Raw genomic sequence first — 72,089 nt, 5'->3', positions numbered from 1 at the left:
GTGATTCATCACTTACATACAACACCCAGTGCTCATCTTGACACGTGCCCTCCTTAATGCCCATGACCCATTTAGCCCATCCCCCCCACCAACCTCCGCTCCAGGAACCCTCAGTCTATACTCTGTATTTAAGAGGTTTGCCTCCCTCCCTGTTTTTATCTTATTTTTCCTTCCCTTCCCCTATGTTCATGTGTTTTGTTTCTTAAATTCCACATGTGAGTAAAATCATATATTTGTCTTTCTCTGACCGACCTATTTCGCTTAGCATAATACACTCTAGTTCCATCCACATTGTTCCAAGTGGCACAATTTCATTCTTGTTGATCATCGAGTAGTATTCCATTATATATATATATATATATATACATATATATATATACATATATATATATACATATATACATATATATACACATATATATATATATATATGTGTATATATATATGTATATATATATATACACACCACATCTTCTTAATGACTCATCAGTCGATGGACATTTGGGCTCTTTCCATAATTTGCTATTGTTGATAGCACTGCTATAAACATTGGGGTGCCCCTTCAAAACAGCATACCTGTATCCCTTGGATAAATAACTAGTAGTACAATTGCTGGGTCTTAGGGTAGTTATATTTTTTTAATTTTTTGAGGAACCTCCATACTCTTTTCCAGAGTGGCTGCACCAGTTTGCATTTCCACCAACATTGCAAAAGGGTTCCCCTTTCTCTGCATCCTGGCCAACATCTATTGTTTCCTGAGTTGTTCATCTTAGCTATTCTGACAGGTATGAGGTGGTATCTCATTGTGGTTTTGATTTGTATTTCCCTGATAACGAGTGATGTTGAGCATCTTTTCACGTGTCTGTTAGCCATCTGGATGTCTTCTTTGGAAATGTGTCTATTCATTTCTTTTGCCCATATTTTCACTGGATTATTTGCTTTTTTGGTGTTGAGTTTGATAAGTTCTTTATAGATTTTGCATATGAACCCTTTATCCAACAAGTTGTTTGCAAGTATCTTCTCTCATCCTGTCAGCTGCCTTTTAGTTTTATTGATTGTTTCCTTTGCAGTGCAGAAGCTTGTATCTTGATGAGGTCCCAATAGTTCATTTTTGCTTTTGTTTCCCTTGCCTCTGGAGACATGTCTAGTAAGAAGTGCTGGGCTGAGGTCAAAGAGGTTGCTGCCTGTTTTCTTCTCTAGGATTTTGATGGTTTTCTGTCTTACATTTAGGTCTTTCATCCATTTTGAACTTATTTTTGTGTCTGGGGTAAGACAGTGGTACAGTTTCATTCTTCTGCATGTCGCTGTTGAGTTTTCCCAACACCATTTGCTGGAGGGACTGTCTTTTTTTTCCATTGGATATTTCCTGCTTTGTTAAAGATTAGTTGGCTATATGTTCGTGAGTCCATTTCTGGGTTCTCTATTCTGGTCCACGGATCTATGCATCTGTTTTTGTGCCAGTAACATACTGTCTTGATGATTACAGCTTTGTAATATCGCTTGAAGTCTGGAATTGTTATGCCTCCAGCTTTGGTTTTCTTTTTCAACATTGCTTTTGGCTATTTGGGGTTTTTTCTGGTTCCATAAAAATTTTGGAATAATTTTTTCTAGTCCTGTGAAGAATCCTGGTGTTATTTTGATAGGGATTGCATTGAATGTGTAGATTGCTTTGGGTAGTATCAATATTTTAACAGTATTTTTTCTTCCAATCCACGAGTATGGAATGTTTTTCCATTTCTTCGTGTCCTCTTCCATTTCTTTGATAAGTGTTCTATAGTTTTCAGCATACAGATCTTTTACCTCTTGGGTTAGGTTTATTTCTAGGTATCTTATGGTTTGGGTGTAATTGTAAATGGGATCAATTCCTTGATTCTTGATTTCTCCTTCTGCTGCTTCATTATGGGTGTATAGAGATGCAACCGATTTCTGTTTGTTGATTTTATATCCTGTGATTTTGCTGAATTCATGGATCAGTTCTAGCAGTTTTTTTTTGGTGGAGTAATCAGACAACAAAAAGAAATAAAGGCATACAAATTGGAAAAGAAGGAGTCAAACTTTCACTCTTCACAGGCAACATGATACTCTACGTGGAAAACCCAAAAGACTCTAGCCAAACAGTTCTTACAGACCAAATCCCACCTTTATTAAACTCCCCTATACTGCAGAAAACACTGATCTCTCCCCTCTGCAACTGTAGACATACTTTTTATATACATGAGATGACTAGTATTATATACTATCTTATTTTCCAATGGTTTCATGTAAATGAGTCTCACACTTTACTTGTGAACTTGGTTGTATTTCTTGTGTTCTCATCTTTTTTTAAATGTTTATTTATTTTTGAGAGAGAGAGAGAAACACAGAGTGCAAGTGGGGGAGGGGCAGAGAGAGAGGGAGACACAGGGTCTGAAACAGGCTCTAGGCTCTGAGCTGTCAGTACAGATCCCGGCGCAGGGCTCGAACCCATGAACTGTGAGATCATGACCTGAGCTGAAGTCGGAAGCTTAACCAACTGAGCCACCTAGGCGCTGCTGTTCTCGTTTTTCTGTTTTCATCTCAAAAGTCCTGGCAAAGGGTACCAGAGTGATTTGTTAATTGATTGATGGAGAGATTTAAACATTAGGAGAAGGAAATTTAAAAATTATGAGAGAAAAAAGAGCAAATTGGGTATTATCTTGTTTGATTTGATTTAGCAATCAATGGTTTGTGTTTAGGTAGCCCTGTAAGAGGCCCGGACCAGGGGAGGAGATTCAGAAAAACAGGTGACAACAGCTGTATTCTAGGGAAAGAGAAGGAGTAGATCTCGATATTACCGAGGTCTTACTTTGAAGAAATGATTTGAGATACATTTTCAGGGAGTAGTAGTGCAAGAGACACAGTTAAGTGTGAAGATTCAGTGGGCTGGAAATAGTGAAGGGACGGTCCAAGACATTCATTTTTTAAAAATAACATAAAAACCAGAAAGTATATTTCAACAGAAAACCCAGAGGTTACATTAAAGAAGTAAGGTTGTGACTGACCTCAAGAGGAAGAGGAAAAGCCTTGACTGAGCTCAGGGACCCAGCTAATTGGGTCTTGGAAAGCCAGAAGCTTTGCTTAACTAGCTACTAACAAAGGAAATTAGATAACCATATTACTGTGAAAGACACCAGATCACATTTATTGAGTGATCTGAAAGAAGTGAAGGAGCTAGATACGAATGCTTTGTGTTGGTTTCTGAGACTGAGTCGCACCAAAGCCATTTGACTGTATTCACTCAGTTGCCCAAATAGGCAGACATCTTGATAAGCTCATGAAGCTTGACGTGTGAGACTGGCCACCATGGATGAGAAGCAAGGATAAGTTGAAAGGAGAGGATGTGTTCACAGCTTTAAACCCCCTTCTAATTCTGCTGAGAAGATGTAACTTACATTACTTAAAGTGGAGGCAGAGTAAGTAGTAGGAGTGTCATAAGTCGGTTGTGACGTGCCATCTTTGTGCCATGTAGCAAGGCTGTTTACTCCAAAGACTCCTTTACTTCTGCAACATAAAGGAGAAGAGGAATGTTTCAGCTAGGTCTGTGTCAAACAGTCCCAGAAGTCCCGCGACTCACCTCGTATCCAGTCAGGTAATACGCATGCGGCCTTACTCATAATCATTCAGGGACATGGCTTCTTTCATGTAGTTCCACTGTCTTCAACACAGGATTTCAAGCTCATCCTGGTGTCCTCCAGTCAGCAGATGGGGGAAGAAGGACAGAACCTCCTTAGTCCCTCAGGGCCAGTTCACTTTCACTACATTCCATTGATGAGTGCTGGTTGTCGAGCCTCATGCCCATGCAATGATGATTGGGAAATTAATTTCACTATGTTCTTAAGAGGATGAGATAAGCTTGGTGAGTCAATCTCTTTAGACAAAAACATAGTATTGTGCTGGGTAAAAAAAAAAAAGTCAGGTAATGATTCATATTTCTCTACCAATCAGCATAACTATACACATGGAATGATTTAACCTTCCATTTCAAACAGATGTTTTGGGTTGTGTAAACCCAAAAAGCATATGGGTCTTATGTGCTTTCTGGTAAAAACATTTGTGTAAATGCATATTGCAAGAGTTTGTTTGTTGAATGAATGTGTTATTAAATCAATGAATTCTTTACAGTGATAAGGTGGAAGCTAACTTTGTCCCACCAATAATCAAGGAAATTTTAAAACTCTAAGAAGCAGAAATGGGAAAGGAACTATGAAAAATTAGTCAGCCAACAATTAGAGCATACATCAAGAGACTAAAAGTATAGAACATTGAAATAGTTGAAATCCAGTGACTATTTTTTTAATGTTTATTTTTTTAAGAGAGGGAGCATGAGCTGAGAGGGGCAGAGAGCAAGGGGGACAGAGGATCTAAAGTAGACTCTGTGCTGACAGCTGTGACCTTGATGTGGGGCTTGAACTCAAGAGCTGTGAGATCATGACCTGAGGTGAAGTCAGATGTTCAACCAACGGAACCACCCAGGTACCCTGCAATCCAGTGACGTCAATGTTCCACAATATCAGGGTGACATTTCGTTTCAAAGGTTAATTGCTCGTTTTAGGTCTCCAAAACACTTTCGGGTTGAAGGAAGTTGTTATGGTTTTCACACAAGTAACTCAATGTACAGAGTGGAGGGTATTTTACGGAAGGTGGCAAAGGTAGATTTGAAGGTAAAAACACCTGACCAGTATGATATAGCTGATATGGATAGAAAAGGTCATTCTGAGGCCATAGCAGGAGGGATAGGAGTCAAAAATAGACTAGAGCTCTTTGTCTATGATGGAGAAAATTTTCAGACTCTCCTCCTGGATGACAGATCTACTTAAAGAGTTAGCCCAGGAACCATGCTTTCTTCCCCAGAGTCCTCAGATAACAGAAAAGATGCCTCAGCTCTAAATTCAGAGTTTTCTAGCAGGAAGATGTCATCGAATTTAATGCCCATTTTAACTAGGAGGAAATAAAGCCTCAGAGCAGGAAAATGATTTGCCCAATGTCACAGATGGAGTGGACCATCCAATTCTACTCCATAAAGGCATAGTAGCAATACCATCGTTGTGTTGAAATTGAGGCTTTTTGGGTGTAGTATATCATAGGTCCTTTGAAAAAAATGGGTGGTGGGGAGTAAAGAAAGGAGGTGGGCCCTAGTTTCTGAAGCAGTGGGTGAAGGAAGAGTCCACAATCAGGTGGGCAAGGCCTGGAGCTAGGGGTGCGAGCAGCCTTCAGGTGCTCAGGAGCCAAGAGGACCAAGCACTGCTCCCTGAAATCTGTCTGTTTATGGCAGGAAATGACAATATGGGTCAGTTCATGCCCCAGAGATAAGGCCAGGATGGATGCCAAGGCCACCAACAACTGAACTGGAATTCAGAATAAAGCTGGCCTCCCCTAACCTAGACACTAGGCAGGGCAATGGACCCGACTCCAGCTGGAGTGCCCAGCTAGAGAGGAGTGCAGCAAGAGAGAGAGAGCTGGGACTATTGGAAGCACTTCTGGAAGCTGCCGGGTCTGACGCACAGCGAGGTCCCTCAGGAGTCACCTGAGCCCAGATATTATTATAACCAGGCCATGGAACTGGGGCTGGGCTGTTGGCTTATTCTCAAGCCCACTAGGCATGAGAGGAAGGTGGAACCCCTCATGTTTTTGTATCTGTGGCATTCAGGGCTGGCTCTGGGGCTGGGACTATGAGAGGGAGTAGCTGGAAGTGGATTAGGAAGCAGGGCCCCAGACGCAGGCTAGATTAAGTAGAAATGAAGAACAGACTCAGCACCTCTGTGCCCACCCAAGGTCCAAGATAGGTCTTCTAAAGACCTAGAATCTCAACTCAGCATTGTCACTTACTGGTTGCTTGAACCTGGGTAAATTTTTTTGTACGCTCTAGGTTGCAGCTGCTTCTTTTCAAAGGTGAAAATAATATAGTTGAAAAGTAGGGACACGAGTCTCAGCGAGTTGGTGATTGACCGAAGTTCTGTGCAGGCGGTGGGTTGTTGGAGTGTTAAAGGGGCGGAGGCACCGAGAAGTTCTCTCTGAGCTGGAAGGTGCTGGGTGGACGCAGATGCTACCCTTCGCGGTCACCTTTTCTCTGGGGCAAAAACCCATTGGGGTGCCTGGGTGGCTCAATCAGTTAAGCATCCGACTCTTGCTTTGGTTTAGTGAGTTTGAGCCCTGCATTAGGCTCTGTGCTGACAGCTCAGAACCTGGAGCCTGCTTCAGATTCTGTCTCCCTCTGTCTCTGCCCCTTCCCCACTCATGCTCCCTTGCTCTCTCTCTCTCTCTGCAAAAATAAATAAACATTAAAATAAAATAAATAAATAAATAATAGCTTTTCTAGGGGGCGCCTGGTGGCTCAGTCAGTTAAGCTTCCGACTCTTGGTTTTGGCTCAGGTTGATCTCACGGCTCTTGGGATCCAGTCCCGCATCGGGCTCTGCATTGGCAGTGCAGAGCTTGCTTGGGATTCTCTCTCTCCCTTTCTCTCTGCCATTCCCCCACTCATGCTATCTCTGTCTCTTTCAGAATATATAAATAAACTTAAAAAAAAAAACAAAACAGAACCATTTTCCGAAATATTCCCTCACAGGTCAATTATCCATTTTCTCCTCACGTGTCCAGGGTTGGACAAAGGCCATGAAGAAAGAACTGCCTACCTAAATAATGTTGCAGCCTAGACCCATTGGGGTGTAGCTTCACTAACAGTGGACATGTATTAAATCCTTCAATCGCCAGGTTCTACCTGAGATACTTTACATTTATTACCACCCCTGACAACCCTGTCACGTAGTTTCTATTATGAGCCCCTATTTGCAGATGAAGTCACCAAGGTACACACAGAAGTTACCAAAAGTGGTGGAATCAGAATCCGAACTCAGGCAGCCTGAGTTCACTCACCCAACCACACAGTCTTTCTTTCCTAGATTAAGCTACTAGATCATGAACAGGTAGCGATAGAGAGTAAAGGAGGAATTTTCCATGGGAGCAACTGATAGCTGGAGATTTGGGGGAAAAGGGAGATGAAAAGAATTGAATGGAGAAGAAAAATGTCAAGTTTTTGTGGGGGAAACAGAGTAAAATTTTTCTTGGGAATAAGATCAAAACAAAGCCATCGAGGCTGGTTATATTCATGTGTCATATACTGATAAATTGAACCTTCATCGGATAGCTGGAATTAAACATTGTATCAGCCTTCAGGGGACTCACAGTCTAAAACCAGATGTTCGCACACCTCTAAAGTCTAGTTTGATGATGAGAGGTTTCTGACAGAGTATGGAAATCACTGCCTAAAATAGATCGTTAGGCCAGAGGTCACAGAAGAATTACAGGAGGACTTCAGCAAAGACATGGGTGGGGGTCCCCTCTGAGGGTCTCCCATCTCTCACAGAGGGAAGCACATGATTCCTCCTATGTCTCCTCAGAGCAGAGGTGGGGGTGGTGGTGTCTCTGCATCGTGATCAGTATACTCAAAATCTACTCATCCAGGTCAGGCCCTTCCCTAATTCTGGCTAAGATCAGACAAGGATGAAAAAAACTTGGGGTCAGTTATTTGAGGGTGGACAGGGCATGTGGAAATGAGGCCACTGGGGACTTTCTACATTGCAAAACCCTGAAATCATTCTTGGTTTTGCGCTGTTGTAAGACGAGCCAAAAATTAGCAACCATTTCTTGGTGGAGAGGTGAGGAGCCAGTAAATCTATTAACCTCTGCCCGATATTTTCATACCAGCTTCATGAGTCCCTACAAGACGTATAATGGTCTATCAGAAGTAGACAGAGCAGTGAAAATAATTATTTAAAAGTTATTGCAGGTAAAATTTTATTTATTTATTTTTGAGAGAGAGATCGTGAGCAGGGGAGGGGCAGAGAAAGAGGGAGAGAGAGAACCCCAAGCAGGCTCCATACTGTCAGCGTAGAACCCCACGCAGGGCTCAAACCCACGAACTGTGAGATCATGACCTGTGCCAAAATCAAGAGTCGGACACTTAATCGACCGAGCTGTCCAAGTGCCCCAGGACTGTTTTTAAGGGAATAAAAATCTTGGTACCAGAAGAGAGCTCTTAATCTTTTGAACACTGACCTAAACTATTTTTGTGGTGGAATAGAGTGAGTAGGATTAACAGAGCAAGTGGATTCCAGGTGCTTCTGGAAGCCAGGAAGCCCAACACATAACGAGGAGAAGAGCAGGATGGTTGAGTGAGCAGGAGCTACAGGTCTCATTCCTTATATTTTGCACCCCACTCCACCTCCTCACCCACCATCACCAGACCCTTTCCTCTCTACGATGAGAGCATATGAGTTGACACCAAGGGAGAAAGCCCATCTCAAGCCAGTATTGCTTTTCATAATTACTTCCCTTCTTCCACTTACACTTTTTCCCCAAGTATAAAAATAGCACACTCATTGACAAGGATTCAGGACATACAGAAAGGGTCAAAGAAGAAAATTTCTTAGAGTCTCAGTATCTGTTATCCTTTGCACTAAGAGTAGAGGTCATTTGTCTTGTTTACCAAGCTCTATCCCCTGCATCCTGGAGGACTAAGTGGCACATAGTAGGTGTTCAATACAACACCTTTTTTGTAGGCATCAACCATATTTTTCAAATGAATCAATCAGCATACAGAGATGACATCTTTGTATCTAATTACACATTATCTAATATTTCAAAGCATACATTTTTGGGTAAACTTGGGCATATAATTTTTTTCTGTGCATTTTTATTGTGGTAAAATACACATAACATAAAATTTATCATTGTAACCATTTTTAAGGACACAATTCAGTGGCATTAAGTACTTTTACAATTTGTACAACCATCACCACTATCCATTTCCAGAACGTTTTCATTTTCCCAAACTGAAACTCTAGCCCCGTTAAATACTAACTCCCCTTTCCTTCTTCACTCCAGTCCCTGATAGCTTCTTTCTGCTTTATGTCTCTCTGCATTTACACATTCTAGGTACCTCATATAAATGGAATCATATAATAATTGTCCTTTTGCATCTGGTTTATTTATTATTTTTTTAAATGTTTATTTTCGAGAGAGAGAGACAGAGTGCGAGTGGGGGAGGGGCAGAGAGAGAGAGGGAGACACAGAATCTGAAGCAGGCTCCAGGCTCTGAGCTGTCAGCCCAGAGCCCGACGTGGGACTCAAACCCACGAGTCGTGAGATCATGACCTGAGCCAAACTCAGATGCTTAATCGACTGAGCCACCTGGGCTCCCCATAGCATAATATTTTCTTTTTTTTTTCTTTCAATATATGAAGTTTATTGTCAAATTGGTTTCCATACAACACCCAGTGCTCATCCAAACAGGTGCCCTCCTCAATACCCATCACCCACCCTCCCCTCCCTCCCACCCCCCATCAACCCTCAGTTTGTTCTCAGTTTTTAAGAGTCTCTTATGCTTTGGCTCTCTTCCACTCTAACCTCTTTTTTTTTTTTTTTTCTTTCCCCTCCCCCATAGGTTTCTTTTAAGTTTCTCAGGATCCACATAAGAGTGAAACCGTATGGTATCTGTCTTTCTCTGTATGGCTTATTTCACTTAGCATCACACTCTCCAGTTCCATCCATGTCGCTACAAAGGGCCATATTTCATTCTTTCTCATTGCCATGTAGTACTCCATTGTGTATATAAAGCACAATTTTTTTATCCGTTCATCAGTTGATGGACATTTAGGCTCTTTCCATAATTTGACTATTGTTGAGAGTGCTGCTATAAACATTGGGGTACAAGTGCCCCTAGCATAATATTTTCAATGTTTACCCACTCTGGAGTATATTAAGGCTGAATACTCTTCCATTGCATGTATATTATAACTGCATAATAAATATAGTTATGATAATCATTATATATTCATCCATTTTATTATTTTATTTGGGGGACACATTCTATCCAATTGAGTGACAATTTCCCTATGAGTTCATAAGAGATGACCTAATCATTCTCCTATGCTTGAACATTTAGGTTATCTCAGACTTAAGCCATGGTACGTAAGCCTGGAACCCCCTTGGACATAAACCTCGGTCCAGGTGTGTGACTGATATTACCGTTTCCCAGTAATAGCTTCCTGGAAGGTGAATTACTGTGACAGTTATGTTATCTAAACTTCTCTTGAGGGTTTCTTTCCAATTTGCTTGTCAAATGGTTTTCCAGAAAGGTGCATGGTTCTTCCAGTGGTGCGTGAGAAAGTCTACCGTACCCTTTCAACACTGAGTGTATTTATATGAAATGTCTTGCTAATTTGGTTGATGAAAATGGTATCTTGTTGACCGGAGTTGCATTTGATGGGTTATTTTAAAAAAATTTTTTTAATGTTTCTTTATTTTGAGAGAGAGAAAGACAGAGACAGAGCGTGAGCAGGGGAAGGGCAGAGAGAGAGGGAGACACAGAATCCGAAGCAGGCTCCAGGCTCTGAGCTGTCAGCACAGAGCCCGACGTGGGGCTCGAACTCATGAACTGTGAGATCATGACCCGAGCGGGAGTCGGACACTTAACCAACTGAGCCACCCAGGCGCCCTTTTGGTGGGTTATTTGACCTCACTTGGACAGTCTCTAATATGTCTATGTCCTTCCCAGCAGCTCTCAATGCACCAAGAGTGGAGGAGTCTGTAGCTGTGGGGGTGAGGGCAGGGAGGGTGAAAGGTGAGGAACAGGGGAGTGCGGACCAGCTGGCTCTATGTATGATTATGTGGGGCTCCGATAAGTTAGCCTCTACCTGCATTTATAATGTCCTGAGTACTTAGCTAAGCTCAGCCCTCTGCTACAATTTCAGTCATTACAACCTGAATTCTCTCAGTTTCTCAGGCTTGCAGGCTGACTTCTGTTCATCCGCAGTCCTAAATAATTCCTACACAATTCCTTTGGCTTACCACCAACAGGTGTTATTATTTGCTTTTTGCAGATGAGAAAAATCAAGCGTCAAATAGCTTGAGCAACTTTTCAAGGAAACACAAGTGATAAGTAGCCAATCTGAGATTAGAGTTACCTGACTAGAAACCTATGCTTTTCCCACTACATCCACTTTTAAAAAGCTTCACAAACTTGAAAAGTGCTCTTCATTTATACGAGGTACATAGAAAAGAATATTTATTCCTTGCATTTTACTTAGGTGTACCTTTTTAATAGCATTTTTATATAGATTGACGATATTCCCAGGTGAATTGGTGTTAGGATTTTCTATGTTTAATCTTTTGATTTTAAAAGCCCAGGGGAATGCAACAAACACACCAGAACCTAATCCTGGCTCTGCTGCTTGCTGTCTGCTAGCTGTTTGACTTCGACAGATCACTTGATCGTGCCAAGCCTCAGCTAGAATGACATCCAACTCACAGAGTCATTGGGAAGATTAAATGTGACAATATATGCCACCGAATCTAGCAGTGTATATGGCATGCATCAGGTGGCCTATACAAAATTTTAAAGGTGATGGTGAGAGGGCAATTGGCAAAAGGAAACAAATTGGGGACAGTTCAGGAGAAAAGGAACCGATGCATTTACTGCTAGTCTCTATCTGTAAGGGAAAGGAAGATACATTTTCTTTAACTTTTTGTGGACGTGTAACACAAATACAGAAAAGTGAGCAAATCGTCATAAAGCCCAATGAATTACCCCCAAGTAATCACTCTCGTGGAACCACCTCCCAGGACAAGAAATGGAACATCAGTAACAGAGCCCTCTTGGCTTCCTCTCTTGATCCTTTTCCCCTCGGTTCTCCCCAAAGGTAACCACGTGCTTGACCTTTAAACCAATGGACAGAGTTTTCCCCATTTTACCTAAATGAAACTTGGCCCCTATCTCATACCACATATAAAACATAAAGCATCTAAAAAAATATGGATGACTCTCAAAAGCATAATTTTCAACAGGGGGAAAAAAAAGAGCCATTCAGGGAAGAATAGCATTTACATAAAGTTGAGTCTTTTGAGCAACAAATTCTTAATGTAGCCATATTTGTCCATCTTTTCCCTTACAGCAATATTTTTGTCTTGCTTAAGACTTCCTGTCCATTACTCTATGATAAAGAAGAAAAGAATATATAATAGGAAAAGGAGTCTCTTCAATAAATGTTGTTGGGAAAACTGGACAGCTACATGCAAAAGAATGAAATTGGACCCATATCTTACACTATCTACAAAAACAAATTCAAAATGGATTAAAGACTTGAATGTAAGACCCCAAACCATAATACTCCTTAAAGAAAACATAGGCAGTAAGCTCTTTCAAATCTTTATGTTGTACACTTGAAACTAGCATGTTAATTATATCTCAATAAAACAATCAAAAATAGATAAATAATTTAAAATATTATTTTTTGCTTGTTGTTGGGATAGAAGGATAGATTTGATTTTTGTCTTTTGGTATCCAACAACCTTGCTAACTAAAGTCACTAATTAAATTTAAATAATTTATTGGAAGGGGAACACCTGGGTGGCTCAGTCGGTTGAGCATCTGACTTCACCTCAGGTCATGATCTCATGGTTTGTGAGTTTGAGCCCCCGCGTCGGGCTCTGTGCTGACAGCTCGGAGCCTGGAGCCTGCTTTGCATTCTGTGTCTCCCTTGCTCTCTGCCCCTCCCCCACTTGTGCTCTGTCACTCTCTATCAAAAATGAATGAATGAATGAATAAATAAATAAATAAATAAATAATTGGTAGATTCTTTTGGGTAGTCCACGTACATCACCAAATTGTGAGTAGGAGCAGTTTTTATTCTTGTGTTCATATTCTTATACTTGATTGCTTTTATCTTGCTTATCAGATTGGTAGGACATTCTTATCTCATTCTCATATCCAGAGGTAAAGCTTTTAACATTCAATCGTGTTTGTGTAAGATTATTTATAGGTACATTTTATTAGATTCAAGCAATTTTATTTATTTTTGGCAAAAGTTCTGTTCATGAATATATATTGGCTTTGGGCAAGTTCTTTTTCAGAAATTATCTGGAAGGTAACATGTTGTTTTCCCCTTTATTCCGTTAAAGTGACAAATTTCATTTTTTTTCAAACGTTAAATGATTCTGTTGTTGTTGTTGTTGTCGTTCCAAAAGTGATGGATTTATTTCATTTTACTCTGCTGCAAAACAAAAGTTCCAGTACAGCGCAGAGACCATTATCTTTTAAAAGGTCTTGAAACATGTGGGACATGCAACACATGATGTATAAACCGGAAGCTTGGATCACACTTCCTTTACAACCCAACACTACATTGTCACTGAGGCATGCATGTGAAAATAACACTGTGGCACTGAACTGAAATGCGGCACAGACGTGACAATTCTCGGCCTGCCTTCAAGCACCAACCTTAGGATGGACTTAGGATCTCTAGACTTCAGTGTGGGGACGATTATTACCATTCTTGGGAAGAATAAAAAGTTCACGCTTCTGAAATTTCACAGAAGAGTTTTAAGGCCCGAACACAGTGTGTCCATTTCTCTTCATGTCCAGAGACAAAACGGATGCTTCACTCAAAACCACGTGAAGCTTCATAGCTCGGACCCCACCCCAAACTTGCGACCTCCTGCATTCATGTTCTTTCCATCAGTGAAAGCTGATAGGGTAGGTTTGACTACTGGCTGAAAGGTTTGAGTATAACCCAGTCCAATCAGACTGGGATTACTCACTTTGGCCGATAGAGAAGTTCTACAAGCCAGTGTGTATTTAGCAGCAACATCAAAACAGGTGCTAGTGACAGCTACGCAAGCCAGGTTCACTGGCAATTCAGTCTTCTCGTTTTAAGCCCCTGGTAGATAGAACCTCCAAATTCAGTGCCATCGTTTACATGCGTGTGCAGCTGGAGGTGTGCCTCCCCGTAGCCCAGGGCAAAATGATCCTGTGACAGTTTGGATTTGGCTGTGTCAAAACTCATCTGAGAGCCAGCGAGCAACCTCCAGTGGCTAACACAGCCCAGTCATAGATGGTTGGTCCAGAAAAATCTGTATCCGCATCACCGTCAAGACAGAAAAAATCTTATTTATAGGGGATTTCAATTTTCTGCTCTTCCTCAGTATAAATATGGTACTGAGAGTCAGTTTCTTTTTTTTTTTTTTTTTTTTTTTTAATTTTTTTTTTTTCAACGTTTTTTATTTATTTTTGGGACAGAGAGAGACAGAGCATGAACGGGGGAGGGGCAGAGAGAGAGGGAGACACAGAATCGGAAACAGGCTCCAGGCTCCGAGCCATCAGCCCAGAGCCTGACGCGGGGCTCGAACTCACGGACCGTGAGATCGTGACCTGGCTGAAGTCGGACGCTTAACCGACTGCGCCACCCAGGCGCCCCTGAGAGTCAGTTTCAACCCTTCAGCCAACTTACTCTACAAAGAAGTTTCCATCCCAAGAGTATTGTCCATGTTCCATTTGTTGGTTGAAAGTAAGTCCCCAGTTACAGATCTTCTATTTGGTCTCTAGGTGGTCTGATGCTTTCCCTGTATCCGTGGAAGCATGACCAGAAGTAGAAAATTCCACTCCGCTACAAGATTTGGTTCTCAGATCTACTGACTATACCAAAACCAAATCCTCTGTTGAAGACATCCTTGGCAGCCATTCCCAGGTCATGCTAAGTCAGTGTGTTACATGTATCTCCAGCCAGAGGGCTTGTCCCCATTCTGTCAGGGCAACCAGAATATTAAACCATTCTCACATTCTTGGAATAGCCCCTTTTGGTCACAGTGTATTCACCAGACATTGCTGGATTTATTTTGCTAGTAGTTAATTTATTTATTTTTTACATTTATGTAAAACATCATGTTATTAGCCTGTAATTTTCCTTTTTTTATAATGTGCTTGTCAGGTTTTGGTATTGAAGTAACACTGGCCTCAGAAAACAAAATGGAAAGTGTCTCACTTTTCTATTCTCTGGAGAAGTTTATATACAATTGGCATAATTTTTTCTCAAATATTTGGTAAAATTCACCAGTGAAGTAATCTGGATTTATTTTTTTTATGGAAAATTTAAAATTATGCATTCCATTTCTTTTATTGTTATAGGACTATAGAGATTTTCTTGTGTCAGTTTAGGTAAACATTGCTTTTCTAGAAAATTGTCCACTGGTAAAAAAAAATTTAGTTATTTACATAACATTGTTATAATATCCTCTTATAATATTTTAAATATTTGTAGGATCTATAACAGAGTCCCCTCTTTCATTCTTGACATGGGTTATTTTTACCTTTTTTTCTTTGATCTCACCAGGGAATTAGGACTTTATTAGTCTTTTCAAAGAGCCAACTTCTTGTTGTGTTGGCCCTCTCTCTGTTGTATTTACTTTATATTCCATTTAGTTCTCTTCTTATTATGTTTTCCTCTCTTCCACTTTGAGTCAGATATCTTTCCAACTTTTTGAGATAGATACTTAGATCAGTGATTTTTCAGCTTTTCTTCTTTTCTATTATATGTGTTGTAAGGGTATAAATTTTCCTCTAAGTATGGCATTAACTGCAACCAATATGCTTTGCAATATTTTCATTATCATTCCAGTAACATATTTTCTAATTCCCCTTGTTCTTTCTTTCTTTTTTTCATGTTTATTTACTTTTGAGAGAGAGAGAGACAGAGCACAAGTGGGGAAAGGGCAGAGAGTGGGGAAAGGGGAAAGGGCACAGAATCTGAAGCAGGCTCCAAGCTCTGAGATATCAGCACAGAGCCCGACGCAGGGCTCAAACTCACAAACCTTGAGATCATGACCTGAGCCGAGGTCAGACGCTTAACCAACTGAGCCACCCAGGCACCCCTCCATTGTTATTTCTTCATTGACTTATGGGTTATTCAGAGGATAATTCTTAATTTTCATACCTGGAGGGATCTTCAGATGGTCTATTTATAATTTATTTCTAATGTAATTCCACTACTGCCAGACAATAAACTATATCATTTCAATCCTTTGGTGTTTGTTAAGGTTTGATTTAAACCTAGCATGTGGTAATTTTTATAAATAATCCAAGTGTAATTTTAAAAATGAAATCTACAGTGTTGAGTGAAATATTGTTTATCTATCAATTAGGCCAGATTTGTTAATTGTGAAGTCCAAATCTATATTTTTTATCTCCTTAATGAGAAAGGCATGTGAAAATTTCACACTATGCTTGGAGATTTATCCATTTCTTCCTGTAGTTATGCTGAGTTTTGCCTTATGCATTTTAAGGCTATTTTATTAAGTGCATACAGTTTAGAATCACTATATATTTCTGGTAAATTAAACTACTTATTTTTATAAAATAGTCTATCTCTACCAATTATTTTTTCCTTAAAGTCCACTTTGTCTGATAATAATATAATAACCCTGGCTTTTTTGGTTAGTATTTGCATGATACATCTTTTTTTTATTACCTTACTTTCGATATTTCTGTGTCCTTATCTTTGTGATGTGTTTCTTATAAGCAGCATATAGTTGTTTTCTCACTCCAGATCTACCATCTTACCATTTGCTTTCTAGTTGTCCCACATATTCTATGTTTCTTTTATTGCTTTCAAATTGATTGTTTCTGTTATCCCATTTTCCCACTTATTTTGGCATTTATACATTACTTTACTATTCTTTTAGTGGCGACCCTAGATATGATTACACACATCCTTAAAAAATATCAACATCAAATAGAAATACTTTTATCTCTTCCTGGACAGTACTAGAACTTTATAGCACTTTAACTATATTTACCTTGGGGCGCCTGGGTGGCTCAGTCGGTTAAGTGTCCGACTTCAGCTCAGGTCATGATCTCGTGGTCCATGGGTTCGAGCCCCGTGTGGGGATCTGTGCTGACAGCTCAGAGCCTGGAGCCTGTTTCAGATTCTGTGTCTCCCTCTTTCTCTGACCCTCCCCTGTTCATGCTCTCTCTCTGTCTCAAAAATAAATAAATGTTAAAAAAAAATAACTATATTTACCTTATTATCCAACTTAGATGCTATTTTTCCATATGTTTGTCAATTTAATGAACTTTATTAAGAAGGAGGTGGCACTGCATAAAATGTTCCTGTTTTAAGTGTACAGTTTGAGGAGTTCTGACAAATGCATACACTCATGTGACCATCGTGATATAGAACATTTACTTCACCCTGAAAAGTCATCTCATGCTTAGGTAACTATTGATCTCTTTAAGATTGGTTGGTTGTGATTGATTTTTAAAAATTTGTTAATGTTTATTTATTTTTGAGAGAGAGAGACAGGGCATGAGTCGGGGAGGGGCAGAGAGAGAGGGAGACACAGAATCCAAAGCAGGCTCCAGGCTCCAAGCTGTCAGCACAGAGCCCGATGCCAGGCTCACCAATGAAGATATCATGACCTGAGCCAAAGTTGGTCACTTAACTAAGTCACCCAGGCGCCCCTGATTGATTTCTTTAAGATCATCATGATCCTTAAGACTATCTCATGTTTTGAGATTCATTCATGTTCTTACAGATATCACTGGTTCACTACTATGTATAGCTGAATGATATTCTATTGTGTTAATAGTCCACAATTTATTTATACATTCACCACTTGATGGATATTGGAATTGCTAGGTCTCATATGTTTGTTTAATTTTTTTAAAGAAACTACCAAATTGTTTTCAAAGTGGTTTTGCCATGCATTTTGATTTTTATATATTTAAACCCCATAAAATTTTATCACTATGATCTCAGTCATCAATAATTATTTTTATTTCTCCTTTCTGTGTATCTTATATTTTTCTCTTCATTCTTTTTTCATCTCTGAGCTGCTGTCTGGAATAATTTTCTTTCTGCCTGAAAAACATCTTTATTTTCATTAGTGTAGGTCTACTGATGATGAATTCTATTTTTATCTGTCCAAAAATGTATTTATTTCGCTTACATTTTTGAAGGATATTTTGGATGGTATTGAAATATAGATTGTGATTATTTTCTCTTAATATTTTGAAGACACCATTCCATTGTCTCCTGGCTTTTATTGTGTCTATTGGAAAGTAAACTGTCAGTCTTATTGCTATTACTTTGAAGGTAATGTTTCTTCTCTTTTATTAGCTACTTTTAAGACCTTTTTTACCCTTCATTTTCAGCAGTTGTACCATACTATGCTTAGGTGTGTTTTTATAGTTATCTGCTTGGTTCTATAGTGCTTCTTAAATCTGTAGTTTGATATCATCAATCCATTTTGGAAAATTCTCAGGTGTTATCTTGGCAAATAACAATACTGTCCAATTCTCTTCTTCTCCTTCTGGACACCAATTATGCATATCACAAAACTTTTCACTGTATCTTATGTTTCTTAGTCCCTTTTCTTCATTTATTGTACTTTTGTTTCTCTGTGCTTTTATTTTGGATATTTATTACTGATCTTTCAATTTCCTATCTCTCTCTAGCTGTTAAACTCATTGCCAAATTTTTCTGTTCCCGAAGTTTCATTTTAAAAATAATTTCCAGTTTTCTGTAAAAATTCTCAATTATGTCTTTTATTTTGGTAAACATATTAGTACAGTTATTTTAACATCTGTGTCTGATTATCTGGATACCTATAAGTCATTTTTTGTGTGTGTTTTCCCCTTTGGTTATCTATTACATTAACTTGTCTCATCATAGTCTTGATTATTTAAAAGTGAATATTAGATATAGTACATGAAAAATTGTAGAGAAACACTGAAGTTTAAGATGATAGTCTCTTTCAGTAGAGAGGATTTATGTTTTTCTTCTTGGTAATAGCTAAAGGTTCCAGCAATCCTAAATAACCTGAGTCTAACAAGGGGTTGGGATTATTTGAAGCTGCTTTAGTCCCTTTGAGATTAGATTATTTATAGTTCACTTATTGAGATTAGATTATTTATAGTTCACACTTAGTCCTAGGGTGCAGCCATGTAGTTTATCCAAAGTTTAGAGGGGTACTTGGGGTCCTTGTCACCCTCTATTGAACTCCTCAGCCTCTCATCTGCCTCTTCTAGAAGCTCCAGAGTCCTGAGTGCAATGCCCATCTTCCTGTTTTCCTTCTTTTCTAAGATCTTGGCTCCATGATTCTTCACTGGCTTCTTAATTCCCTGATGCCTTCAAACATTTTTAAAAAATAATTGTTCAGCTCTTCTAGCTGTTAGCAATAGGATTAATCTGAATTAGTTAGATTACCACAATCAGAAGGGGGCCTCCCAGAACACAAATGTTTAGGTATAAAGGAATCAGAGTGAAGAAAAAGTCTACAAAATAAAGTATTAGAAATCAGATGCACATGAACATGAGTACAAAGAACATAAACAGTACAAGTAAAATACAGCTATAGCCTCTTAGGTAGTCTTCAATATCTCTGTTATCGTCTATATGCTATCTTTTATATGTTTTATCTCCTGTATATATTCTACCTTATGACTAATCACCTCCCTACTTTGGAACATTTGCCTGGGAAATGTAATGAAATTTGTTATATGAACCTCAATTGTCAAGTCATTAGTGAGAACATACAAGAAATGGAGAGAGGGAAAGTAAATGATATATACTACAGTTACTTGGGTAATAAAATAAGAATATAAGATGCAATTGGTCGATCAATTCTTAGGGACAAAACAATTGCCACTCAAAAAATTAACTGATAAAGAGATGTGAGGAATAGTAAAGATATAAAATATAAAAATTAGGATAACTCTATGGTGGTTGTGAGGGTGGAGGGAAAAAAAGCCAAACTAAGAGCAAAAGCAAAGGGCAGTAGCATTTGAAAATAAATAAACAAATCTTCAAAGAAGCTTTATCACCAAGAAAAATAATAGAAAATGAAGTGGTGGGAAAAATCAAGGAAATACAAGTTCTCAAACTCCAAACTCCTTTAAATATAAGTTCCTATTGAAAAATAACTTTTCCATAAGTTAATCTATTATTTTCTGCTTCAGTAATTACAATGCGTATCATGTATTTCAATAATTTGTGTTACGTTAGGACTTTATCATCAGTTTTTTAGGATTGCCACTTTGAACATAGCCTTTATTGAAGAGATGAAAGATGTCAAACGTGTATGGGACTAGGATGAGTCTACACAGACCCAACTTATCCTGAACAATATTTTTTGGAATAAATTCCTGGCATAATTTTTTTTCCTTGCCTTGGCTTCTTTTTCTTAAAAATCTGCTGTGTCACTGTACCAAGTCAAAAGATGCATTTATAAACGAGGGAGAGGAAAGGGGACAGAATTATTGAGAATGAAGTATGAGAAGCAGTTAAATATGTTAGCTTGAGGTCTTTCTTGGTTGTCATGACAAGAAAGTGTACTGAATGATGTTGAAAGCCAAACAAGCCATCCCAGGCTGGGTGGGACCTCAGAGCTTCAAGATTCGTTTACTTGAGAACAAAAGAGGGCACCAAGCCCAGTACTGCAGGTGCTCTAACCTGGTACATCTTGGAAGTCAACATGGGGAGCACATGCCGGTAGATAGACCCAAGAACTTTGAGCTCTTTTAGTCTTGCTTTTATAATTGAAGAAGAGGTTGGTAATACGGGGAGTATATCAGACAACATATCTAGTAATGTTGAACACAAATCTGGCATTTGAAAATGGGAAACTACATTTGGAAAGACTGTTCACACAAGCCATCAAAATAGATCAGAATATGAGTAAAAATGCAGAGATTGCAGTCTCAAAATAGGATATATGTTTCTTACTCTGAACTTCTGACTCAGGATGTCTCCTCTATGTCTCCTATGTCTCCTCTATCCTATGTCTATCCTACCTCTATGTCTCCTCTATCCTCCTCTGCACTTGCTGTTATGAAATGGTTTGATGAAACCATCTACTGTACTGACCCAGAAATTCTCCTCTTGTTTTGAGTTATCCTGAATTATCTTTAGTTGTTTCAAAGAAAGGTATGAAATTTTCAGACAAATGAACTAATAGCTTTAATTAGAAACTAAACATATATGAGAAGGGATTGAAGGAGATTGCCTGGAGTGTTAGAAAACAAAATAATCCAAGGGTACATCCTTTCTAAAAGTTTGATAATCATTGCATTATCTAGAGTATATCTAAAAACACTATATAATTTCCATACATGTCTCTTTTTTTAATGTTTTATTTTTTGAGAGAAAGACAGAGCACAAGCAGGGGAGGGGCAGAAAGAGAGGCAGGCACAGAATCCGAAGCAGGCTCCAGGCTCCGAGCTGTCAGCACAGAGCCTGACATGGGGCTCAAACCCACAAACCGGGAGATCATGACCTGAGCTGAAGTCAGATGCTTAGCCAACTGAGCCACCCAGGCACCCCTCCATACATGTGTCTTAAAGTGAGCTGAAGCTACAACATATAAACAAAACAAAACAAAACAAAACAAAACAAAACAAAACAATGAGCTGAGAGAAAAAGTCTTGTCTCAAGGATACATAATCAAAACAATTGGTGGATTTATGCTTTTTGCTTTTTGTCACGTTGAGTCATGTACCACTTATAAAACTATTGTCTCTCGAGTTCTGATTTACCTTCTGTGCTCTGCTTCGTAATGGTGGGGCTGGGACTCTATCCACAATTTTCTCGTGCCAGCTGGCTCTCTCTTGGAGTGCCAACAAGGAGTATTAGAGGACGCCTAGTAGGGCAGGAGGAAGGAAAGAAACCTACTCCTTTTTGTAGCTTCCTGTTTGCTTCCTGTTCCGGTCAACATCAGAAGCCCTGCTTCCTGCCCCCCTGAAGCCTTACTCCGTGCCACAGGCAGCAGTTTCCAGTTCTCTTAACCTTTAGAGAAGCTGCCTCAGTGTCCCACCCCCGCCCCCTCAGAGACGCCACCACTAGCTGCCGGCATCTTGTCCTCAGAGGTCTGCGCTTCTGCTCTGTGGGACTTTTCTCTAAGCTTCAAAATTGTCAGCATTCCAACATCTTCCCTTCATTGGAACCCTAGATAAGTTGCTGCTTCCTGCAGTTGCTAAGTCAGTCTATAAAATGCAATACCTTAGTGTTCCATTTTTGCCTTGTCAGTTACTTTGATGGGTAGAATAATGGTCCCCCTCAAGACATCCACATCCTAATCCCCAAAACCTGCGAACCTGTTACCTTACATGGCAAAAAGAATTTATCAGTTAAGGATCTTGAGATGGGAAGATTCTCCTGAATTATCTGCATGGGCCCCGCGTAATCACAAAGGTCCTTATGAGAGGGAGGCAGAGGGTCAGAGTCAGAAAAGGGGGTGTGCCAGTGGAAGCAGAGGATGGAGTGAAGCCGGGGCCAACGAGACGAAAAAATGCAGATGGCCTCTGGTAGTTGGAATAGGCAAGGAAACATAAATGCCCTGGAGCCTCCAAAAGGAACACAATTCTACTGACACTTTGATTTTAGCCCGCTAGAAATGATTTTGGACTTCTGATCTTCCAGAAATTTAAAGCAACAAATCTGTTACTGTGTGGTCTCAGGCCACTAAATCTGAGGTGATTTGTTATAGCAGTAATAGAAGCCAACTCTCATTACCTAGACTAATGTTAAACCTACCTACCTAGTTTATAATACTTTATATTAAATTCTGTCTGTTAAACTAACTGTGGGGGTTCGAACCTCCTGACTTGACCTTGACTGATTCAAGTAGAGCTGGATGTCTAGTTCTGCATTATTAAAAGGTTAAGTGCTGCTCAGTTATATTTCATTTTATTTTACTTTATTTTGTTTTATTTTATTTTATTTTATATTATTTATTTTGTTTGAATAATCAGGTCTCAGTTGTGTTCTCCAAGGTTACCATTAGTTTGTGATGACATACTTAGCATGGAATGTTTTAAAAATAGTCTTCCTGGGGCGCCTGGGTGGCTCAGTCGGTTAAGCGGCTGACTTCGGCTCAGGTCATGACCTCGCGGTCCGTGAGTTCGAGCCCCGCGTCGGGCTCTGTGCTGACAGCTCAGAGCCTGGAGCCTGTTTCAGATTCTGTGTCTCCCTCTCTCTGACCCTCCCTGTTCATGCTCTGTCTCTCTCTGTCTCAAAAATAAATAAACGTTAAAAAAAATTTTAAAAAAATAAAAATAAAAATAGTCTTCCTATTTAGGCCAACTTTACACTGTAGAATATAACATTAAAACATATGAACTACATTAGAAATTAAGACAAAAGACACTTGCCAATTTGTCAGGTTGTCGTGAAAATTAGGAAAACCCAGCGTAAGGTCTGTGGCACTCATTATGGTCATTGTGTGGGAAGCAGAGAAGAAGACCTGGTCTGGCTGAGACCAGGAGTCTGGTGAGCGAGGAAATGAGCGAATGTTACTTATCTGGACATGAAGGTACAATTCAGTAACTGGGAAGGCCAGGAAGACTGGGAGACAAGGTCAAGTGCAAATTCTAGGGATTTAGCAGAGGTATGAAATCATAGCTGTACAGAGTGATTCAGGTTGTTGAATTAAATCCAACATTCAAGAAATGCCTCGTGGATTAGAAGCAAGACTGCCATCATGGTTTTTAGTAGAAAAATAGAGTTCATCGTCCAGGGGTGTCTACAAAGGTAGTAATGAGCAAGTAGATCCACAAAACTATCTCTTGAGAAGGGATTTGATCTCTATTCTCAAAGCAGTTACATGAATATGTGTAGGGTTTACTCTGATTTCTGTAACTTCTATCCCTCAGTGTGAAAATGTACAAGGACTCCAAGTCCATTTAGGGTTAAATACATCTACAAAATATATGTAATATACAACATGCTTAATATTATATTTATATATTTCGACACATTAATGCTTTATATATTCATACTTAATATATTTATATTTATATACATAAAGAGACTTGTTTTGAGGAGTCAGATCATATAATTACGGATGCTGGCAAATCCAAAATCTGCAGGATGGGCCAGGAACCTTGAGAGTCAGGTATAGCTGATGCTGCAGTTCGAGTCCAAAGACCATCTGCGGGCAGAATTCCCTCTTGCTCTGGTGAGGTCAGTCTTAATTCTATTAAGGCCTTCAACTGATTGGATGCGACCCACCAACCATATGGAGGTCAATCTGCTTGACTCAAAATCCACTGATTCAGATGTAAATCTCCTCCAAAACACCCTCATCGAAACATTCAGATTAATGTTTGACCAAATATCTGGATATCATGGTCCGGCCAAGGTGACACAAAATTAACCGTTACAACCTCTTACCTAACTGATGAGATAGAGGAAGATATTATATTTTAAGAGCAGAGGATATTCACATAGCCTTGCTATAAGCTTTCATTTCCTCCAGTATCCTGAAGACAATAGAACAAATTATTTTGTCTCCAGAGAACTCCTATTCCCTTTGATAATAGAACAATTTGAGAACTAAATTATGTAGTGCTCTCTTCAAATGCAGGGTCCAGCTTAAACAAACCAATTTTATTTTGTTTCAAGGTTGTTTTTTTTAAAAAAAGTATAATTATAGTAAAATATCACCTATTTAAAAAGAAGTAATCTGAGAAATTTTTCTTATTAAATGTAATTGCCAAAACAGAAATAATCACCTCCCCTTAAGGGAGGGTTAAGAAGCAAAAGCTTCTAGGGGCACCTGGGTGGCTCAGTTGGTTAAGCATTTGACTTCAGCTCAGGTCATGATCTCGTGGTCTGTGAGTTCAAGCCCCCATGCCAGGCTCTGTGCTGGCAGCTCGGAGCCTGAAACCTGCTTCGGATTCTGTGTGTCCCTCTCTCTCTGCCCCTCCCCCACTGGTGCTCTGTCTCTCTCTCTCTCTCTCAAAAATAAATAAGCATTAAAATTTTTTTAAAAAAAGAAACAAAAGCTTCTATAAAGCACATATATTTTTTTCTAAAGGAAAAGCAACTGTATTAAACATTAGACTACCAATTATAATAGCAAGACACATTGAAAGAAGTGAGAAGTGACAATTCATAGCTAAAAGAAACAATAACCCTTAGACCTCTGAGTGCTTTCTACTTCTTCAGTAATCGACTGGAGGTCACATAGTGTTTGGGTATAGGAGTGCTATCCATCCCCTGAAGGTAGTATAGTCCCAGAGCACACAATGATAATTAACAAAATGATTGAGTCATTCAATTGGTTTACATTCAGAACAACACTGAATCTGTAAGAAAGGTTGGATATTAAAGCAAGATGAAAAACAGAGTGCATCTTTCTCTACCCAAAATGTCCAAAAAAAAAATCTTAAAACATTCAAAGAACGCATTAAAAAGAGAGAGAAAAAAAAAATAAGAAGCACAGCCAGAAAGCTTCAACCTTTGAGGAAATTCGTGAATGATTAAAAGCAGATGGGATCCTGTTAATTGAGGAAACCCTAATCCAAAACACATGCAGGAGAAGGCAGCTATGGAGTCCAGGAGAACTTCTGGCAGAATTTCCAGCGCAGAGTCAAGGGAAAAGGAGAGAAATAACTGAGTCGATAAGTAATTTGGCAACTGAACAACAGAGGAGGGTGGACCTCTCCTCCTTCCCCTTCTCGTGCCGAGTGACAGCAGCCACAGAGTGTAGCCCCGGTGATGGCAGGGCTGGCCAGGCAGAGTGGAGGACCTGGGCCACCGCCCCTGGTGAGATCTGAGAAGCGCATCCGATGTCCAAGCTGTCAAATAGGCAGGCGCATACTTGGTTGTGGGACTCAGGGGAAAGGTAGGGACTGGAGAGGCCAGCCTGGACTCATGGGACCTGGATGGTATTTGAAGCCATGAGACTACATGAGATTACCTGGAGAAAGAATGCATAGAAGGAAGAGCTCCAGGACATCTCGACAGATGGAGGACAGGTTTTATCTACGTGACACTGAAACAATCAGTTAGTGGAATTAGTTCATGGTTGTGAAAAAAAGGGCATTGGAGGTTATGTAGAAGGGGGCTTTGCCTACCTAGAGCAGAACTGAGACACATTCTAGTCCCCCTGCCGAATCCAGGGCCATCAGGGTTCCTGGGAGATCTTTGAGGGGAGGCTGCCTTGCTTCTCTTTACATATCTGAGCTGCCACACAACAGGTGCTTGATCAGTGTCTATTTAATGAACACATTTTTACATTTATAAATAAACTTCCATAGCTTGGGGAGAATTTGGACCAAATTTCTCATTGTTGTTGAGCATTTTCTCCACCCACCTCATATACTTGCTCTCCATTCTTTTCCCTTTGCAGGTCTACAAATGTCTACAAATATATCTTTTGGATTTAAAGACTTTTAAGTAAAAAGGGACATCCTTCCTTTTTACCTGTCCCAATATTAAATTGGCATTTTGTCATTTTATTTCTAGTTTTCCAGCTGGGACTAATTTCACTTTTCCATCAAGACCTTTATGCAGAAAATATTGAATGAGGAAATATTCCCTCCGCAGGGAATACCTCCAAGGACAGTAATGGAAGATGATTATCTGACAACAAGAGCAGTGACTACACGGTTCAGCTACTGTTTCCCAAATGAAGATTTGACCTTCATGATGATCTCTGAGTGTGATTTCATTAAAGGAACCAGCGGGTTCCTTGTACTGTTTAACTGGAACGGTAACAATACTCATATCCTCTTGGAATTCTAATGTCTATCTAGATCCCAGTGGAGCAGAGTACCTGTTTACTGATGTTCTCTAGAGTTGATAGGAGCACCCATCATTGCAAAGAGGAAGAGGGAAACAGACAAGGGATAGACACGCAAGGAAAAAAGATGTGTTGTGCGATATTTCCATGGCCATAAATATAGCTCCACCTTATAATTTTTTATGACTTCAGAGATTCCCATTTTACAAATGTGTAACAACTTCCTTCACCCAATCTACATTCTTGGACGTCGATTTTTTTCCGCTCGTAAACATCTGTTGTGGACAGTTTTGAACCCCTGTCTGATTACTTCTTGAGATAAATTCTTAGAAGAGAGATTAGTAGATTACAGGATATTCACTGTAGAGGATTTTTGACATGTACTGCCAAAGTGCTCTTCCGAAATGTTGTACCAACAGATCCTCTCGTTATCAGTGACCCCTTTTCCCACTCCATTGCTAACTTAGAGCATTAACGTTCTTTGAAATCTTTGTCAATTATTTGGGTGAAAAAACCAATTATTGTGGTTAAAATTTACTTTTCTTTGCTTACATTTTTTACATTTTTATTCAGGTCCAATTTATCAAGCTGTTAAAGATGCAACAAGAAAAATGCAACCTAGGACTGCTTCTTTTCTCCAGGGTATCTTGTATGGTGGTAGATTTTGTTCAACAGGCTCCAACCAAGGGTCTTAGGACCCACGCATCTGGGCAGTCATGCAGCAAGACACAGAAGAGACTGAGAAATCTGAGCCTGTGTGTCCCAACCCTTTGCTTCTTACCCTGAAACCGTGGTCTTTCACAAGACAGCAGAATAGTGTCTTAAGGCTGAGGAAATATACCTCTTTTAAACAGAGTTCACCTAATGATGAAAGACCTTTGCTATTGGAATGTATTGGAGAAAAACCAACTTTTTTCTTTGAGAAAACAACTTTTCTGCAGGGTAGCAGAAAGCAGAGTAACGAGAATGGGATATTGCCAACTTCACCACTTTATGAAAAGCAATGTCGACGGCAAGAAGCCCTCTGCTTTCTGGGCCAAAGATCAATCAAGAGCCTACTCTTCACATATCCCCTCTAACAATTTAGTAGGAAACTTTATAACGCTGACCTAATTAAAAGGTTTCTTTGGTAGTGCCTGCAGTTTGGGTTAGTGGTTTGTTCTCGCTCTTTCTGTTATTGATGCAAAGCCGTGCGAGCTTCGGTCTTCCCACTGTTACGCACCAGGCTTGCCTAGGTCAGTAACACACTGGGTTGCAGGCTTTTAGGGTTTTAGAGGACTACAAATGGTAGCCTATCATGGCCACAAGATCATAAAGTGGCATTTTGTCCCACAATGAAGGGCTTGGGTTTTTCTCTGTAAAAACAAATTGTTGTATTGCAGATGGGCCATCTTTTCTTTAAAAAGGAGAAAAGACCTACTTCCAATTCAAGCAGGATATCGCGTGTTGCAGAAGAGCGAATGCTTTTTGGAACAAATGGCTTGTACAGGGCAAAGGAATGCGGGCAAAATGCTGATGAAGTTCAGAAACAAACCTAGTGAAGGGTGGAAAAAGTCTGGCGCGGTATTCAAGCCATAACGAAGCACTTAGCTTATGACAAGAATGCATTTCAGCCACCCGTGTTCAATGGAGATGTGGACACCCCAGCCCAGAACTGGCCTCAGTGAATGCCCTCGTGTCTGGGCCTCCAACAATCCAGCAGGGACAGCCCCTCGGGGGAAAGGACAGAACCTGTGTCTTAGAGCCAGGAGGGACCTCAAAATGTGCCTAGTACAAACGCCTCGTAGGTTAATAGCCAGCCCAGAGGAGATCCACAGGACACCCAGCTGGACCTGAGATGCTGTCCCTCCACCCATGCCAGGTGCCGCTCAAGTCCCTCTCCTATCAGCTGCCCCTCTGTAGGAGAGGGAAGAATTCTCCATACATGCTAACATATATTTACAGATGGAACAGAGGATGTCTGGGATTCCCAAGGATGCGAAAACCTTGGCGGGGACACAGATGAAACCAAGTTGGCTATGGGTTGGTCATCATTCAAGCTGATAATGGCTACGTGGAGATTATTATACTGTTCTCCTTTCACCTGTGTTTTAAAATTTTCATAAGAGGGGCGTCTGGGTGGCTCCGTCTGTTAAGCATCCGACTTCAGCTCAGGTCATGATGTCGCGGTTCGTGAGTTCAAGCCCCGCGTCAGGCTCTGTGCTGACAGCTCAGAGCCGGGAGCCGGCCTCAGAATCTGTGTCTCCCTCTCTCTCTGCCCCTGCCCTGCTCATGCTCTGTCTCTGTCTCTCAAAAAATAAATAAATGTTAATAAATAAATAAAATTTTCATAAGAAAATGCTTTTTAAAATTTTTAATGTTTATTTTTGAGGGGGAGAGAGAGAGAGAGACAGAGCATGGGTGGGGGAGGGGCAGAGAGAGGGACACACAGAATCTGAAGCAGGCTCCAGGCTCTGAGCTGTCAGCACAGAGCCTGATGCGGGGCTTGAACCCATGAACTGTGAGATCATGACCTGAGCTGAAGTTGGACGCTTAATCAACCGAGCCACCAGGCACCCCAAGAAAATACTTTTTAAAAATCATGAGACAAGAAAGAAAGAAAGAAAGAAAGAAAGAAAGAAAGAAAGAAAGATCATCTCTAAAACTCAGGGTGTGAGGAGCTAGGAGGTTCCTGCAGAGCATTGGTCCGGTGTCCTGCACATGGCTTTTGTTCAAGAACTACGGACGACAGTGATAATGATCAGAAAAATGACATGTGGAAAAAAAAGTGGTACAGAGAAACTCAGTAGATGTGAAGGCAGTCCAAGACTTTAGCCTCTAATAAAGTACTTCAGCTGATTCACACGTAGGTGGCCCAAGGACCACAGTTTGAGAAATTCTTCACTCATGACTTATGCGACATAGCCTGATTTCTAGCTTCCAATTGGGCTAATTTCCTTTATTCAAGCAAGGCCACTCTAACAGTAGGATGTGGGCAATTAACTCAATTTACCTCAATAGCCCAAAGGACCTGAAAAGTGTGATGAGAGGTAAGTGCTTCCTAAATGCTACACACACAGTTATTCTACTCCCCGAAAATTTATTGGCAGAACAGCCTTCTGTAGTTCTTAAAAAGCCTTACATATCAGACTAAAGAAGAACCACTGGCTAGCAACCATTTTATTAGGAGATTTAGTGGGAAAACTGTTAATTATTAAGGGAAAAAATAGGAATATATTGAAAGTTCTTAGCATTCATGAAGGCATTTGATTTAAAGAATGTTTTATTTTATACCTTATCATTTGGGGTGCCTGGGTGGCTCAGTCGGTGAAGTGTCTGACGCTTGACTCTGGCTCCGGTCATGATCTCACGGTTCGTGCGATCGAGCCCTGCATCGGGCTCCATGCTGACAGTACAGAGCCTCCTTGGGATTCTCTCTCTCCCTCTCTCTCTGCCCCTCCCCTGCTTTCTCTCTCAAAATAAGTAAACATTAAAGAATAAAATAAAACTTATCATTTATTAGAACAAAATATTAATATGCTAGCATTTCTTTGGCAGGTCTAGGGAGCCAGGTCAGGTTCTGGGGAAAAGAGAAACCAACCGTATTCCTCTCTTATTTGCTTGATGCTGCATAAAGAAAAGCTTGAAGGAAGTAGTGAAAATAGCTAACTACAGATAGGGTAACCATATTATTTTTTGTCTAAATGGGATATTTTTGAGAGGGAAAGGAATCACCATTAATATTTATATCAACACAGTTGGTACAGTTTGGGACTGTCCTAGACAAACCAGTCTGCATGGTCACCCCACCTAGAATGGGTGGGGACGGGGCATGGGGAACAGAGTAAAAACTTCACAAAGTACTCCTTGTTATATTGCTTTGACTTTAGAATCATGCATATATATTACCTATTGGAAACAATGAGAAAATTTAGAAAATATCTGTGAATACCACAGTCATGGTAAAATGGACTACTGGATTTTAATGGTCTGTATGGTGGAGAAGCATTTAATGATATATCAACTCCCTATTGGCAGTGTTTGAAGACAAGATTGGAGCATGCATGAATACAACCACATCCTCACGGGTGAATTTTCCAATGAAGAGTGGAAGATAGTCAGCCTTCATTTATTCAGCCATCCATTCGTCATCCATTCAGCTTTCCACAAATATTAATCAAGCACCTTTTACGTGCTAAGTGCTGAGGTAGGATAGATACTGACCTCCTTCCTCATGGAACTTTGCATCCAGAGGAGGCTACAGATAGTACACAGGTCATAAGAAAAGCATGACAAAGTTTGGTGGCCAGGAAAACAGCAATGCTGTGGGCACATGAGCTTCCCTGAGGACATCCCTGAACAGCTGAATGAGTGAAAGAATGAAGGAATGAAGACAGTAGCATAAAATGACCTCTTTTATCTTCCAAATCTGCAATTTGCTTGTTGTATGACACGTGGAGCTACTAATATTTTGGAAGAACAAAAATGAATAAACTCAAATTATTCTGACTAGTTGACACGAGGGTTTGATGATATAGAATATTCCAGAGTTCTGGGTACCAGTTCTTGCACTGGCTTGCTGTGAGACTCTAGGCAAGGTAATAAGACTGTCTAAACTTTAGAAAATATGCAGTAATGGTGTTTGGCAAATTGCTATCTGTGACACTTCTAGATCCATAATTCTCTGTCCAATATTTCTCTGTCTATATTTCACTCTACTTCAATAGCAGGCATTTAATTTTCCCCTCTCAGGACCTTTGCACATGCTATTCCCTCTGCTTGGAATGGCCTTGTTCTTCACACGGCCAGCTCCTCTTCATCTTTAGGTCTCAATTTCCCCTTTTCAAAGAGGCCTTCCCTGCTCTCTCTGGCACAGTTAAGTGCCCTTGTTATTTCCTGTTTCCTTCACAGTTCATATCATGCTGTGATAAGAAATTGTAAGTCTTATAAATTGTAAGTTTTGTAAAGCAGGAATGGTGTCTGTCTTGCATCCCTAGGGCCTAGCACCTGGGAAGTAGTAGGTTCTCAGGGAATATGTTGAATGAATTGGTAAAAACAAAAACAAGAAGAAAGTCCTTTCATTTGGTCATATTCTGAGAGGTGGCTTACACTGCCTCATCAGCTTGCCATTTCCAGCTTCAACGCAGCTGTGTCTTATCCAGACTCACTTGACACAGCAACCCTGTGTCACCGCACACATTTGGGGGTCATGGGTTTGCCTCCATTAGTGTTGCTGCAACACTTAAGTGATTGCAGACTGTGGTGCAGGTCTTGGAGGCAGTTAATCCTGGTTCCAAATCTGGATATTTCTGAGACGTAGCTCCCACAGGACACTAGCTTTTCTGTCTGCATATAATTTTTGCAAAACCGATAATTATTTATAGCAGTTTACACAACTGACATGTAATTCAGCTGGGACTAAAGTAGCAAAGTTGACAAGAAGCCTGCCAATTATGTATTATTTTGGGCCCCTCGGCATAAATCTGTTCTCGAAGAGAGACCGAAAATTATCTTCCCCTGGGCCTCTTCCTTTCCGTGACATTTTTTTTTTTCCATTTCTGCTTTTACATTGAACTTAAGAAGCTACAGCTAGCTTAATTTAGTAGTTACCACTGAGGGCCTGTCGCCGTCCTCAACCACTGACTCATCTCTCCATTCATTTTATCAATGACATCAGCCCAGGCTAGAAATAAATGCCGAGGAAAAGCCAGCTGAGGAGAACGTACCTACAAAGTTTTTCACTGGGCTCTGAAAATGAATAGTTGTTTTGAAAATGTTTTCATGGTCACCAATGAATCTAATCCAATTCTCCCCTCTTGCCCTCCGCGGAGGCCTAGCTCTCTGAGAATGCCACAGAACGATGGAACGTGAGAGGGAAGATTCTAGAATCTAGACTGATTGTGAGGGCAGAGCCAGTCTTCTTTCCTAACGAATTGGGTATAGTTTGTGAGAGAAAGGGAAGAGTCAGGAATGGCTCGACGAGGCGGGGCCTGAGCAAGTACAGGGGTGGGGTTCCTGGCAACTAAAATGTGAAAAAGTGGGATTTGAGGGGGAAGATCAAGAGCTCAGCTTGAAACAAGTTTGAGATGTTTGTTAGACACCCAAGTGGAGAGGCCAGAGTGCCTGCCGTAGGACAACCCCGCCTTCGTCAGCGTGTCACTACCACCAGGGGTATCCTTGCTCCTTTCAAAAGAATCATGGTGTTTGCCTCCCTTTCTCCCACTTATTCCTGCCTCCAGGAGTTCTTTGGCATTTTTCCTCATTCTCAGAGTGTCCTCTCAACTCACTTCTTCCTGTCTGAATTCAAGCCACCCTTCAGTTTCCATTTTTCATTCAACAAACATTTACCCTGAGCCAGCTGGGTAAGGTCCCCACGCCTCGTGGGAGCCTTTCCCTTCATCCGCACTGCCTCCTCTGATCTCAACCACACGCTGAGCCCCTGCTGCCTGGAGCCCTCCTTCTGACTTCCAGTCATATACAGCCCTGGTTGTCATTTAACAACTTGGGGTGAATATCCTGCCGTCTGCATTGAGCGCTTGGTGCACGATCAATGACTGCTTGTGGGGCTGTATTCACAAGTCTGGTTGAGTCGTTTGGTCTGCAGAGCCTCTCTCTCTGGATGCACCTCCAGACCCAACCCAAACTGCCCCTACCTAGGGGTCTCCCTGGAACAAGAAGTAGGAGAGGAAAGAGAAGAGGGAAGAGAGGGTCTAAGTTGTCAATATTGGACTCTTGGCTTTCATCTAATGGACTACAAGCCCTTGACTCTTCTCCAGCACGTAGCCCTACCCCCCCTGAGCCAAGTTAATTAGCACTTCTGTGAGAAGGAGGCTGCATGGTGTCCCATAAACAGCATGGGCTTTGCTCTCAAGCTGACTTGGGCTTGAATTCTGGCTCAACTACCTGCTAGCTGGCAACATTAAGCAAACCACTTAGCTTCTGTCACCCTCATCTTACTCACTTCTGTAATAACATACCTTCAAGGCTTTTGTGAGAATTAGTATATATATAGATATATAGATATGTAGATCTATCTATCTATCTATCTATCTACATATCTATCAAGAGAACTGCCCAGAAAATAAGTGCTATCTTCCCTGAAAGGGCCCACCGGCACCTTCTCTGATTCCTGTGCTGGACCATGCCAATTCTAATAGGATCAGTTCTTTGCCTGCTGGTTTTGGCCAATTCCAGAGGGCAACGTATTACCTAACGACTTTCAGAAGTGAGTCCAGCTTGAGGTACATGCCCTACAAGGGTGGACAGTTGATGTGTCCCCAGGAGAACTAGGGATGAGAGAGAGTGCTTATGGAGAAATTACAAAGAAGTTATGGGGATTCCATGTAAACATTCATTTTCTTCTCTTGGATCTTGACAACTTCCCTCACTCCTAATTTGTTTGGTTTTTAAAATTTTTTCTTAATGTTTATTTTTGAGAGAGAGAGACAGACAGACAGACAGACAAAGTGCAAGTGGGAGAGGGGCATAGAGAGAGGGAGACACAGAATCTGAGGTAGGCTCCAGGCTCTGAGCCATCAGCACAGAGGCTGACACAGGGCTCAAACCCATGAACCACGAGATCATGCCCTGAGTTGATGTCGGACGCTTAACCAACTGAGCCACCCAGGAGTCCCTCCTCACTCCTAGTTTGATATGACTTGATCCCAATAATTTTAGGGGCATGGATAGTGACAGGAATTTTAGCCTTTCCCTACTGCTCTAAGAGCGTGAGTGTGATTGGACATAGGTGAAGTGTTGCTGGAAGGACTGGCCACCAAGCTTCTGCAACAGTAAAGTGAGTCACAAGGCTCAGTCTACAAAGGCTAAATCAGAGGACTCTCTCCACAACTCAGACAAGAATATCTGAATAGCTGAGAAAGAAGGAAGGGACTGTGGACTTAAACTATAGGGGAACCATTCTCTGCAACTTCTTCAATGCACTCACAAAGGCATGATTCCATTTAACATTTATCCCTCTCTGGGGTGTAGAGTCCCCCAGGTCATAGAGGAGGACATTGCTCAGAGCAACTACAAGGATAGAGTCTTGCTCAGAACCCAGGTCTTCTGATCCCAAGACCAGTATTCTTTCCCCTCCTCTATCCTGCTAGACATAGGTCTCAATTCCTCTCTTCCTGCACAATGAGCATACCTGAAAATCATCTCACTGATTAAATCCCACATTTTATGCCCTGCTTGACTTTTTAAGAGGACGACAGGCTACATTTTTTAAGTGCCCACTTTCCTATGATTTGTGCAGCACTTGAAGTTTGGCCATGGAAGAATCTTTGTGAGGGCTATGACTTTCCTTTGCTTGAGTTGGCCAATATGCAGCCACCAAATCCGAGTAAATACAACTGCTTTCTTCAAACAAGCAGGAGCAAATCAGAACCTCATTTCTTTACCCTTTCTTTCATTTGTTTTTTTTTTTTTTAGGTACAACGGTGAAAAGTCTCCAGCTCTGCAGAACTGCTAACAGGTACATATTTAATAGGAAAGGGCACTGGGCTGGAAGTCAAGGCAACATTCTGCCTGGTCAGCAGCCCTCACCTTTGTCCCTGCACCATCCCCTATAAACAACCCAGATCTGCAGGCTCAACTCAGTCTGACATCTAGGGCCAGTCCTGTCCACATCTCAGTGGGTTTAGCCCAACACTGACATCCTTTTCTGGCCCTTGCCTTGAATGCTCTTGCTTTACTCTCTAAAATGAACCTCATCTTTCACCTGATTATTGAGTTCCTCCACTATTACTTAAACTTGAATATCCATGTTTATCTCTTGCCAACCGTATCAGTCGCTGTGGGGCTGAGTTTCTGAGTTTCTAGTGCCAGAGGCTGTCCCAGAGATAGACACCTGTTCCTGAAAATGGTCCAGTTCCTGGGACCTGCTCCCTGCCACCAGGGCACCACTTGCCTACAGGATCTCTCAACATCATTTCCTCCCAGCTTGTCCTTGGGTTCCAACAGCTGTTGGTTACACCACCTCTTTCTGTAGCCACAACCTTCACAGACCTCATTGTTTCCCAGACTGTACCTGCTTTTAGCAAAGGTCTCTCAACGTGTTCTGTTCAGGTGTCTGTCCCATTTAGGTAGGTATGCTTAGTCCCAGGTTCTGATCCTCATGGTTTGTCCCATCTGACCAGTAACCAGGTCATGCAAGCCACATCCAAGACAGAGGCGTACAGAGAAATGTTTCCAGTCTTGGCTCTTCTACTAATTAGCTGAGTGGCCCCAGGCAAGTCAAGTGACCTCCCTGAGCCTCCTCTCTTAACCCCAGAATGGTAAGTACTAAAGGTGCTTAATGTTTGGGGGGGGTGGGGTGGAACTTTGGTAGATCATCTGGAATTTGAGCACTGTGTGAGCTCCACATTTATACAGGTGGTTTATACAATGAATAACATGGAACACCACTGTTCTCAATATACAAACTGACACACCAGTGATGGTTAACTTTATATGTCAACTTGACTAGGCTTAGCGATGCTCCGATGGCAGGTTTCTGGGTGTGTCTACAAGTGTGACTCCAGATGACATTAGCATTTGAGTGGGCAGATTCGGTAAAGAAGATTGCCCTCAGTAATGGGCATCATCCAATCTGCTGGGAGCTCTAATGGAACAAAAAGGTGGAAGAACGGCAGATAGGCTCTATTCCTCTCTCTCCCTCTCTCTCTCCCTCTCTCTCTCCCTCTCTCTCTCCCTCTCTCTCTCCCTCTCTCTCTCCCTCTCTCTCTCACTCTCACGCACGTGCGCTCTCTTGTTGAGCTGGGAACATCCATCTTCTCCTGCCCTCAGACATTGGTGTTCTTGGTTCTTGGGCCTTTGGACTCAGACTGAGATTTACTCAAATGGCCCCCAGTTCTCAGGCCAACTTTTTGGCCTCCATAACCACACAAGCCAATTCCTATAACAAATCTGTCTCTGTCTCTCTGTGTGGCTCTGTCTATCTCTGAGAGTGTTCTACATATGCTTGCAATTCTGGTGTGTCTAGAACAAAGCAAAGAAGCTTGGTTGCCATAGGCTGCCAGCCAAGACAATCTCCAGGGAGTCTGAGGCCCAAGAGAAGCGATACAGCTATATGGAGTGGGTTCTCATTACTCTCTGCCCCTGACCCGGTCTTGCCTCGGACTCATTTTCAACAAGGTGCTCCAGGCAGCCAAAATCAATTGATCGCAAGATAAAACTTATTTTTCTCCTTCCCTGGAGCAAATCCCACTGTGTATAACCATTGCCCAAAATACATTAACTCACATCAAGTTCCATGCACACTAGAGATACTGTGGAAGAGGGGGCTGGCACTGAAGGACAAGGAACTGACAGACAGTGGCCTGGGGAGAGAATAAGAGGTACTCTTGCCTTTTGTTCAGCTCTCTCCCCAGGGTTGTGTGCTTCTAGGAGCTTCGAGCCTTTTCAGGCTTGACTGACATGTCCCTCTGTTACTTGCACAGCCACATACTGTGTTCTGGATGACAAGGACAAGTCCCCGACACAACTGTGGTTGAACAAAACTCTATCCTGGACGCATTTCAGAGCAAGGAGAGGCGATTCCTCATGAGTGCATCTAAATGACCTATTCTGGGCATTCTCAAAATAAAGTCTTTTGAATTGATTTCACTCCTTATACCTGGATAATTTTATAGATTTTATAGACCAGAAGGAGACATAATTTCTTATCTGTAAAAACTAACAAAGTATGTTTGTTTATAAATATGTATATCAGTTTCTTTAACCAGCTATCATATTTGTTATTTGTTCTCTGAATCCAAAAAGCTGAGTTTATTTTTCAAAATAAACAACAGCAACAACATAATCCTGCCCATGCCACCAGGGAGCTTGTGGAGGGCTGGGCAGATGGAGGTGCTGGCAGAGTGGGGAGGGCTTCCTGCCTGCTTGCTCACATTAAGTCCTTAGGTCTGTCCTGCCTTAGATGACGTGTGCTAGAAAGAAAACATTCCCATCATTCATAACAATCTTGTAAGTTAGTTTAGACAAGTGTTATTTTGCAAATGAGGAAATTAGGGCCCAGGGAGGTTAAAGGGCCTGTCCAAGATCTCATGATTGGTTATGATTGGAAACAGAGTGCTATCCCCTGACTTTTTCTGCAGTTTTCACTGGGACCCGTAGCCATGACAGCTCTGCTCTGATATGGCTTGTGACTCTTTTCCCCTTTCCATCTCCAGAGATACGTTTCCACGCATGGAACATCAATACACACAAGGGAAACTTCTTGATCACCAGCCAGCCTCAAATGAAACTGTTGTCCTCACTAAGTGATTCTCTAAGGAAACAGATACAGGGCCACAGTCACAGATAATGCAGGAGGGACATAAGGAGAGTGTTGGAAGAGGTCACTGAGGGAACGTGACCACTGGTTGATGGATGAGCTGAACCTAGGTAATCAGAGGCCTGTCACCCCCTCCCCTGGCATGTTCTGCTTGCCTTCCTCATGCCAGAAACTTCCCCAAGAACATAGCCTTGATGTGGTCTTGAAACCATCTGGATGGTAGTGTTGACTGAACCCAGTTAAGGCCTCTCTAGAAACTTTTAAGATCTGGTAGCCGGGTATGGAGATCTACTCTTCCTGTGGCCACCCAAGATAGGCCACGTAAACAAGTTCCCTTGCTTATTAAATCTACCACCTGCCAATCAGGAGTGTTCCACCCCTTTCTCTGGTCTTTCCTTTTCCTGAATGCACGGGGGCTAGTTTGTGAAGAGGCACAATTTGCAACTTTATTTGGATGCCCACAGTGATCACTCTGGAAGTTTTCTTACGTGCTGCTCCATGCCGAGCCACATGAACAAATCAATGAATGTTTGTCCATCTCTGGGTCCCGGTCGGTAAGATGGGCCAAGAATAAGAACACTCACCTCACAGGGTCATCATGAGGGGGAATTGAGACCATTGTTGTGTAAACACTGGATTTCTATAACAATGTCGCCATTATTATCATTAGGGAGGTGGAGTGTGGAATATGGAAATAACAGATGGTTTCTGCTTCCTCTGAGAGATTGCAATCGAGGAGGGATATACACTATGTTCACAAGTCAACTGCATTCCTGAAGAACTACATCATTCAAAACTCACGTAATCCAAGGATAATTTTTTTATAATCACAAAATGGGCCAGGAGATAGGTTCTCATCTGTAATAGTAGCATAATTTTGCTTTAATGATGCTCTTTTAAAAAGCCCTAGCAATATCCCTTTTATTTTGTGGTCTTTCCCTAAAATTAACAGCACCAAGGGTCACGGCCACTGCCAGGCCTTCTGCATCTATCGCATCTGACTTCATTTCATAATAAGTCACAGCACGTTTTCAGGATTGCTACTTTATAGAAGTTTAGATGGTACTATCATAGGCTAGAAAAGATATCAAACTATGGGAGCAATGCATGTTAAAATAACAGCACTGGTGTCAACAAAATCACTCACAAAAGCCTCTGCCCGAGATTCACACCATGGTTTCCCATGATAATGACCAAGGCCTATGCGGGTTTCTGTTTACGGCTAATGTAAGCGGCCACCAGACAAGGGACTAAATGTGGTTTAAATTTCACTGAGTTGGTGCTCTGGCTCTGTTATGCCATTCCAGACGAATCATACAAATTTGGAGGAACTTTGCACTATTTTAAATGTTGGTATTTTATTACTATTTTACATAGCATTATTCAAAATTTACATAATTCAAGTATACATGAAATGGGAGTGCATGGTTTGAATAAGGGCAAATAACATTTAAGGGGCCTCTAAGCCCTGAGAATAAAGGTGGGAATGACTTGATGTAGAGGGAGGCCATTCCCTTAATTGGGGAATACTTTTTGAAGAATGAACATTTTGAATACATTGAATAAAAATACATTTTGAACATGTCTGAATAGAAAATAATTTGGAATGTGTTGAATAGAAGACATAGCCTAATTACTATAATATGCCAATTCTTTTTGTACCACTGGAAATTGCCCAGTTTCAGAATCAATAGTTGTTTTTCTGATGGCTGCACTTTTGAAGGAAGCTGGGATCCTTCCTATTTTCAAAGCCTTTGTATCCCTCAGCAGCATGATAAGCACCCAGGGGCAGGGAAGGAAGCCACCCTCAAAGGTTAAGTTCTGCCCAAAATTCCTGGAATGGTGGTGGGGACAGGGGCAGAATTTCCAAACTCTACTTTGCCAAACACAGGGCACGGATCATACAATATTTCTCAATAACCAAAAGTAACCACCAATATCTACTTGAAAGAAGCTTAAGTGGGAGTTCTATCTTTGGTTGCCAAAGGATACATTAAGTCCTTTTTGGTGTTTGTTTGAATAACAGAATAGATAGTTTAGGTTGCTTAGGAGAACACAATGCATATTTTTATCCTGAACGAATTTTTATCCACAATGAATTTTTATCCTGAATTACCCTTGCTTTAAAACAATAACAAACAGGGGCGCCTGGGTGGCTCAGTCGGTTAAGCGTCCGACTTCAGCTCAGGTCATGATCTCGCGGTTCGTGAGTTCGAGCCCCGTGTGGGGCTCTGGGCTGATAGCCTAGAGCCTGCTTCCGATTCTGTGTCTCTTTCTCTCTCTGCCCCTCCTCCGTTCATGCTCTGTCTCAAAAATTTATTTTAAAAAAAAAAAAATTATTAAAAAAAAAAAAAATAAAAAAAATAATAAAAATAAAACAGTAACAAACAGTAACCAAAATTCCTTCTTTGCTTGAGTTAGCACACTAATCGGTTAATCAACAACTATTAAGTTCCTGCAATGGGAACTTTGACTTCCCTGTTTAATAACACTTGATGAATTCTCTCATATCCTGTGAAAGAATAACCCTATCGTCTTAAAACCTGCTTATTTTTCCATTTCATCTTTGGACTAGCCAAAGGTGTTTGTGATTATTGTGCATTTTTGCTCCCCCCCCCCCCACGAAGAAATGGATTATTCAATCCTATGTTTCTTTCCAGTTCTAAATTCTACAACCTTAGGTCAAGAAAGGAAAACTACGTTTCCATGTTATAGAAGACAAACCCACGCGTTAAGATCACCTACCTACCTAGTGCAGTAGTTCCCAAATCTGGATGTGCATCAAAACCACATGGGGGGCATAGAGACATGTAATCAAATGGTAGTCAGTGTACCTTAACCCAAAGAATTTCACTTGGGAACTACTGACCTCATTTTACAGGCAAGGGAATTGAAGGCACACGCTTTGCTGCAGAGCTCAGCCAACAGCCCCAAGCCTCCTCCCAGCTCGCAGCCCTGTTTCAGATCTGCTCGAGCCTCTATTACATTCAATAACCTCCAGGATTAAAGAGATAAGTATCTCTCGAAGAAATCTTAAATGGATTTTTAGACATATCAATTTTATTTCTTTCCCTTAGATCTCCTCTCTCTAGGAATATATGGGGTCTCAATTTCCTTGAGGGCAAGAACCTTTCTTAAAAGTGACTGAGCGCACATAATCCTATACTGGGTGCAACTGAAAACAAACCACAAATACTCCATTTCACCCCATTAGTTCAAATTGATCATTGTCAAATCAATCATTCAGCATTCACTGAAGGCTCACTAGGTGCATGGCTCTATGCTAGGCTCTCGGCAGATAGAGGATTCAATTAAAAAATTTTTAAAAAGTGGTCCAAAGAAACTTGCAGTCTAATTGAAGAGAGGGCACCAAAACACAGAGAAAGGTAATTAAACCAATTTATGGAATAAGTTCTCCTCTAGGGTGTGTTAGGGCCGGTTGACTGCTGTAACACACAAAACCCCCACTTGTGTAATATAAATTTCTGGTATGTGGGCAGCTTTCCTTCAGCAGGTGATGCAAGAACATGGTATGAGCTATCTGTTGATAGAGATTTAAAATAGAATCTTAAAGCAAGATTGCTTTATGGTCCTCTCACTGAATCACATTGTAAGGTGAGTCTTCTGCTTGGCATTCTCTTCAAGCATTTGGGGACTCAGGGTTGAGTGTCCCATCCAACCTTCATAACTCGCAGGACCTCACCACAGGGTTCTGGGCATGAACTTCCTCTTGGGTCTTCTCATCCTCTACTTTTATTTTCCCTTTACTCTGATGCCTTGCCTTTTTCCTTCCCTTCCCTTCCCTTCCCTTCCCTTCCCTTCCCTTCCCTTCCCCCTCCCTCTCTTTTCTTTTCTTTTCTTTCTTTTTTTTTAGAGAGAGAGTGCAAGTAGGGGAGAGGGACAAAGGGAGAGAGACAGAACCTTAAGCAGGCCCCATGCTCAATGTGGAGCCCAACATGGGGCTCGATCATTCAACCCTGGGATCATGACCTGAACCAAAATCAAGAGTTGGATGCTCAACTGGCTAAGCCACCCTTCTTTCTTTCTTCTTCTTTTTTAAAAATCTTACTGGGATGCCTGGGTGGCTCAGTTGGTTAAGCATCTGATTTCAGCTCAGGTCATGATCTCACAGTTTGTCAGGCGCTGTGCTGATGGCTCAGAGCATGGAGCCTGCTTCAGTCTCCCTTTCTCTCTGCCCCCCCTCCCTCTCTAAAAAAATAAACACTTTAAAAACTTAAATAAAATAAAATAAATAAAATACTACTAATGTATACATTTTGGAAAGTTAAATATATAAATTTATTAAGTGAAACCAAACCCAAAAATATAACTGCTGTTATGTCCCTTCAAAGCCTTTTCTGATGAAGTACAAATGCATAAATAAATACATGGAAATAAAATACACTGCCATTACACTAGAATAAGAAATAAAAGGCATCAAAATTGGCAAGGAAGAAGTAAAACTTTCACTATTTTTAGATGACTTGATACTCTATATAGAATACCCTAAAGACTCCACCAAAAACTTACTAGAATTGATAAGTGAATTCAGTAAGGTCGCAGGACACAAAATCCATGTACAGAAATCTGTTGCATTCCTGTACAATAATGAAGGGGCAGAAAGTGAAATTAAGAAAACAATCCCATTTACAATTGTACCAACAAGAATAAAATACCTAAGAATAAACTTAACCAAAAAGGTGAAAGACTTATACTCTGAAAGCTATAAAATGTTGATCAAAGACATTGAAGATGACACAAAGAAATGGAAAGATATCCCATGCTCATGGATTGGAATAACAAATATTTTTAAAATGTCCATACTACCCAAAGCAACCTACAGATTTAATGCAATCTCTATCAAAATACCAACAGCATTTTTTAGAGAATTATAACAAATAATATTAAAATTTGTATGGAACTCCCAAAGACCCTGAATAGCCAAAGTAACCTTGGAAAAGAAGAACAAAACTGGAGGTATCACATTCCCAGATTTCAGGATATACTGCAAAGCTGTAGAAATCAAAACAGTAATCAAAAGTAGACACATAGGGATGCCTGGCTGGCTCAGTCAGTAGAGCCTGCAACTCCTCATCTCAGGCTTGTGAGTTCAAGCCCCATGTTGGGTATGGAGCCTAGTTAAAAAAAAAAAAAAGAAAAAGACACATAGGTCAGTAGAACAGACTAGAAAATAAACCCATGATTATATGGTCAATTAATCTATGACAAGGGAGGCAAGAATATGCAATAAGAAAAAGACAGTCTCTTCAACAAATGGTGTTGGGGAAATTGGACAGCTACAGGCAAAAGAATGAAACTGGATCGCTTTCTTACACCACACACAAAAGTAAACTCAAAATGGATTAAAGATCTGTGAGACCTGAAACCATAAAAATCCTAGAATAGAGCACAGGGAGTAACTTCTTTGACACTGGCTGTAGCAACTTTATTCTAGATAGGTCTCCACAGGCAAGAGAAACAAAAGCAAAACTAAACTACTGGGACTTCATCAAAATTAAAAGCTTCTGCACAGCAAAGGAAACCATCAACAAAACAAAAAGGCAACTTACTGAATGGGAGAAGATATTTGCAAATGAGGTATTTGCTAAGGGGTTAGTATCCAAAATATGTAAGTAACTTATATAACTTAACACCAAAAAACCTGCAGACAATCCAATTAAAAAACGGGCAGAAGACACGAACAGACATTTCCCCCAAGAAGACATCCAGATGGCCAATAGGTACATGAAAAGATGTTTCACATCACTCATCATCTGGGAGATGCAAATCAAAACCACGATGAGATACCACCTTACGCCTGTCAGGATGGCTAAAATAAAAAACACAAGAAACAACTAGGGTTGGCAAAGATGTAGAGAAAAAGGAACCCTCTTGCATTGTTGGTAGGAATGCACACAAGTGCAGCCACTGTGGAAAACAGGATGGAAGTTCCTCAAAAAATTAAAAATAGAATCACCATATAACCCAGTAATTCCACTACTGGTATTTACACAAAGAATACATAAACACTAACTTGAAAAGACACACACACACACACACACACACACACACACACACACACACACAATGGAATATTACTCAGCCATAAAAAAGAATGAAACCTTGCCATTCACAATGTGGATGGAGTTAGAGGGTTTAACGCTAAGTGAAATAAGTCAGAGAAAGACAAAAACCATATGATTTCACTCATGTGTGGAATTTAAGAAACAAAACAAACAAAATACAAAGAGACAAACAACAACACCAGACTCTTAGAGAACAAATTGGTGGTTACCAGAGAGTCGGTGGGGGGGGGGGGGGGGGCGGAGAATGGGTGAAATAGGTAAAGGGGGATTAAGAGTACACTTATTGTGATGAGTACAGAGTAATCACCATATTGTACACCTGAACCTAATATAACACTGTAAGTTAACTATACTGGAATTAACATTTTTTTAAAAAGGAGAAAATGTGCTGCCATTGAATTCAAAGAGAAGAATACAGCAACTTCGCCAGCCTCTTTGCTGTGTGATGTTTTTTAATCCAAAAGAACCAGTAGGTCAACACAGAATGTTAGGTTCTCTTGCTAGACTGTGTACTGATAGGCTCCTTCCCATGTGTGCAGCCCGTGGAACCAGAGGGGACAGAGGTCTTGAAAGGGCTCTCCTTTGTGGCCAAGCAATGGGATCCAGTCTTACCAAAAGAACAGCTTTTAACCCAAACAAACAACAATGAAAGTCTTTTTGTGTGGGGGATAGGGAGAGAGAGAGCGATAATTGAGGAAAGCTTTTTTTTTTTTTTAAGGAGAGCTCATTTTTAAAGATCATGTAATAATAGAAAATTTTTTCACTGCGAGTTTATGTACAGCCATTCTTACCAATGTCATAACTAGATGCCATCCTCCCTGCTTCCTGGCAGTAGGCTGGGCAAAGGGTTTAGGGAGCAGGTATTTTCTGAGGATTCTTTTTGGTTCTTCCACAGCCCCCCCATGATCCTGACATAAGCTACCACTCAAGGCCAAGTGTAAGAATGTGACACTGGGTAATTCCTCTGGTCAGATAGGTTAGTGCTGGACAGGCCACATGAGAAAACAGAATATATATGTACTATGTACATGTATATATTATATATGCACACACACAGATGTGTATTCAGCTTTCACACACACATATGGGTGCTTTTTCTGATTCCAAAATATATGCTTATTGTAAACTTAAAAGTTAATGAAAAATTTAGAAGAAGAAAAAAAATCATTCCTAACCCCCATTGCCCAGAGTCAAACTACTTTTTTTTTTTTCAAGTTTATTTTGAAAGGCAGAGAGAAAAAGTGAGCGTGAGCGGGGGAGAGGCAGAGAGAGAGAATCCCAAGCAGGCGCACGCTGTCAGCGTGCTGAGACTGATGAGGGACTCGAACTCATGAACCCTGAGAACATAAACTGAGCCAAAATCAAGAGTCAGCCACTTAACCAACTGAGCCACCCAGGCACCCCTCAAACTACATTTTTATACATCTCTATCCTTTCTTTTTTAAGTTTATTTATTTATTTTGACAGAGAGAGGAAGAGAGAGAGAGAGCGCATGAGCAGGAGCTGGGCAGAGAGAGAGAGAGAGAGAGAGAGAGAGAGAGAGAGAGAGAAAGACTCCCAAGCAGGCTCAGCATTGCCAGTCTGGAGCCCGATGTGGGGCCCGAACTCATGAACCATGAGATCATGACCTGAGCTGAAACCAAGACCCAGATGCTTAACTGACTGAGCCACCCAGACACCCCTACATCTCTATCCTTCATGTATATGTATATGTGTGTGATTTATATCTCACATAACTGGGTTTATACTATATATCCTGTTTTCTAGTCTGCTTTTTGGATTCAACATTATATCATGAGATTTTGTCCATCCCACTGAAAAATCTTTACGGATATTATCAGTAAAAGCTGATATGAATGGACCATGATTTCCCCAATCATTTCCTATTACTGAACGTTTCAGTTGTTCCCTGTTCGGGTAGAGCAGAAGGGAGAGTCATGTTTCGAATGTGTCGGTTGCCAAGCTTCTGCAGCGTAACCTAAAAGAAAGCATGTGGCTGGATGCCCTGCTCTGATCCCCTTGGGGAGCTTCGAGGGATGGGTCTGCCTTCAAATACTGTGAGTCAGTGGCTCTGTGTTTGGTTGGAACCTGATTTTCAAGAATGTTGTTTCTTACCGTCTCTAGATAGGGCTATGCTGTTTTGCTGGAGCAGGAGGCTCCCTCATTTCACATGTCTTGTGTTTAGGAAGAGTGTACATCCTCATTTACCTGAACGGTCCCAGTGGATGCCAGTTATCCCTGTGCAATTGGTAACAGCATCCCTTCTCACGCTTAAAAGTGTTTGCGTTTGGAAAACGCATGATAGGATCCGACACCCCACCTGCTTTGCTCCTCTAACTTCCTGCCCTGGAGGCATGTGAGATGGCAATGTGCTCCCGTCCACTGTGGGAACATGGTTTCCATAGAGACTAGGAAGGGCAGCAGGGCCTCTTGGGTCTCCCTAAAACTGTACCCCAAGGACATTATGCCCATGGGGCACATAGACTTTCCATCTTCCACACATCAGATAGCATGTGATAGAAGCATCTCTACTAAAGTTGATGTGGAAACTGATCTGGATCTTATATTTTTTGCGTATTGCATGGGATTATATTAAGTCCGGAGTACAAATATGTATCTATTTTATTTGTGTTTTCCTAACACAGCATGATGTGCACAATGGCTATTAGATTAATGCTATGGGGTCACCGTCTTTAACATTGACATCGAAAAACCTGAATACAACTTGTGATGGTTCGATGCAGAAAATGTTCCTGCCGGACAGAGCTAACAGAAGGGACAGTTGAACCAGATTGTTGACAATGGCTGCATTTTGAATGTAAGCACAGAAGTGGAATATTTTGTTATTTTTTGCCTGAATAATCTCAACCTGGCATTCACTTTTTAAAAAACAGAAATAGTTCTATTTTTAGCTGATATGAAAGTATCACCAATAACTCCGTCCTCCAAAATAAGCACGGTAAACATTTTGGTTCGTATCTTTCCAGACTATATACTATAAATGTAATTACCAAACAGATGTGAGACGGGAACCCCTCCCCCCCCACCTCTTCTGGGGGCTGGGGAGGGGCAGCATTCTCTCTTTCCAACAAGTAGTTGGAAAGCCGGCCACACTTTCTCTCTTGCCGGATGTTCCCTATGCCCGTGTTGCAGTGTGGGACCCTGAGCTACGGTCCCCTCCAGCTGGAGTCTGGGAGGAGGTGCTGGGTGGGGGTAAGGGGCTAGGACAAGCCTCCTTTCCCCCTGCCGCCTGACCTTTTCCATTTCCACTAGAGTGGCAAAAAGGAATTACAGTGACTTGCCCACCAATGTTCACAGCGGCATTATTCACAACAGACAAAAGGTGGAAACAGCCCTAGTGTCCATCAACAGAGGAATGAAGAAACAAAATGTGGTCTGTACCTTCAGTGGAATACTACTGATCCTTAATAAGAATGAAGTGCTGATACATGCTAGACCATGGAGGAACCTTGAAGACATTATGCTAAGCGAAAGAAGCCAGACCCAAGAGGACAAATACTATACGATTCTATTTATATGAGGTACCTGAAATCGGCAAATTCGCCGAGACAGACAGTAGAATAGAGGCTCCCGGGGGTGAGGGAAGGGGGAGTCGGGAGTTATTGTTTAGCAGGTACGGAATTTCTGCTTGGGATAGTGAAATAGTTCTGGAAATGGATAGTGGTGATGATGGCACAATATTGTGAATGTACTTCAAGCCACTAAATTCTGGGGGGCGCCTGGGTGGCTCAGTCGGTTGAGCGTCCGACTTCGGCTCAGGTCATGATCTCACGGTTTGTGAGTTCGAGCCCCGAGTCGGGCTCTGTGCTGACAGCTCGGAGCCTGGAGCCTGCTTCAGATTCTGTGTCTCCCTCTCTCTCTGCCCCTTCCCTGCTCATACTCTGTCTCTCTCTGTCTCTCAAGAATGAATAAACATTAAAAAAAAAAAAAATTTAAAAAAAAAGCCACTAAATTCTGCACTTAAAGGGAGTAACATGGCATATTTTATGTTATATCTATTTCACTCTAAAAATTTACTTGAGAAAAGAGAATTACAATGTAAGACAGTAAGTGTTAAGGTCCTACCTAAAGACAGGCTTCCTTGTGGCCCTCAGGACTTCATCTACTGTGGGGAGGCACCTGCTAGCCCTCCAAACCAGGCCCATCTCTTCCATCACTACACTTTGCCTTATCCTCAGAGAAGCTGCCCAAAGGATATTGCTTCTTTCTGTGGCTAAAGTTTGAATTAGCTGATTTTGATAAAAATTAAACACACTTCTGCTCTCTGCCCCATCTGCCCCTTTGTCCATCCAAATAAACAAAAACAGAACATAATATTAGCAGTAAGGCACATGACAGGTCAAACCCAGACTCACCAACCAGGAGGAAGGCCTCCATCAACCCCTGACCATTTCTATCACCCAAATCACTGCCACCAGAATGCTGCCTTCATAGGCTCGGCCCAACAGAATTTGTCCTTTACATTTACCTCGCTGGGTTATCAGGTCATTTCTTTGGGAAAATGAAGTTGTGTTTCTGTTCCTATATGGGTTTGAACAAACAGCCCAAAGGGAGAAATAAATTATCCTTAAAGGAGGGAAATTGTACATCTTCTGTCAAGCACCTTGAGGACAGACTGCCTTCTGTGGACAACCTGTAATTCCCAAGAAGTAGTAAGACACATAAGGAGCAATCAAGTGGACAGATTCCTTCCAACAGGCTACACATGTTTGCTGCCTTTTGGTCCTATCATAGTGTCACAAAGCATGACTTGCCTCCACACAGGTAAGGAACAGGCTTAACATAGTTAAAGAATCTTCTGGGAACCAACAGTGGCCATGATTGGCAAGAGGAAAGAGCACAGCGGGCCTGATTCCTTCCCAGAATTTCTCATCAACCAAGCCGTGGCTTCCTTGGTGTGTGTAGCTGGCATAAGACCCTGCCCACAGCAGGTCTGGCTAAACTACAGACAGTTTCTAGGAAGCCCCGGGAACAGTCATCGTGTTGATTTCTCAGATCCCCAGGCCAATGCCAACGTGGGGCCTCTCCTCTCTGGCTTCTGACACTAGAATGACAGCCAGAGCCCGGAGGCTGGCCAGAGGAATAGGCAGTGAATGCAGGTGATATAAGCCCATTCACACTGAGCCCATTTGGCAAGCACGTCAGGGTCCATTCCATCCCACCTTTGGGACGCCTGGGTGGCTCAGTCGGTTAAGCGTCCGACTTCGGCTCAGGTCATGATCTCACAGTTCATGAGTTTGAGCCCCGCATCGGGCTCTGTGCTGACAGCTCAGAGCCTGGAGCCTGCTTCAGATTCTGTGTCTCCCTCTCTCTCTGCCCCTCCCCCGCTCATGCTCTGTCTCTCTCTCTCTCCTTCAAAAATAAGTAAAAGCATTACAAAAAAAAAAAAAAAGACACCCCCCCCCCACCTTTGATTTGGGCTTAAGAGAGAGCATGGTTTTCATCTGTGTTTCAGCATTGTATCTTTCATAATGACTGGGTTCCCAGATGCTGGTGTCCCAGTGAAGTTGCCCTAATGTCTTAAAAATGTCTTCCTCACTCTAGAGAAGATGAAGACTGTGGTTATAGGAACAGGAAATGTATCAAATGGAAGAGCTACCAGGCATATCCCTGAGAACTGAACAGTGGCATTTCATGGACTAGGTCAATAGTGGCTATAGAACTTAGTCGGTTTCATTTCTTAGAACTGTGCATATGTGTGTGCACGTGTGTGTATAGATGCATGTGCGCATGCGTGAGTGTGTAAGGTGCAGCCTGCAAAGATGACTTCTTTCTGCCCCGAGTACCTCAGCTTATCAGTTTACTCGGGGCCACAAGACTATAAGTAGATGGACAGGTGGCAAATTGGATTAAGGGGATGCCTGAGCGATGTTTGTCATTTGAGCAGGAGGCAGATTTCGTGTTTGCTAAACTCTCTTCCAGGGCAGTCTTAGGTAATGGGGGTGTAGGAGTATACCTAGAAGGGCTGAAGGAGAAGTTCTACAGAGAGAGACTGAGCACCACTGCCATGGGGAATGGAAAGCTGGGAGGAGAGGGTAGGTTTAAGAAGACTTTTGAGGGGCTTTAGTGATTTATGCCCAGAAACTCATATGCCCAGAAACTTCCATGAGAAGCCCACGTGTGTTACACAGTAACAAGGACAGAAACAAGGAGATAGGGGCTATCTCTGACACAGGGAGTCAGGAAAGACTTCACTCAAGAAGCAAATTCCAACTTTATCTCGAAGGATGGGAGGGAATTTTCTAGAAAGAAAGAGATGGGTGGGGAAGTAGGTCTCAAAAGCAAGCCCATGGACAGATGCTGGTGATTCATTTTTCACTGTGTCTCAGGGGAAACGAGAAAAATAAGGGCAAGGTTGTAAGTCTTTCAGAAAGCTAGATTTATGGAATTTGAAGGAACTTTGGTAGGAGACGATGTCCTTTCTACCTTGGGAGTATTGTCAATTTTCTTTCTTTTATGAAATCAAGGTGCTAATAGTTGGTATTATCATAAGATATAGTCTCTCTTGCTTGGCCCAATACAAACAACACACACATTTCCCACATTAAAAAAAAATGAACTGAAATCCCAAGGCCTGACTGAGGGCAGTGCATTCTAGGCTAAGGGAGCAGAGGACGCGAAGACCATCCTGCCAGGACAGGCCAGGGTATATGTGGAGAACAGAGAGGAACCGTGTGTGATGAGGATGGGGATAGAGCAGTGGTGTAGGGTTAGATGGGGGAGGGTCTTTCATAGGGAGCTCAGAATTTATCCTTGAGGAAACAGGAACCAGCAGGGGTTTATAAGTTGAAGAGGGAGCTGATTAATTTTCTAGAGAGAGGGGCAGGGAGAGAGAGAGAAAGAGAGAGAGAGAGAGAGAGAGAGAGAGAGAGAGAGAATCCCAAGCAGGCTCCACGCTCAGTGTGGAGCCCAATGCACCAATGCAGGGCTCAATCCCATGACCCTGGGATCATGACCTGAGCTGAAATCAAGAGTTTGATGCTCAACTGACTGAGCCACCTAGGCGTCCCTAAATTTGATTTTTTTTTTTAGGAGGGTTAATTTGGGTTCCAGTAAAACAGATAAACTGAGGAAAAGAGAGATGAGACAAGAAGACCAATGAGGTAATATTCCACGGATAAGATGAGGAGATTTTGACCAGTAGCAATAGGAATGCGGAAACAGAACAAGATACCAGAGACTATTCTAAGATAGCATTGGCCTCAAAGACCTTTGGTGGAAGGCTGTAAGGAATCCTTTAGGGAACTATCAACTAACAGAAACAACCAGCAAATTCAAGCTTACCTCCACAAGCTCCTTAACAATTGTATCCACCTCATCATGTCATTGGGAGAGGTCAGTAAATGATAAGCTGTTACTTGGAACACAGAGGGAGAAACTGGATTTTAGTTTAGTCTTATCAAAAAGCCTCAGCCAGCCCTTGAGGAGCTCTGAAGCCGGGAGAACCTTTCAGAGTTGTCCTGAGTTGGGGTAGAGTGACTAGGTCTTTATACCCTGAGATGGATCAGTTGCTGGATATGGGCTGCCGCTGGGAAGGCAGTATGCCTCACGCAAAGTGGCTTACTTCAGCCAAAAGCAACTCCTGGAGAAGGGCTGAAAATGGCAGCTGTCTGCAGGCAAACACCCAGCAGCGGGAGAAGTGAGTCCTCCACTCTGAAATGGAGAACTAGATAGGACCACAGAGCATCCACCATGATCCAGCCACCAAAGCTCATTTTACATATGCATGGAAAACATAGTAGAAGTGATCAGTGCATGATAATTTCAAGTATTTAGGTCACTTCCTCACTTTCAAAGCAGAAACAAAAATAAATACAGAATCAGAGAATACAGAATCCTAGAAGCTGGGAGGCATTTTAGGGTTTATCTCCTCTGATTGCACTCTTTACCCATGAAGCAAATTAAACAACAGAGAGGTTTAATGACTGACCCAGGTCACGGCATGAGTCTAGATTTAAACTCAGGTCACTGAACGTCAGTGGCCCTGCCACCATATCACAATAAACCACATTATAACAGGAATGGCGAGTAGATTTCATCTTTTATGCCAACGCTAGTGAATTGGTAGTGTCTGCTGAGATGAATATGTTGGGAAGGATGTTCAAACTAGAGCCTCAGTAGAATAATCTTCCCAGAGACCTATTCTGGGACTCCTCTTATGGGTCCATGACCTAGAGACGAACACAAAAATGACAAGCAAGTTAAAAATGAGATTTATAGAGGAAAATAGACTATTATCCTACAAGAGAAAATGCCAGACTTGGTTTATTTAGAGCTTTAAGGTATCTAGCTGGATTTCTTTATTTCCTCAGATGATGCTTCCTTGAGTTATATTTCCTCTTTCCTCATTTGCAAAGTGAGGGCGTTGGGCCATGTAATAATGGAGGCTTCTTTCAGCTATCCCTCAAGGGCATCCAGAAATCTCTGTTGAGGAGGTGAATGCTCTTGGGACAACTGAGAAGGCTGATGGCATTTCCAGCTCATCCTACATGACTGCATGAAGGTGAACCAGAGCATATATCCTCATTCCTCATAGTGATCAGAGGCTAGGGCTCCAGAGTCAAAGCTCATAGGAATTAAACTTTAAAAAAATTTATTTTTTAATTGTAGTAAAATAGGCATACCGTGTAAGTTAGCATTTTAACCATTTTTAAGTGTACAATTCAGTGGCCAGAAGAACATTCGCAATGTTGCTCAACTGTGTCCCGAATGGTTTCATCAGCCCATGCTGGAACTCTGTGTGCATTAAATATTGACCCCCCCATCCTTCCTCCCCCTCATCCCCAGTAACCTCTGTTCTACTTTCTGTGCCCATGAATTTGCCTATTCTAGGCACCTTATTTAAGTGGAATCACATAATATTTGTACTTTTGTGCCTGGCTTATTTCACTTAGGATAATATTTTCAAGGTTCACCTACATTGTAGCATGTATAAGTTCACTCCTCTTTCAAGCTGAATACCGTCCTATTGTACGTCTATGCTACATTTTCTTTATTTTGTTTGGTGTAAATAATGCTGCTGGGGGCATAATACTTTTGCACCTAGTTCATGCCTAAAACCTTAGAATCCTGACATCACTGGAGATCATCTATTGCTCATGTTAGAGATGAAGAAACAAAGGCCCAGAAAGACCAACCCTTCACTCACGACAGCCTGAAGAGGAGGCACAGACACCACAAGACAGAAAACTTGAATTCACTGCTTGGCAGAATCATGGTAAAATCAGTGTACCACTTTTTACAGTCTTTGTTCAGTGTATTTGTGGGAGATGAGGAAGGTACGATCTTAAAATAATGTCTTACTTTATTAGATATCCACTTCTTAAACCAAGCGGTCCAGTTATCTATTGTTTTATAATAAACCACGCTAAATTTAGCAGCGCACTGTTTTGTGATGCTCACAAATTCTTTGGGTCTGGAATTTAGACAGACTGGGGATTGTATCTCTCTGCTCCACAATAGCTCGTGTCTCAGCTGGAGAGACTCACGTAGCCAGGAGCAGCTTGAACAGCTGGCCGCTAGAATCATCTGGAGATATCTGTACTCATATGCCCAAGGTCTGAGCTGGAATGCCTCAAAGGCCGGCTCAGTTAGACTGTTGATTAAGTGCATCTACATCTGACCTCTCCATGTGTATTGAGCCTCCTCACCGCATGATGGGATCAGGGCAATTGTACATCTTACGTGGTAGCTCAAGGCTCTAAAAATGAGTATTCCAGTCAACAAGGCAGAAACAGCATGACTTCTTATGAGCTAGCCTTGGCAGTCACATATCACTTTCACTGTTCCCGGCTGGTCACTCACAAGCCTGCTCATTTTCAAGGAAGGGGCACAAACCCCACCTTTCATGGGGAAAGTGTCAAAGAATGTGTGGTCTTGATTTAAAACCATTGCACCTGGTGAATGTTGCCCCCTTCAAAGTGGACACCAACTGAATTCTGTCTCCTTCAAAGTGGTCCCATTGAGATACCTTCTAATATCCCAATGCTGCCATCTTTGCTTATGGCTTTCTAAGGTGCCCTTTTGGAAACCCATCCAGACTCCACTGAGCATCCTTTTGACTTACTGGTGGTGGTGAATCTTCAAAGGTAGATTCGATTTGGGGGAAACACAGGGATGGAGGTGGATGGATAACAACATTTATCAAACATTTTAGTGGCCTACAAGTATGTGCTGGGCACACATCAGTTATGTAGTTCGATTTTTAGTTAAAAACAAACTAACAGACTTGAAGTCTGACCAAAAAACCCTAAACAGATTGACTGTCTTTTATGTCTAGCAATTGCTTGTGAAGGTCCAAAGGAACACATTTAGCACCATTTATATTTGGGGCAATAGTTTCCTCCTATCCCCCACATCTTCCAAGGAAAAGCCATGGATAGGTAAATTCTGGTGTGTTTACTAAAAATATCATCTCCATGATTTTTTAAATCATATTTTCAAGGAGGTAACAGGTTCATTGGACAAGATCCATGACTCCATATGCTTTCTTCTAAATTCACCCAAGTGGTGGAGCTGTGTAAGGGAAAGAAGGAATACATATTCTACTTACACACATGGCACCAGATCAGTTTTGGTCTTATGCTGATGGCTCTGCGAGCTTATTGAACATGGCCTTGGGCCTTCATGTTTTAGATATGAATGTTGTCAAGGAAGTCTTAAGCATAGAAAGCAGTATTTCTACAGACCTTGGCTCTGGTGTCCTTGCCTCCTGTCTATTTGGAGCTTTGTCCTAGAGGGCTGTTAGGTTGCCAAGGCAACCAGCGGTCCTCTGTGAAATGTCCCCAGCGTTTCCCATGAACACACAGACAGTTTGTGTCTGTAGTATATCATCTGACTTTTTACATAGCCCAGAGTAGAAACTTAACGGTGCTCAGGTTGGAGAAGGTAATTTCTACCTCACAAACTAAGTGATAGCTTTGACTCCAGCTTCGTAGGCTGAGCACAGAGGGATAGTAAACCCCACACTTCCTCCCACGAAAGTGACTGAAATGTTTGTGTTTTTCAAGAGAGCCCAAACTGTCTCATATTTTGTATATAACTTGCCCAAAGACCCAGCTCTGTGAGAGGCCTTTTTAATTTGGGAGTCTCTTCAACTACATCCACTAGGACCCCTATTTCTTTCTCTCTCTTAAAGGTCATAGAGTGGCCCAATTAGGGTTCTGAGTATTAGTCCCAAATAAAATAGGGGTCACCAAAAACAAATAAGTGGAAGAGTCAAGATGTATACTTTTCTAAGATGGTGATCTGACCAGCATGTTAGCCTGGGCCCTTGATCTGTCATGGTGCCTCTAGAAAAAGGTGTATCACTGTGATAAGAGTATTGGGCTAAGAATTAGAGTCCTGGTCTTCCCTTATGGCATGGCATTCTCATCTGAACCTCAAGGCACACCATCAACAGGATGGGAGTCATAACATTGACTTCACAAGATGGCTTTCAAAGTCCTTTATAATAATTGATGCATTCTACAGGTATTTTTTAAAACTTTACAGGCAGAGGAGCACCTGGGAGGCTCAGTCAGTTAAGCGTCCGACTTCAGCTCAGGTCATGATCTCACGGTTCATGGGTTCAAGCCCCACATCAGGCTCTGTGCTGACAGCTCAGAGCCTGGAGCCTACTTCAGATTCTGTGTCTCCCTCTCTCTCTGCCCCTCCCTGGCTCACACTCTGTCTCTGTGTCTCTCTCAAAAATAAATAAACATTAAAAAATAATAATAAATAAAACTTTATAGGTGAAGGAATAGGTGAAGTAGGTGATGTGGGTTAAGGAGTATACCTATCGTGATGAACACTGGGTAATGTATGGAATTGTTGAATCACTACATTGTACGCCTGAAACTAATGTAACACTATATGTTAACCATACTGGAATTAAAATAAAATTAAATTAAATTAAATTAAAATCTTTTAAGATTATTCATTTTAAGGACAGTATTAACCAAATATTTCAAGTAAAAAAAACCAAAAATCCTAAAAATTATTTTTACAACTTAAGCCTTTAAAGGAACAAGATGGCTTTGATTCTTGTAGGTCTTGAACAACCTATCATCTGAATATCAGAATCAGAATATCAGAATCAGAAACTTAAATACAGAGACTGATGGACACCTGGGTGGCTCAGTCGGTTGAGCGGCCGACTTCAGCTCAGGTCATGATCTCGCGGTCCGTGAGTTCGAGCCCCGCGTCGGGCTCTGTGCTGACAGCTCGGAGCCTGGAGCCGGTTTTGGATTCTGTGTCTCCCTCTCTCTGACCCTCCCCTGTTCATGCTCTGTCTCTCCCTGTCTCAAAAATAAATAAAACGTTAAAAAAAAATAAATACAGAGACTGATTCATAGGAATTAATTGTATCTGAGGTTTACTTATTATGTGGGGCAACCCAGGAATTGGTTCAGACTTTATCCTGGAAAAAGTAAACCAGGTTACATACACTTTTAAACATTGGACACAGAGCACAAACAGAGGCAAGGCATATGTGCAAAGAAGATTGGTTAAATAATCTGATGTCTGTTTATTTTGAGTCAGGTGGATCTATAACATGGTCTGGAATGTCTCAAGCAAATTATTTTCTTTATTTAAAAAAAAAGCCTTGGGGTGCCTGGGTGGCTCAGTCGGTTGAGCATCCGACTTCGGCTCAGGTCATGATCTCGCGGTCTGTGAGTTCGAGCCCCGTGTCGGGCTCTGTGCGGACGGCTCAGAGCCTGGAGCCTGCTTCAGATTCTGTGTCTCCCTCTCTCTCTGACCCTCCCCCACTCGTGCTCTGTCTCTCTCTCTCGGTCAAAAATAAATAAAACATTAAAAAAAATTTAAAGAAATTTAAAAAAGCCTTATGTAAGAAAACAAGTAAAACCAGCCTATTTAAGCCCACCTGGGAAATACAAATACCTTCTTAAGTCAAAAGAATCATATCTGTTCCATAAATATATAGAATAGAAAGTTAAATTAAAAACATTTTTAAATTAAATTTACTTATTATGCAATGTTACCATGTACATTTGCCCTGGAGGGTGAGGTGAGGTGAGGTGAATAGGTCATTTGACCTGAGTTCAAGTTTTGAACTTTGATCCCCAGGGGGGATCAGTTGTGTGTACTTTGGCCAGTTACTTAACCCTTCAGAGCTTTAGATCCTCTTATTCCTATAAAATAGCTTTAACTGTAGTTATATGAGACTGTAATTACAAGGATTCTAGACACCAATTCACCACTAGCAAATTTCAGGACCTTAGGCCAGCCATTTAACCTTTTGGTACTTTAGTTTCTCAATCTGTGACGTAGGGTAATAACGCCTATACTACCCATATTGTACAAGGATGCTAGTAAATATAATTACGCAGGAGATACGAAGTAGTAGACAGGCTCTGATGCTCAAGGGAGCATTAACGCTGCCAGCCTAACACACAACATGAGACCACTTGCTCTCCCACAGTCCCAGAGGCCCAGGTCGCAATTGCCCCTCCCCCTTTTCTCAACACCTCTATCCTATCCTCACTCCCAGCTGTTCACATTGCCTCCTATTTCACTGAGAATATCCAGGTGGTCAGAAAATAACTTCTGCCACCAGAGCTACCCCTCTAGCATTTGCACCCACATGCTCTGTTGCTGTGCACGCTCTTATCTACAACCAGTTTCTGGGTTCATTGATTTTTTTTTCCCCCAGAGTGTTCATTTTCTATTTTGATGTCTCCTCTAATTTGAAACATTTCTTCTTTCTACTTAGTTTGGGTTTATTTGCTCTTCTTTAAGGTAGAAGCTTACACCCACACCTTACATTTTTATGAAATTTATGAAATTTATTGTCAAATTGGTTTCCATACAACACCCAGTGCTCATCCCAAAAGGTGCCCTCCTCAATACCCATCACCCACCCTCCCCTCCCTCCCACCCCCATCAACCCTCAGTTTGTTCTCAGTTTTTAAGAGTCTCTTATGCTTTGGCTCTCTCCCACTCTAACCTCTTTTTTTTTTAGACGTTTCTTCTTTCCTAATATAAGCATTAAATTATACACTTCCTTCTAGATACTACTTTATCTACATGTCACAAATTTAAATACGAATATGTAGTGCTTTGATTATCATTCAGCTCAAAATATTAAAAAAATTGTCCTTGTAATTCCTTTTCTCTTTTTGGCCCTTAAGTTATTTAAAATGAGTTGTTTGATTTCCAAATATTTAGGGATGTCCTATATATCTTTTCATTGCCAATTTCTAATTTCAATCCAGAGATCTGGTCAGTATAATTTCAATTCTTTTAAACTTCTTGAGACTTGTTTTATGGCCCAGATTACGGTCTACCTAGTAAAATTCCATGCACACTTGAATATATTTTCTGCTGTTGCTTGGGAAGAGTAGTTTATAAATGTCAATTAAGACAAGTTGGTTAATAGAGTTTTTCAAATCTTCTATGGCCTTACTGAAAGGAGTGTTGAAGTTTCTGACCAGAACTGAGGATTTGTTTTTTTTTATCTTTTCGATTCTATCAGGTTTTGCTTCATATGTTTTGAAACTCTATTATTAGAAGCCTACACATTTAGGATTATGTATTGTCTTCTTGATAAACTAGCTTATCTATCAGTATGAGATACTTGTCCTAAGGTTATCAGGAGAGGGGTGTTGAAGTTTCTGACTATTACTGAGGATTCATTTCTTTATGTTTCAGTTTCATCAGAGTTTGCTTCATCTATTTTGAAATGCTGTTATTAGATATCTTCACACTTAAAATTATGTAGTATCTTCTTGAGGCTTATTTATCATGAGGAGATATTTCTCTTTGTCTTTGGCAATATTCTTTATCCTGAAGTCTACTTTCTAGGATATTTATATAGCCATTTTAGTTTCTCTATGATTAGCACTTTCTTACCCTTTTGTACCCTTTTACTTTTAACCTATCTACATCTGTATTTTAAAAAATGCATTTTTTTTTGAGAGAGTGCAAGTGGAGGAGGGGCAGAGTGAGAGTGAGAGAGAGAATCTTAAGCAGGCTCCATGCCCAGCATGGAGCCCAATGTGAGACTTGATCCTGTTACTGTGAACTCATGACCTGAGCCAAAATCGAGAGTCAGGCACTCAACCAACTGAGCCACCCAGACACCCCTAAAATGCATTTCTTATAGATAACAGATAGCTTGATCTTGCTCTTTTTTTTTAATCTCTGTCTTTTTATTGGAGTGCTCAGACCATTTACATTTACTGTAATTATCAGTATGATTGAGTTTGAATCTATCATCTTGATATTTGTTTTCTATTTGTTTCATCTGATTTTTGTTTTCCTTCTTCCAGATTAATTTTCTACTTTTACTATTTTATCTACTTTATTGGCAATTCATTATACCTACTTGGGTTTTTTAAATTGTTCTAGGGTTTACAATAGTATGATACCACTTTATATATAATGAAGGAAATTTATAATAATGTATTTCCATTTTCCCTTTCCCATCCTTTGTCAGGCATTTTATTTCTACATATGTTATAAATCTAGTAATACATTATTATTCTGTTTTAAGCAATTATACTTTAATAAAAGTTTTAAAACTAGAAGAAAGTCTTTTATAATTTCTTACATGTTTACCATTTCTCGCACTCTTTTTTTAAAAATGGTTTTTTAATGTTTATTTATCTTTGAGAGAGAGAGACAGCATGAGCAGGGGAGGGGCAGACAGAGAAGAAGACACAGAATCCAAAGTAGGCTCTAGGCTCCAAGCTGACAGTGGAGAGGCTGACATGGGGCTTGAACCCATGAACCATGAGATCCTGATCTGAGCTGAAGTTGGATGGTTGACTGACTGAGACACCCAGGTGCTCCTCTGGTATGCTTTTTTCCTTTCTACAGCACCAGTTTTCATATGTTATCCCTTTCCTTTAGCCTAAAGGATACCTTTTAATATTTATTGCAGTATAAGCCTTCTGTCAACAAATCTCCTCAGCTTTTCCTTATCTGTTTCTGTTTTATTTTATTTTTTTTAATGTTTATTTATTTTTGAGACAGAGAGAGACAGAGCATGAGCAGGGAAGGGGCAGAGAGAGAGGGAGACACAAAATGTGAAGCAGGCTCCAGGCTCTGAGCTGTCAGCACAGAGCCCGACGCAGGGCTCGAACTCACGGACTGTGAGATCATGATCTGAGCCGAAGTCAGATGCTTAACCGACTGAGCCACCCAGGCACCCCTGTCTGTTTGTGTTTCAACTTTGCCTGGTCTTTGAATATTTTCTCTGGATATAGAATTCAAAGTTGACAAGCTTTTCTTTCAGCACCTTTAAAAAAAATTTTTTTTAACATTTATTCATTTTTTTTCAATATATGAAATTTATTGTCAAATTGGTTTCCATATAACACCCAGTGCTCATCCCAAAAGGTGTCCTCCTCAATACCCATCACCCACCCTCCCCTCCCTCCCACCCCCCATCAACCCTCAGTTTGTTCTCAGTTTTTAACAGTCTCTTATGCTTTGGCTCTCTCCCACTCTAACCTCTTTTTTTTTTTTTCCTTCCCCTCCCCCATGGGTTTCTGTTAAGTTTCTCAGGATCCACATAAGAGTGAAACCATATGATATCTGTCTTTCTCTGTATGGCTTATTTCACTTAGCATCACACTCTCCAGTTCCATCCAGGTTGCTGCAAATGGCCAGATTTCATTCTTTCTCATTGCCAAGTAGTATTCCATTGGATATATAAACCACAATTTCTTTATCCATTCATCAGTTGATGGACATTTAGGCTCTTTCCACAATTTGGCTATTGTTGAGAGTGCTGCTATAAACATTGGGGTACAAGTGCCCCTATGCATCAGTACTCCTGTATCCCTTGGGTAAATTCCTAGCAGTGCTACTGCTGGGTCATAGGGTAGGTCTATTTTTAATTTTCTGAGGAACCTCCACACTGCTTTCCAGAGCGGCTGCACCAGTTTGCATTCCCGCCAACAGTGCAAGAGGGTTCCCATTTCTCCACAACCTCTCCAGCATCTATAGTCTCCTGATTTGTTCATTTTGGCCACTCTGACTGGCGTGAGGTGATATCTGAGTGTGGTTTTGATTTGTATTTCCCTGATGAGGAGCGACGTTGAACATCTTTTCATGTGCCTGTTGGCCATCCGGATGTCTTCTTTAGAGAAGTGTCTATTCATGTTTTCTGCCCATTTCTTCACTGGATTATTTGTTTTTTGGGTGTGGAGTTTGGTGAGCTCTTTATAGATTTTGGATACTAGCCCTTTGTCCGATAGGTCATTTGCAAATATCTTTTCCCATTCCGTTGGTTGCCTTTTCGTTTTGTTGGTTGTTTCCTTTGCTGTGCAGAAGCTTTTTATCTTCATAAGGTCCCAGTAATTCACTTTTGCTTTTAATTCCCTTGCCTTTGGGGATGTGTTGAGTAAGAGATTGCTACGGCTGAGGTCAGAGAGGTCTTTTCCTGCTTTCTCCTCTAGGGTTTTGATGGTTTCCTGTCTCACATTCAGGTCCTTTATCCATTTTGAGTTTGTTTTTGTGAATGGTGTGAGAAAGTGGTCTAGTTTCAACCTTCTGCATGTTGCTGTCCAGTTCCCCCAGCACCATTTGTTAAAGAGACTGTCTTTTCTCCATTGGATATTCTTTCCTGCTTTGTCAAAGATGAGTTGGCCATACGTTTGTGGGTCTAGTTCTGGGGTTTCTATTCTATTCCATTGGTCTATGTGTCTGTTTTTGTGCCAATACCATGCTGTCTTGATGATGACAGCTTTGTAGTAGAGGCTAAAGTCTGGGATTGTGATGCCTCCTGCTTTGGTCTTCTTCTTCAAAATTACTTTGGCTATTCGGGGCCTTTTGTGGTTCCATATGAATTTTAGGATTGCTTGTTCTAGTTGCGAGAAGAATGCTGGTGCAATTTTGATTGGGATTGCATTGAATGTGTAGATAGCTTTGGGTACTATTGACATTTTGACAATATTTATTCTTCCAATCCATGAGCAGGGAATGTCTTTCCATTTCTTTATATCTTCTTCAATTACCTTCATAAGCTTTCTATAGTTTTCAGCATACAGACATTTTACATCTTTGGTTAGATTTATTCCTAGGTATTTTATGCTTCTTGGTCCAATTGTGAATGGGATCAGTTTCTTTATTTGTCTTTCTGTTGCTTCATTGTTAGTGTATAAGAATGCAACTGATTTCTGTACATTGATTTTGTATCCTGCAACTTTGCTGAATTCATGTATCAGTTCTAGCAGACTTTTGGTGGAGTCTATCGGATTTTCCATGTATAATATCATGTCATCTGCAAAAAGCGAAAGTTTGACTTCATCTTTGCCAATTTTGATGCCTTTGATTTCCTTTTGTTGTCTGATTGCTGATGCTAGAACTTCCAACACTATGTTAAACAACAGCGGTGAGAGTGGGCATCCCTGTCGTGTTCCTGATCTCAGGGAAAAAGCTCTCAGTTTTTCCCCATTGAGGATGATGTTAGCTGTGGGCTTTTCATAAATGGCTTTTATGATCTTTAGGTATGTTCCTTCTATCCCGACTTTCTCAAGGGTTTTTATTAAGAAAGGGTGCTGGATTTTGTCAAAGGCCTTTTCTGCATCGATTGACAGGATCATATGGTTCTTCTCTTTTTTTTTATTAATGTGATGTATCACGTTGATTGATTTGCGAATGTTGAACCAGCCCTGCATCCCAGGAATGAATCCCACTTGATCATGGTGAATAATTCTTTTTATATGCTGTTGAATTCGATTTGCTAAGAATTCTTCTTATTGAGAATTTTTGCATCCATATTCATCAGGGATATTGGCCTGTAGTTCTCTTTTTTTTACTGGGTCTCTGGTTTAGGAATCAAAGTAATACTGGCTTCATAGAATGAGTCTGGAAGTTTTCCTTCCCTTTCTATTTCTTGGAATAGCTTGAGAAGGATAGGTATTGTCTCTGCTTTAAACGTCTGGTAGAACTCCCCTGGGAAGCCATCTGGTCCTGGACTCTTATTTGTTGGGAGATTTTTGATAACCGATTCAATTTCTTCGCTGGTTATGGGTCTGTTCAAGCTTTCTATTTCCTCTTGATTGAGTTTTGGAAGAGTGTGGGTGTTTAGGAACTTGTCCATTTCTTCCAGGTTGTCCAATTTGTTGGCATATAATTTTTCATAGTATTCCCTGATAATTGTTTGTATCTCTGAGGGATTGGTTGTAATAATTCCATTTTCATTCATGATTTTATCTATTTGGGTCATCTCCCTTTTCTTTTTGAGAAGCCTGGCTAGAGGTTTGTCAATTTTGTTTATTTTTTTCAAAAAACCAACTCTTGGTTTCGTTGATCTGCTCTACAGTTTTTTTAGATTCTATATTGTTTATTTCTGCTCTGATCTTTATTATTTCTCTTCTTCTGCTGGGTTTAGGCTGCCTTTGCTGTTCTGCTTCTATTTCCTTTAGGTGTGCTGTTAGATTCTGTATTTGGGATTTTTCTTGTTTCTTGAGATAGGCCTGGATTGCAATGTATTTTCCTCTCAGGACTGCCTTCGCTGCATCCCAAAGCGTTTGGATTGTTGTATTTTCATTTTCGTTTGTTTCCATATATTTTTTTATTTCTTCTCTAATTGCCTGGTTGACCCACTCATTCTTTAGTAGGGTGTTCTTTAACCTCCATGCTTTTGGAGGTTTTCCAGACTTTTTCCTGTGGTTGATTTCAAGCTTCATAGCATTGTGGTCTGAAAGTATGCATGGTATAATTTCAATTCTTGTAAACTTATGAAGGGCTGCTTTGTGACCCAGTATATGATCTATCTTGGAGAACGTTCCATGTGCACTCGAGAAGAAAGTATATTCTGTTGCTTTGGGATGCAGAGTTCTAAATGTATCTGTCAAGTCCATCTGATCCAATGTGTCATTCAGGGCCCTTGTTTCTTTATTGACTGTGTGTCTAGATGATCTATCCATTTCTGTAAGTGGGGTGTTGAAGTCCCCTGCAATTACCACATTCTTATCAATAAGGTTGCTTATGTTTATGAGTAATTGTTTTATATATTTGGGGGCTCCGGTATTCAGTGCATAAACATTTATAATTGTTAGCTCTTCCTGATGGATAGACCCTGTAATTATTGTATAATGCCCTTCTTCATCTCTTGTTACCACCTTTAATTTAAAGTCTAGTTTGTCTGATATTTCTTTTGGCTTCCCGTAGCATGATAAATAGTTCTCCATCCCCTCACTCTCAATCTAAAGGTGTCCTTAGATCTAAAATGAGTCTCTTGTAGACAGCAAATAGATGGGTCTTGTTTTTTTATCCATTCTGTTACCCTATGTCTTTTGGTTGGCGCATTTAATCCATTTACATTCAGTGTTATTATAGAAAGATACGGGTTTAGAGTCATTGTGATGTCTGTATGTTTTATGCTTGTAGTGATGTCTCTGGTACTTTGTCTCACAGGATCCCCCTTAGGATCTCTTGTAGGGCTGGTTTAGTGGTGACAAATTCCTTCAGTTTTTGTTTGTTTGGGAAGACCTTTATCTCTCCTTCTATTCTAAATGACAGACTTGCTGGATAAAGGATTCTCGGCTGCATATTTTTTCTGTTTAGCACACTGAAGATATCGTGCCAAGCCTTTCTGGCCTGCCAAGTTTCAAAAGAGAGATCAGTCACGAGTCTTATAGGTCTCCCTTTATATGTGAGGGCACTTTTATCCCTTGCTGCTTTCAGAATTTTCTCTTTATCCTTGTATTTTGCCAGTTTCACTATGATATGTCGTGCAGAAGATCGATTCAAGTTACGTCTGAAGGGAGTTCTCTGTGCCTCTTGGATTTCAATGCCTTTTTCCTTCCCCAGGTCAGGGAAGTTCTCAGCTATTATTTCTTCAAGTACCCCTTCAGCACCTTTCCCTCTCTCTTCCTCCTCTGGGATACCAATTATGCGTATATTATTTCTTTTTAGTGTATCACTTAGCTCTCTAATTTTCCCCTCATACTCCTGGATTTTTTTTATCTCTCTTTCTCTCAGCTTCCTCTTTTTCCATAACTTTATCTTCTAGTTCACCTATTCTCTCCTCGGCCTCTTCAATCCGAGCTGTCGTCGTTTCCATTTTGTTTTGCATTTCGTTTAAAGCGTTTTTCAGCTCCTCGTGACTGTTCTTAGTCCCTTGATCTCTGTAGCAAGAGATTCTCTGCTGTCCTCTATACTGTTTTTCAAGCCCAGCGATTAATTTTATGACTATTATTCTAAATTCACTTTCTGTTATATTATTTCAATCCTTTTTGATCAGTTCATTAGCTGTTGTTATTTCCTGGAGATTCTTCTGAGGGGAATTCTTCCGTTTGGTCATTTTGGATAAGTCCCTGGAGTGGTGAGAACCTGCAGGGCACTTCCCCTGTGCTGTGGTGTATAACTGGAGTTGGTGGGCGGGGCCGCAGTCCGACCTGATGTCTGCCCCTAGCCCACCGATGGGGCCACAGTCAGACTGGTGTGTGCCTTCTCTTCCCCTCTCCTACGGGCGGGATTCACTGTGGGGTGGTGTGGCCCGTCTGGGCTACTCGCACACTGCCAGGCTTGTGGTGCTGGGGATCTGGCGTATTAGCTGGGGTGGGTAGGCAAGGTGCACGGGGGGTGGAGGGGCAGGCTTAGCTCGCTTCTCCTTAGGTGATCCACTTCAGGAGGGGCCCTGTGGCAGCGGGAGGGAGTCAGATCCGCTGCCAGAGGGTTGGCTCCACAGAAGCACAGAGTTGGGTGTTTGCGCGGAGCGAGCAAGTTCCCTGGCAGGAACTGGTTCTCTTTGGGATTTTGGCTGGGGGGATGGGCGGGGGAGATGGCACTGGCGAGCGCCTTTGTTCCCCACCAAACTGAGCTCTGTCGTCCGGGGGCTCAACAGCTCTCCCTCCCTTTGTCCTCCAGCCTTCCCGCTTTCCGAGCAGAGCTGTTCACTTATGACCTCCCAGACGCTAAGTCACGCTTGCTGTCGGAACACAGTCCGTCTGGCCCCTCCACTTTTGCCAGCCAGACTCGGGGGCTCTGCTTGGCCGGCGGGCCGCCCCTCCGCCCCGGCTCCCTCCCGCCAGTCTGTGGAGCGCGCACCGCCTCGCAGCCCTTCCTACCCTCTTCCGTGGGCCTCTCGTCTGCGCTTGGCTCCGGAGACTCCGTTCTGCTAATCCTCTGGCGGTTTTCTGGGTTCTTTAGGCAGGTGTAGGTGGAATCTAAGTGATCGGCAGGACGCACGGTGAGCCCAGCGTCCTCCTACGCCGCCATCTTCCCTGATTCTCCCATTTATTCATTTTTGAGAGACAGAGCACGAACAGGGGAGGGGCAGAGAGAGAGGGAGACACAGAATCCAAAGCAAGCTCCAGGCTCTGAGCTGTCAGCACAGAGCCCAACGTGGGGCTCAAACCTACGAACCACAAGATCATGACCTGAGCCAAAATCGTACGCTTAACCAACTGAGCCACCCAGGAACCCCTCTTTCAGCACCTTTAAGATATCATTCCATTGTCCTCTGATTTAGGTTGTTCCCGATAAGAAATTTGTTGAGTTATTATGTCTATTCTTCCACATGCAACATGTCTTTTTCTCTGGCTATTTTTATACTTTTCTCTTTATCAGGTATTTTCTATATTTAATTATGATGTGCCTTGGCCTGATTTTCTTTTTATTTACCCTGTTAGGGGTTCATTGAGCTCTTCAGGTCTGTGGGCTTATAGTTTGTATTAAATTCAGAAATATTTCAGGAACTATTTCTTCAAATATTTTTGCACCTCTCTTTTTTCTGGGACTCCTGCTTGATATTGTCATACAGTCATTGAGGTTCTGTTCATTTCTTTTTTTTCCAGAATTAATTAATTAATTTTTCTGTGCTCCTATTTAGATAGCTTCTATTGCTGTCTTAAGTTAATTAATCTTTCTTTTTATATAGTCTAATCTGCTATGAAGTCCACCCAGTGAATTTTTTAATTCAAAATATTATATATTTTTACCTCTAGAAACTATAGTTATTTTAAAAGTGTATCTTTTATTTTTCACCATATTCATATTTTTCTTTAATTCTTGAACTGCTATAGTAGCTATTTTAATGTTCTTGTCTGCTAACTCCATCATTTCTGTCATTTCTTCATCCTGATTGTATCAATTTATTTTTCTTAAGGTTATGGATCACATTTTTCTACTTCTTCACATATCTAGTAATTTTTTATTGGGTTTTCTTTGTGTTGAGAGTCTAGATTTTGGTTTTTTTTAAATTATTATTTCTTTATTTTCAAGTTAGTTAACATATGGTGTAGTCCTGGCTTCAGGAGTAGAACCCAGTGATTCATCTCTTACATATGACACCCAGTCCTCCTCCTGAAAAGTACTCTCCTTAACGCCCATCACCCATTTAACCCATCCCCATCAACTCTCAGTTTGTTCTCTGTATTTAAGAATTTCTTATGGTTTGCCTCCCTCTCTTTTTTTATTTTTCCTTCCCTTCCCTTGTGTTCATCTGTTAAGTTTCTCAAATTCCACATATGAGTGAAAACATATGATATCTGTCTTTCTCTGACTTATTTTGCTTAGCATAATATACTCTAGTTCCATCCATGTTGTTGCAAATGGCAAGATCTCATTCTTTTTCATCTCTGAGTAGTATTTCATTGTGTTTGTGTGTGTGTGTGTGTGTGTGTATCACATCTTCTTAACCCATTCATCAGATGGCAAAAAAACACATGGAAAGATGCTCAACATCGCTCATCATAAGGGAAATACAAATATACAAAACCACAATGAGATACCACTTCACACAGGTCAGAATGGCTGTAATTAACTCAGGAACAAGAGATGTTGGGAAGGATGTGGATGGAGAAAGGGGAACCCTACTGCACTGTTAATAGGAATGAAAACTGGCCCAGCCAATCTGGAAAACAGTATGGAGTTTCCTCAAAAAATTAAAAATAGAACTACCCTATAACCCAGAAATTGCACTACTAGGAATTTATCCAAAAGATACGAAAATGCTCATTTGAAGAGGCACGTGCACCCCAATGTTTATAGCAGCACTATAAACAATGGCCAACTTGCTGTCTTTAAAAAAACACTGTTGAAGTTTATTTTGACAGGCAGTTATTTGTTTGATCCTTTTACATCACGCATTTAAGACATGCTAGAACAAATCTAGAGTAGCTTTTCCTCTAGACTAATTAGTGACTGATAGTTAACCCTTACTATTAATGTATGATTAATACCTTTAATCATGATTACCTTACATAATACCTTACATACATAATACCTTAATGTATGATTAAGGACCTTTACAGTGTCCTTCTCTCTGGTAGTCCAACCTGCAAATTGTTCCAGATGCCTTGGCCTCTTCAAACTCCGATCTCTATTTCCTCAACTCAGCAAAACTGCCTCCCCCTGCTTGAATTCTTCCCCCTTGTCATGCACACCAGAAAGTGTCACCAGGCAGAAAGTCTAGGTAATTTTAGGTTCGCTTACCTACTTCCCTTGTCTCATTCTTCCCTTGTGTTTTAGGTCTTCGTGGAAATTCCAGTACCAATTACTCCTTCATGGCAAGAAACTGAAGTCTTCTATGTAACTACCTAAAGCTAAAACCTCCTTTTGTGGACCCCATCTTTTTCACCTACTGGAGGATGCCTTCCCCGTCTGCCCCGCGTTACCAAATTTTTGTTCTCTACTGAATCATTCCCACCACACAAACATGTAGTTTTCATTTTTCCCTTTCCCATCCTTTGTCAGACATTTTATTTCTACATATGTTAGAAATATAGTAATACATTCTTATTTTTGTTTTAAGCAACTAAACAACCACAAAAACCAACAAAAAAACTTTTCCACCCTACTTCCCCTGCCAACTATCACCCCATTAAGCTGCTCCCCTGTGTAGCAAAACACCTGTAAAATAGCTTTCTGTAATTGCGGCACTTAATTCCTGTTCTCTCTCTCTTAGGCCAATTCCAAGCAGGCTTTCACCCCCTGCACATCTGCTCTCATCAAGGTCAATCATAACCACCATTCGTGTTGTTAAATCCAATGCCCTACATTTGGTCTTCATCTTCCACTGGATCCAAGATCTCTAAGCAATATTTGTCCCAGTAGGTCACTCCGTCTTCCTTGATTTATTTTTTCCACCTGGCTTCCAGGGCCTGCACTCTCTTGGTTTCTTTTTCACCCCTCACTCATCACTCCTTTTTTAAATCTCCTTTTTAGGTTGGTCCTTCTCTCCCCAGCTTCTAAACACAAGAACGCCCAAGAATCTTGGCTGTCCTTTTTTCCCTATGTACTCTCATTTCTTTGGTGATCTCACATAATCCCATGGTTTTAAATACCACGTATTCATCTCATGGGACACCATACACGTTTCTATCTCCAGTGCAGACCTCTCTCCGAAATGCCAAACACGAATACATCCACTTGGATGGCTAAGAGGAATTTCAAAGCTAGCATATTTAACACTGCCTCCACCTTCCGTATTCCCCATCTCAAGTGGTGGCAGATCCATATTCCAATTGCTAGACTGAAAATATTCTTGACTGCTTTACCTCACACACATCACATATCCATTAAGAAATCATGCTGGTTCTACCTTCAGAACAAGCCCAGAATCCACACACTTCTCATCATCTTCCTTGCTACCGCTCTGGTTCCGGCTACCACCACCTCTCTCCTGAATTACTGCTATGTCCTCCCACAAAAATCTAACCACCAAACCCAAAGAATGAAACACACTCAGATTTGGGGCGGGTGACCCAGTCCCCCAGTACCATGCGAAGATGATGCGAGCACTGCAGTCTGGGGGGAAGAGTGAGCTTAGAAATGCTCCTATCCTATGCACAGGTGGTATTCTGTCTGTGGAGGCAGCAAAAAGTAGCCATGTCTGCCCACACACATCACCAATGGGAAGATTAAGGAAGTTAGCTCTATTTTTTACATCTACATCAATTAATCTCTCATGAGTTGAAAAATTTCCCCTAACTGCCTATTCTTAATCATGTTAGCACAGAAGGGTCATTTATATCATATTCTGTGACCAAATGACGCATTCCATTTCCTTAAAATAGAGTCAGCTCTCATCTGTCTTGAAGACAGGGCTTCTCTGAACACTGACTGACACAGTGGGTGAGCTGGGGGTTCAGCAGGTGCTCCTTCGGGATGCTAAAAACCTGACTTGAAAGAGGCGAGGGGTGGGCTGTGGGACCCCCTCCAAAATGAGCCTGGGGTGGGCAAACCTGGGTGGAGGGCTTTCCTAGGACGTTGTCATGGCGCTCAGGATGACTCAGGGTTGGGATTGCTTTGGACCTGTCTCAAATCCCAGCCTCCCTAGGGATTCCTTGGAATTGGAAGGACTCTGTATAAAGGAGCCAACTGAGAGCCATGTAGTCTAGATTCATACCTCTGGTACTTGCTGGAATGAGACCAACCTCCTGGGCGCCTGGTGACCCTGGACCCACAAATGTGGAACTCGGCTGCCTTTGCCCTAGTCCCGGGGGGAATATATTCCTATTTCTCCAGTTCACAGGCAGAACTCTCCCTCTGGTTACGATTCCCATCGGCTCCTCCCTCAAAGAGAAAGAAAGAAAACTCTCTCATGTGAAGAAGAGAAGGCTGCAAAGCATTCATCAGTCAAATGGTCCCCCAAAGATGGTACCCAACCATCACTTCGTAAAACAAAACAAAACCCACTAGACTTCAGTGCAAGGCAAGGACCATAATTTAGAGATAAATTCCACCTGATAGCCACTGAAAATGCCAGAATAAAAACTGATCTGAGGAATATTCAAAAGTGCTTGCATACCAGAGAACAAAAACAAACCTTGGTTAACAGTCAACCACGGCAACTGATTTCTAAGTTCGGGTCCCTCTGGGTGTCATGGAATCCCTATTCTTTGGAGAATGTTAAGACCAGGATGGTTCTGCTGGAACTTTGGCATATAACTCTGGCATACAGCTGGGTTGTAGAAACCTCTAAGCTTTCCTCTGACTCCATGTTTCCAGGAATGACTAAAGTAAAAGGAAATTCAAAGAGGAAAAAGAGGCAGAGGGCTATGGTAGATCTCTAGTTCCGAGTACCCCGTGTGCTGCCCTGGAGCTTCTGTCTCCCCAGGGTACAAATCAAGATGGGGCTTCTTAAGGTGGATATTGCTGTTGTTAATATCAGTACTTCCCAGGAGACTTCATCTGCTAACAGAATGGTGGGAGCAAGAGAAGATTCAGCAGAACATTTCAAAGCACCTTGGACTAGACCTTTGCTACATAGATGTCACTTTTCCTTAGCGTGGATGAAAGCAGAGGACGGGGGGAAACAACTCAGTGGATGACCTTTCTTTGCTGCATTACCTGCAAGTTAAGAAGAGAATAATCCTGGAGGCTCTGGTCTAACCACTTCTCAGGCTCCTCCATGAGATAGTAAGAATTCGCAATAATCTACTAACGGATAAACAGGAAAGTTATTTGTTGCAAGCTTGGACTTAATATGTGTTAAGTAATAGAGTTAACAACCTTTACAGAGTAGGTCACCAAGCACTGCCTGGGAGGACGGAGAAGACACCACAAGGGAGTGCTCATAGGGACACACAGATACAATATTTTTAAAATAATTTGTCGTGTTTATTTATTTTGAGAGAGGGAGGGAGAGAGAGTGTGCACATGAGCAGGGGAAGGGCAGAGAGAGAGAGAGAGAGAGAGAGAGAGAGAGAAAATCCAAAGCAGGCTCCATCCTGTCAGCGTGAAACCCAACACAGGGCTCGAACCCACGGACCGTGAGATCATGACCTGAGCTGAAATCAAGAGTCTGATGTCTAACTGATGGAGCCACCCGGGCACCGCAGATATTCTATTTTTAAATAAGGTGTTGAGGTGCCAGTTACCTTGACCTCAGGAAAAATACTCATGCATAAAGTCACATTGAATTTGGACAGGAAAACTAGGATCATCGTACGATTACTTGAATACAACCCATCACCTTCTATGCCACAAGGCAGGGCTGATACAGCCTGTGCTGTCTATGGGGATGCCTCCCGCCTCCTGGAAGGTCACTTCCCCCCAGAGGAGACCACTATGGTAATATTCAATATGAGTATGTTTTAAGGAACTCTGCCCTCCCCTAAAAACATCTCTACCTGCAGCCACACCCTGCTTCCATGCCCCCACAGAGGCATCCCTCCCAGGCCAGGTGCCAGAACCTTCTCTGGAAAAATGCAGCCCCTTCCCTTTGGGGCTGAAGCGTCTCCTGGTAAGTACTGCTATTAATAACAATGGAAATAGCCAGCCTCTTCCCTACTTTCCACAGGAGTCCCAGTCTCCTGTGCCTCGGGAGTCTGGCAAACTCTATGGTCTTGGGCTGTGGCCACCTGTCGGTCTGGCTTCTGCTGGCCGTGAGAGAGCTGGGAATACCACTCACGTTCTGGGAGAGGAGGAGGAAGAGGGTGGAGCCTGC

The 72,089-nt window shown here is 41.4% G+C and overlaps 1 long non-coding RNA gene and 1 pseudogene across 2 annotated transcripts; one reads left to right on the top strand and one right to left on the bottom strand.

Moving 5' to 3' along the window:
* Positions 1-13,474: 13,474 nt before the first annotated feature.
* Positions 13,475-14,519, bottom strand: LOC132693174 (non-selective voltage-gated ion channel VDAC3-like; annotated as a pseudogene).
* A 20,224-nt stretch (positions 14,520-34,743) lies between these two features.
* LOC132691541 (uncharacterized) lies at positions 34,744-36,953 on the top strand. 2 transcript variants are annotated; one of them, XR_013554857.2, is made up of 3 exons: positions 34,744-34,826; positions 35,491-35,628; positions 36,793-36,953. It is a non-coding gene; the product is annotated as an uncharacterized LOC132691541 (long non-coding RNA). The 2 variants fall into 2 exon arrangements; XR_013554856.2 differs by lacking the exon at positions 34,744-34,826 and having other exon boundaries at positions 34,883-35,628.
* Positions 36,954-72,089: the final 35,136 nt, after the last annotated feature.

Source organism: Panthera onca, chromosome B1 (genome assembly GCF_046562875.1).
Source record: "Panthera onca isolate mPanOnc1 chromosome B1, mPanOnc1 haplotype 2, whole genome shotgun sequence".
In the NCBI taxonomy this organism is placed as follows: Eukaryota; Metazoa; Chordata; class Mammalia; order Carnivora; family Felidae; genus Panthera; species Panthera onca.
This window is presented reverse-complemented; position numbering and strand designations above follow the sequence as displayed.